The sequence below is a fragment of the Lutra lutra genome, chromosome 1, assembly GCF_902655055.1.
Source record: "Lutra lutra chromosome 1, mLutLut1.2, whole genome shotgun sequence".
Lineage (NCBI taxonomy): Eukaryota > Metazoa > Chordata > Mammalia > Carnivora > Mustelidae > Lutra > Lutra lutra.
Genome location: NC_062278.1, coordinates 216,957,423 through 217,029,511, shown reverse-complemented (window position 1 = coordinate 217,029,511; position 72,089 = coordinate 216,957,423). Strand labels below are relative to the sequence as shown.

The 72,089-nt window shown below is 40.5% G+C and overlaps 5 protein-coding genes across 5 annotated transcripts; 4 read left to right on the top strand and 1 right to left on the bottom strand.

Annotated features, from left to right (window-relative positions):
- Nucleotides 1-3,481: 3,481 nt before the first annotated feature.
- Nucleotides 3,482-4,402, bottom strand: LOC125092802 (olfactory receptor 24-like). Its single transcript, XM_047717215.1, has one exon. The coding sequence runs from the start codon at nt 4,400-4,402 to the stop codon at nt 3,482-3,484; it is 921 nt and encodes a 306-aa protein (XP_047573171.1).
- A 25,264-nt stretch (nt 4,403-29,666) lies between these two features.
- On the top strand, nt 29,667-30,623 carry LOC125092796 (olfactory receptor 7G2-like). The gene has a single exon (XM_047717202.1). It carries the CDS (start codon nt 29,685-29,687, stop codon nt 30,621-30,623), a length of 939 nt encoding a protein of 312 aa, XP_047573158.1. The 5' UTR covers nt 29,667-29,684.
- A 7,801-nt stretch (nt 30,624-38,424) lies between these two features.
- On the top strand, nt 38,425-39,375 carry LOC125108137 (olfactory receptor 7G2-like). The gene has a single exon (XM_047743625.1). It carries the CDS (start codon nt 38,437-38,439, stop codon nt 39,373-39,375), a length of 939 nt encoding a protein of 312 aa, XP_047599581.1. The 5' UTR covers nt 38,425-38,436.
- Nucleotides 39,376-52,796: 13,421 nt separating this feature from the next.
- On the top strand, nt 52,797-53,762 carry LOC125092787 (olfactory receptor 7G2-like). The gene has a single exon (XM_047717177.1). It carries the CDS (start codon nt 52,797-52,799, stop codon nt 53,760-53,762), a length of 966 nt encoding a protein of 321 aa, XP_047573133.1.
- Nucleotides 53,763-68,803: 15,041 nt separating this feature from the next.
- LOC125092792 (olfactory receptor 7G2-like) lies at nt 68,804-69,742 on the top strand. The gene has a single exon (XM_047717191.1). The coding sequence runs from the start codon at nt 68,825-68,827 to the stop codon at nt 69,740-69,742; it is 918 nt and encodes a 305-aa protein (XP_047573147.1). The 5' UTR covers nt 68,804-68,824.
- Nucleotides 69,743-72,089: the final 2,347 nt, after the last annotated feature.

The window sequence follows — 72,089 nt, the reverse complement described above, 5'->3', positions numbered from 1 at the left end:
ATATTTTTAATTATATATTTGAGAGAGTGTATGAGTGGTGGGTAGAGGCAGAGGGAGAAGCAGATTCCCCACTGACCAGGGAGCCTGACCTGGGGCTCAATCCCAGGACCCCTGGGATTACCTGAGCCAAAGGCAGACTTTTTTTTTCTTTTTAAGATTTTATTTATTTATTTGTCAGAGAGAAAGGGAGAGAGCACAAGCTGGGGGTGTGGCAGCCAAAGAAAGAAGAGGCTCCCCACTGAGCAAGGAACCCAAGGGCACTGGGATCGTGACCTGAGCCCAAGGGAGACACTTAACCAACTGAGCCACCTCAGTGCCCCAGGGTAGTTCTATTTTTAACTTTTGAGGAAAATCCATACTGTTTTCCAGAGTGGCTGCACCAGTTTGCAATCCCACCAACAGTGCAAGAGGAACCCTCTCTCCATATAGATGACCAACTTTTCAGAGTCCTTCAAAGTGGAAGAGAAAAGGGAGATCTCTGCAGCCTCTTTTATAAGAATGCTATTCTGCTTATCACACTCTGATTGCAGCCTATGAGATACCTCAAAGCAGAGGTGCTCAGCTAACTCATACTGGAACACTTGATCTGCAGAAACTGTGAGATAATGTTTTAAGCATTGTTTTAACCTGAACTATACCTTGGGTTCATAATGCTTGCAGAATTTATTCCAAGATTGAGAAGAGAAATAATCTTTATGAAAAAGACATGGATGACTCCTTAAAATTTATTCAAATGCAAATCTGTTCTTAACTATGCATCTAGCATTATGACTTTGATATTCTTCTCACCATTGGTATTTGGTTAATTAATTGATTAATTTTTTAATTGTTATTTTCCATTCTGGACTAGTAATGCTTGTTTTGTTTTGTATTATTTAATTTTATTTTTAAAATTAACATCAGGGGCACCTGGGTGGCTCAGTCAGTTAAGCATCTGCCTTCAGCTCAGGTCATGATCCTAGCATCCTGGGATCCAGTCCTACATCAGGTTCCTTGCTCAGCAGACAAGGAGCCTGCTTCCCCCTCTCCTTCTGCCTGCCAATCTGCCTGCTTGTGCTCTCTCTCTCAAATAAATAAATAAAATCTTTAAAAAAATCAAAACTAAAATTAACATAAATAAATAAATGTGTTTGTCTTGGCTTTGATGCATAATGTTTAGAATTTTATCCCATGTATAGATTCATGGTTATTGAAGGGAAGAGCACCATTTGAAAATATCTGGCCCTTAAAAATTATTGCCCTAAGATCAGGATCAGGACATCCCCAAAATTCCCTCTTGCTACCTCTTTGCGGACACAGGGAAGGTATTATGCTTGCTAATTCAATGCTCTACCCCTAATGTAGAGCAAAATTATTATCACTGAGTAGGCACTTGGTAAATAGTTGTTGAATGAATGGATAAGGCATATGTCAAAGCCAACAAGTGATGGAATTTGATATTAAATGGTTTTATAGGGACTAATAGAACAAGTCTCTCCTGGATCTGTGGTCTTTATTTCTTAACACAGAACAGGATGAAGATAGTTCAACTGACAAAATCTTAAGAGATTTTTATGGGCCTGAGGTCTCTCATTCCACAGAAGAGGAGGTGGTAAAATCAGTGCTTTAGCTCAAGCCCTATCTTTCTATATCAGAGAGAGAAGTATTCACAAATATTCTGAGTCCCAGGATGTAATAATCTTCCAAGTGTGCAAATTCCAGCTCTCCTCCAGCCAGCACTGTAACTACTTCCATGCATGTAGCAAGAGAATGGAGGGAAGGGAGAGGGCTGTGGATGAACTTTCACCTGTCTTTTTGGTTATTTGGAAACGTCCATGACCAGATGCATGGGTGCTCTATGGCAAGGCTTTCTCTTTCACAGCTTTTGGACAGAAGGAGGACACAAATATAACCCAATGGTGGTTCCCATTCAGGAGAGCAACCACAGAGAGCTGGGACCTGCAGATGGACAAGGCTTTCTTCCTGCCATCTGCAGAGGGTAAACTCAAAAATTATTAAATTCTGTATTTTATCCATTAGAATACTCCCTACTAAATGGATTTTTTTTCACATTTTCTACCTATACTCTCACTAATAGTTGCTATAACAGAACCAGACCTGGATATCTGTTTGTTCAATTGAGAAATTCTAATTTGTCATGGAAGGAAGTACCGAAAGCAAATGGGTTGTGTGGCTATTCAAAGCCACTCTGCTTAAGATGATGTCAGCTTCTTACCACCATTCGAGATTTTCTGGCCCCTGCTAAGTCACCACTCATTTCACTTCAGTTGTAAATCTCCATGAGTTTTAGAACTAATATCCAATAAAATAAATGAAATGTATCGCTTCCATAGGGGCTTTAGAATGACCAAATGAAACAAAGAGAAGAAATATAGTATGTGTGGTACAAGCCAAGCTCATAATGAGTAACTCCCATTTCTGTTGTAAGCAGTGTTACTACTCATATGTATTCCACAGGCATGTATGGCAACTGAGACATGCCTTGGCTTCCTTTTGGTTTTGATAGTCATGATTTAACTGATTGGTAATTTCCCCTCTGGCTACGAAGACTTACGTATCAAGAGGTTCTTCATTTCCTTAATGCATAGTCTGAATTTTTTCCCCTGTGCTGTGTACAACTTTTATCTAGCTCATGCCATCTTTCTCCTCCAGAAGACAGAACAGGAGTGAGGGTAGGGGAGACATGACTCACCTATGTGCTCCCTGACTTTGAATCCCTGGAAGTCAGTGAACTGTCTGGTTCTCAGGAAAAAGCCAAATTCTTGAGTTGGTCCCAAAGTCCTTCTTGACCTGGCATTCCCCAAGTTATTCACCATAACTGGATTTTTCACTTCACAAATGCATCCTTCTCTCTCTTTCTCTTGTTCTCTGACCCTTTCACATACTGTTTTTTTTTTCTTTTTTTGATACCCTTTCCCTCATATTTGCCTGAGAAAACATCATCTTATCCTTGGAGGTTTAGGATCCTGTCTCCCAGGAAACCTTCCCGGATTCCCCCTTCCAGATTCTGTAGGGGGTTCCTACTCTGTCCTTATCCTTTCATGTGCATAGTTCATTCTATTACAATTAGTGTCCAGTATCTTCTCCCACATTCAACTATAAACTCTGCACAATAGGGACCTCGTGTCTCCTGCTCACCACTCCATGGCCAGTACTCACAGCAAACCCAGAACACAAACGCCATAAATATTTTTTGAGAGCTAACTGGGTTTTGAACCAGGATAAATCCAATCTGGTAGGGCTAGACTGATTTTTCTGGGAAAACAGCACTGGACATACCCAAAAGGACTCCTACTTGTCCAAGTAATTGAGAAAGTAGTAACAGAGCCATCTTGAGACTTCCTTTTAAACATCTTCAACTCAAAATCCAAAGTGGCTACTCTCCCAAACCATGCAATTCTATTCTTCTGCCCAAGATCCTAGATGTTGAAATCCTACTTCCTGGAAATGTCCAAGTATCCTTGTGGTCAGGAAGATGAAATTATTTTTTACTGACAAGCTTTCTCAGGGCGCCCTTCAGATCTCTGTTCCTCAGGCTATAGATAAAGGGGTTCAGCATGGGGGTGACCGCAGTGTACATCACAGCAGAGGCTTTCTCCTTCACAGCTGTGCGCACAGAGGAAGGACACAAATAGACCCCAATGGTGGTGCCATAAAGGAGAGCAACCACAGAGAGGTGGGAGCTGCAGGTAGAAAAGGCTTTCTTCCTGCCCCCTGCAGAGGGGACCTTCATGATGGCCACAATGATGCGAACATAGGAGGCCAGGATGCAGATGAAAGGCGTGGCTATCACCATCCCAGCCACGATGAGTACAAAGATCTTGTTCACAGAGGTGTCAGTGCAAGAAAGCCTGAGAAGGGGAGTAAGGTCACAGAAGTAGTGAGGAATCTTGTTGTTCCCACAGAAAACCAGGCGCACCATCAAGAGGATATGAGTGAGGGAGATAAAGTAGGAAAATACCCATGGGCCACCAGCCAGCAGGCCACAGAGACGTGGACTCATGATGGTGGTGTAGTGCAAGGGGTGACATATAGCCACAAACCTATCATAAGCCATCACAGCAATTAAGACACTGTCAACAATGCCAAAGAAATGGAAAAAGTACATCTGGGTCAGGCAGCAGGGATAGGAGATTGACTTGCTTTTGGTTTGGATATTCACCAGCATCTGGGGGACTGTGTTGGTGGCCAGACCAAAATCAACCAAAGACAGGTTGGCTAAGAAGAAGTACATGGGCGTGTGAAGGTGGGAGTCTGAGCTGATGGCCAGGATGATTGAAAGGTTTCCCATGGCCATGACCACATACATGCAGAGGAACAGAGCAAAAAGAAGAGTCTCCTGCTCTGGGTTTTCTGAAAGTCCCAGGAGGATGAATTCAGATGATTGATTCCTTGGTTCCATGGGTATGATTCCTCTGGAAGTACTGAAAGGGGGAAGTCATATGAGCACTATGAAGATGATTCTGGAAGTTTAGATGAGCTTATAGCCAATTTCTTATCTGTGCTATTTACAACACTGGCTTATATATGTCTTGCACCTTGAACAATTGATACATTGTAGCAACACAGGTTTGAAGATTCAGTTAAAAGGACCTTGATTGAACACTCCCCTTTCAGATAAAGATTGGGAGAGCACACCATGCCTGGATCTTTGTTGAAAGAATTACTCAATAATATGCTAAACTAAATTGAATCCTGACAGAGTAAATGTTGTCCAAGAAGCAATGGTTACTAAGAAATTGGAATATATGTAGGAAACATTTAAATAAAACATTGAATCTATAAAGTAATAATTGTAAAAAGTACATAATCAAGGTGAACTAAAATATTAGGCAACAATAACAGAGAATTTAATAAAGGTAATTAGAATGAAAATATTAAAAGGTTCTTACATTGATTTCTTACATTGATTTCTATTCTTACAGAAGAATAGAAATATTATTTTAGACCTTCTATGTCAAACACATATGATGAAAGATTTTGTGAAGTCACCAAAATAATGAACAAAGAGTACGTAGCTTCTAGTTTGGTACAATGGGTACACTAGAAATAAAGAGATTTTCATCATACCACCTGGAACAGGAAAGGTGTTTTGAAGTTGACTTATATTGTCTCACAAGAGTAGACACTTAAGCCTTAATAAATTTTGTTAAGATGTTGGTAGCCTAAAATTGATCCTTGTGATCATACTTACACTATGGAAATCACCAAATGCTATGAATCAGTGTGTGACAGATGGCCCACTACAAAGTCAGAAAAAACACATTCTACAAGACTGTCTTTACATTAACTGCATGTTTAGGGGTTCCCTGAAAAACTCACAATTTCAGAATTCACTAGAAAGACACACAGTTGTTAACTCATGGTTAAAGCTATTACACTTGTGGTTAAAGTTTATTACAGCTATCAATCATATTCTAATAATTCTGTATGGTGACAGATGGTAACTACCCTTATTGTGGTAAGCACTGCGTAATGTACAGAATTGTTGAATCACTATTTGATACATGGGAAACTAACGTAACATTGTATGTCAACTATACTCCAATTTAAAAATTAGCTTATTACAGCTAAAGGGTACAGATTAAAGTCAACCATAGAAGAAACACATAGGATGGAGCCCAATAAAATACCAAATATGGAGCCTCTGTTGTCCACAACCCCTAGAGTCAAGACAACATCTCTTTCAATACATACAGAGTACTGCCAATCAGGGAAGCTCCTCTCAACCTCAGTGTTCAGAATTTTTACTGAGATTTGTGAGTATGAATGACTATCCACAACACTCCTATCAGTCTCCAAGCTCCAGTCCTCTGAAGACTAACTGATACCATATGATCCAAATCCCCTTCTGAAGTCACATTATTACTACCTTTTGTGGCCATTTCTTCCCTAAGACTATCTGGTATAGCCAATCCCCACCCCAAGTTACATCCAGTGTGGCTCGAGACCTCCAGACAAACCAAGACTTTCTTTTCAGGCATGACATTCCAAGGGCTTAGAGATTACCTCCCAGAAGTTTTTTGATCAGGGATAAATTCTTTACCACACAGGCAAACACCTGCCATCCTTGGCTAAGGCTCTCCTATATGATCATATGCCTAACACTTATCACTATCAGTGTGGATAGGGATACATTCAAGAAACAACTAATCTACCCTATGAAGCCATTACATCTGTTTTCATATTTTTGTCACTTGATCTACCTCTTATATGTTATGATAAATTTGTGAATCATGTGTCATAGAAAATAATTGACAATTATCTAAAATCAGCTCTTTCTCAGACCATTTTCCATTAGTATTACATAATGAGGAGGATTTAACCCAATTTCCCAATACATTAAACTATCAGTTATCAGCATTATAACCTTACCAACAATGCCTGTGTTGTACTATATTGCAGTATGGTAGTAGATGCAAACTGAAAGATACAAGTCAGAGACAACTGGGAACATTACCAGTCAGTCATTAATAGCGAGTCCAGCCCATTATCAGATCATACGACCAAAATGTCATCCAGAGCAATGCCACTCAGAGTTGCAGCCTTCCATTTGACTTTGTCAGGTTCCAAAAGCAGGTCATCTCAGCATCTGGTATAACTGAGCTAAGAAACACTATCATCCCTTGCTCAGAGCCTGTGTCAAGGCACCAGTATAATCTACATATCCCTTTACCCTCAGTGACTATTCTTCCTTTTCCTCATTTATCATTTCTTTTCACCCAGCCTTGCACACCATTGTTCTGTTCCTCTGCTGGTCCAGATGGTGGGCAGAAATAGTTAACCAAGGGCTTCCTCCTCTGTTCCCACTTACATGGAATTAAGTTATCTTGGTATAGAACTAGGGGGGATATCTGTCTACTAGGTGATATAGCTGCATTCACTACTAATCCCAATTTTGATAGATGGGGTAAAGGCAAAATCTAAGTTGTCAGGCTCTTGGGACTTCTGACATAAGGATTTAAAAGTACAGTTACAGTTTTTTGATTAGGGATTATCCTTGCACCCAGCACCCACAGAGTAGTACCAGTCCTGGGACTATTGAATTAGGCAGGAAAAATAAAGTTGAGATGATATAAGGAAGAACTGCATGGCCATAATGCAAAGTTATGGGTTTGAGTCCTCCCCAAAACTTACTTACCCAGCTCCCCCTGATAAATGAAGGCATCTATCTAGTGGCGGTATTCCTGGGCCCCCGATATTGAGTGTGATAGCATGCCTGTGAAAGTGTGTAAGCCAGCACATCATGCCCTTTTATCTCCCCCTGTTTTAGACAACAGCATTTCAAATGTTCACTCCAATTCTCTACCAAACTGTATTACTCAAAGGATGAAAGTGGGTTCCTTGGTCTGATGTGATTAAGCAGTCCACAGCGATACAATATCTCCCGATTCAGTTCTTCCATAGTGTCCTGAGCATTTTTATCTGCCACTGAGTATGAAAAGCCCAGTCAGAGTAAGTGTCCTGTCAAGACCCATTTGGGGCCTTGGTCAGCAAACCCATCTGATTTGACAGCTGTGTATATGGACTTCCCTCTGTCCATATCCAAATTTCGACCAGAGTCAGTATCTACCCCAATGCTGTCCTCAACAACATTTTAGCTTTACAGATTACAGTAACTAGGTGATTGCATGGAAACTATGCCTATTTCTTGTTAGCTTACATTTCCTAAGGCATTTAGTGAGCCAATCCTCAGGATTTAGATCCATCATTTTAAATTCTATTGATAACTTTTACCTCTAATAACTGATCACGGCACAGCTGCTCTTCCTGTGATGCCATCCAAGAGTCAAAGTGGAAGGATGAATGTTTTTCAGTGAGTTAGGGTCATCCTAGTGAATCCTGTTCTGATAGCACCTGCAAGGTATTGGCACACTACAAAATTAAAGAGAACACAAACTCAATGTGGCTCATTCCCATGACACCAACTGCAAGTTTCAAGGGGTCCCCAAACCCCCAGAGGTTCATTAATTTGCCAAAAAGACTCACAAATCTCAGTGAAAGCTTTTATAGTCATGGCTATGGTCATTACAGCTAAAAGATTTTTTTTTTCAGTTAAAAGACATTTTTAAGTCATCCAAGTCATTGATTAAAATCAGCCAGGAAGTGTTGAGAGACCAAAATGGCAATGGAGAAGACCTACCCTTTCCATCCAAATGCAAACATCAATAACTAGAAAGCTATCTATGAACAAAAACAAGGTCTGGGAGAGCTCTAAAATCCACTCAAGGAATTTTAGCAAGTCAGTGGAACACAAAACCAGAGACTGATTAATCATACAAGAGAAGAAGACGGCTTCTTTTTGCCCGCACTATCCTATCCCCCAAGTCAGCATTGTTCAGGATCAAAAAGGAACATAGGGCGCCTGGGTGGCTCAGTGGGTTAAGCCTCTGCCTTCTGCTCAGGTCATGATCTCAGGGTCCTGGGATCCAGTCCCGCATCAGACTCTCTGCTCAGCAGGGAGCCTGCTTCCCTCTCTCTCTGCCTGCCTCTCTGCCTACTTGTGATCTCCGTCTGTCAAATAAATAAAATCTTAAAAAGAAAAAAGGGAACATGGATGGGACTGGAGGAAATTATGCTGAGTGAAATAAGTCAAGCAGAGAGAGTCAATTATCATATGGTTTCACTTATTTGTGGAGCATAACAAATAGCATGGAGGACAAGGGGAGTTAGAGAGGAGAAGGGAGTTGGGGGAAATTGGAAGGGGAGGTGAACCATGAGAGACTATGGACCCTGAAAAACAATCTGAGGGTTTTGAAGGGGTGGGGGGGTGGGAGGTTGGGGGATCCAGGTGGTGGGTATTGGAGAGGGCACGGATTGCATGGAGCACTGGGTGTGGTGCAAAAACAATTAATACTTCTCCTAACTCCCCATGTCCTCCATGCTATTTGTTATGCTCCACAAATAAGTGAAACCATTAGGAGAAGGGAGTTGGGGGAAATTGGAAGGGGGGGTGAATAATGAGAGACTATGGACTCTGAAAACCAATCTGAAGGGATTGAAGAGGTGGGGGGGTGGGAGGTTGGGGGAACCAGGTGGTGGGTATTAGAGAGGGCACGGATTGCATGGAGCACTGGGTGTGGTACAAAAACAATGAATACTGTTATGCTGAAAATAAATTTTTAAAAATGATTTAAAAAAACAATGAATACTGTTATGCTGAAAATAAATTAAAAAATGATTTTAAAAATTTAGGATAGGAATTTTAATAAGATAGGATTTTAGTTCAGTAGACATTTAAGTTAAAATTTAAATGTACATATGTTCTTTCCCACATATTATCCAAAGGCTACAAGCTTAGAGTGGAAGAATAAGGAGAATCAAGATACTTGTTTTAAAGTTCTTTTTACACTGTTTTGAAAATATCGTCTTCCTCATTTATTCCCATCATTTACCATGTTAACAAAATCTACAAACCTGTACTTGGTAAGTACTGATTGGGCTGGGTATAGAGGATGTCCACAGGGAAGCTGTCCATTCTCTTTCAAAGTAACTTTTGTTTATTTTTAAGCAAAATAGTCACTTTATTCTTATATTTAATGGTAACTTTATTGTAAGAGGTTTAAAGTTTCCTAATAAATGATTTTACCAATTTGTACAAATTATTTATTTGTACCTCAGGAAGACTGTGGCTCCTAAAATAATTCAACATGTGTCATGATTGTTTTTGGTATAATTATATTTAAAATTAGGTTTTAAAATTTTAATTTTTTAATATCATGCTTAGCGAAATAAGTCAATCAGAGAAAGACAACTATCATATGATCTCCCTGATATGAGGGAGAGGAGATGCAACATGGGGGGTTAAGGGGGTAGGAGAAGAATAAATGTAACAAGATGGGATTGGGAGGGAGACAAACCATAAGTGACTCTTAATCTCACAAAACAAACTGAGGGTTGATGGGGGGAGGGGGGTTGGGAGAGGGGTGGTGGGGTTATGGATATTGGGGAGGGTATGTGCTATGGGGAGTGCTGTGAAGTGTGTAAACCTGGCGATTCGCAGACCTGTACCCCTGGGGATAAAAATATATGTTTATAAAAATAAAATTTGAAACAACAGACAGGAAAAAAAAAAGAAAGTGTTTATTGAAGGCAGTGTTCATTTTCTCATGCAAAGATGTTGAAATAAACATTCTTTTTGAAAAAAAAACAAAACAATGAATACTGTTATGCTGAAAATAAAAAAATTTAAAAAAAAAGAAATAAGTCAAGCAGAGAAAGTCAATTTTCATATGGTTTCACTTACTTGTGGAACATAAGGAATAACACCGAGGACATTAGGAGAAAGAAAGGAAAAATGAATTGGGGGAAATCGGAGGGGGAGACAAACCATGAGACTGTGGACTCTGAGAAACAAACTCAGAGTTTGGGAAGGGAGGGGGGTGTGGGGGTAAGCCTGGTGGTGGGTATTAAGGAGGGCATGTATTGCATGGAGCACTGGGTTTGGTGCATAAACAATGAACCTTGGAACACTGAAAAAAAAAAAAAAAAAAAAAGAAAACAGGACCTTCACAACCCTAAAGAGATCACCCTTACCAGAGTCAGGTGAGCAGCCAGCTTCTTCAGCTTCCTGGGGCACTGCACGAAGAACCTGCTTCAGTTTTACCCCACCTAAACCCTACAAAGCTGAGATGTATAGAGACAGCTAAAAACAAGGAAGAAAAGCAGCCACAGAGCCCAAGTGACTACCGTTCCCAGTGATCTGCTTTGCAAACAAACTCAGCAGATTTTAGCACTGATGAAGGAATCAATAGTGAACACAGCTGTTAGGACCACCTACAGATTTTACCAGCTTTTTATCCCAGAGTGACTCCCATTCATGGAAACCAGCTGTCTGAGTCTCTCCCTGCCCTGGCCACAGCCTAGGAACCTCACCTGCCATCCACTCTGGCCTCTTGCAGCTGTAGGAGTGCAAGATGCCAGACTGGCTCCTCCTGCTGACTTTCACAACCATGTGCATGCTCAGGACTAGCCACTCCATTTGTGCACGTACAAGCTTCTGTCCTGATACCCGTTATTGGCCTAAATGCAGTGCAAATGTCAGTGGGGAAATCATGCAGGCACAGGAAAACACATCAACAGCCAGGGCCCCCACAGCTGCCAGTGAATCCATAGCTGGTCCTAGCCCTTGCTGCCTACCCTGGCCCCCGGCCAAGTGTGTGCACGTCAGTGGTTCCAGCCACCACTCCTGCCTGCTGTGGTCCTTAATGAAGGATCTGGAGGCAAGAGCCCTTGCCACCATTATGGACCCCTCACAGCACTCACCAACGACCACCACACAGTTGTCAATGCTGAGGGTCCCAGCAGTCTCGGTTGAAAAAACATCACTCCTCCCTATCCAAGCCAACACAAGCCCCTGCACCTGGCACCCCACACCACTAGACCCAGGGTCACAGCATGCTCTGGTATGCCCCCACCCACAAGTGAAATTGTTCTCTTATTGAAGTCAGTCCATAAAGTATGGAAGAAGTGTCTATTGCTTCAAAGGTGAAGACACCTATGCAAATCTGTACTTCTCACTTAGTACTGCCCTCCTAAAATTATGTTTTACACCAGCTTTGGGGGGCAGTATGCCAATCCCTTTAAAATCTCATCCTTCCCTGCTATTTCTATCTCCATGCTTCTTCACATTTCAAATTATTTAATAAATTCCTAGTATGTGCCAACTACTACAGTAACTACTTCACATACATGACATATTGTCATAGCAACAAACCATGAGGGGGGGTTTTGATCCCTTTTAACAGGTGTGATAATTGAGACCCAAAGACGAGGAAGAATGTGTAGCTCCCACAGCTCTCAGAGGTGAGCTTTATTCCACCATATGCCTTCCTAAGTCCAAAGCTCATGGCCTTTTCACTGAGCCATGATGTCCTGCATTCTCTCTTCCTGAAGTTCCCTGGCCCCCTTACTATCCTCCACCAAATTTCACCCCCATAAAGTCCCCATGTCAAAGGTGGTTTCTTACTCTGTGTTTTGATATCAGATCAGAGGTTATGCCACTCTATGGCACTGACAACATCCTACCTCATGGTATCATGTTTTTTTAAACTTTTAAAAAATTTTTTCCATGGTATCATATTTTTAACACCAAAAGGAACTAGTGAGTACCCATAGATTAAATTACTAGGCAATGTGCTCATCTCACATTCTTCTGTCATGCACACCTAAGCTATCACTCACTTATTCTGTCCCTCTTTATCCTTCCAAGCTCTTGGGAAAGCTTTAAGTCTTAGGAACCAGGACACTCAAGTGTTCTCTTCACCTTCTTGGTTAGGCTCAACTCAAGTAAACCCAATTCCTATCCCAGGACTTGTTTGTGGGGCCTCTCAGCCTGAAAAGATAAAAAAAATCCAAGGGTTTGGGGCGCCTGGGTGGCTCAGTAGGTTAAAGCCTCTGCCTTTGGCTCAGGTCATGATCCCAGGGTCCTGGGATCGAGCCCCACATCGGGCTCTCTGCTCTGTGGGGAGCCTGCTTCCTCCTCTCTCTCTCTCTCTCTCTCTGCCTGCCTCTCTGCCTACTTGTGATCTCTGTCTGTCAAATAAATAAATAAAATCTTTAAAAAAAAATCCAAGGGTTTCAGGAAGTCAATGGTGGGAGTAATACAAGCATCTTGGAGGGAATGCTTTTGTTCTTCAGGGTGCTCAAGTAGACTTGGAAAAACATATCTGGATAGTAAGAACTGTGTTATAAATCACCGGCTTTAGAAAGAGATTGGTGGTATTATAGCTGCACTAGTCTGAGCCAGGTAGATAGGTGTGGTTATTGAATTCTGAGCTGGGAAATGGTGTTGAACTTAGCCAAGTAAAATCTCCCAGTGTTTCTGGAAATAAAAGGCTGCCACCTACTCACTTTGCCAACATTCACTGAGGTTCTCTCTCTTGCTCTCCCTCCTTGTCCTCCAAGTCCCTTTACTGGACTATCTTTCCTCTTCTTGACATTATCACTGAAGCAAACTTCACTCAGTTTCCTCCCTGGTGATGGTCAATAAAGATGCTGCTCTGCTTCCACAAAGTACTAGAATGATGAGGTTATATCTTGGGGACAGACGATGCCTCATAGAAGCACAGGTAGGTATCCACCTGGCCCAAAGAAGAAAAGCTAGGGTGGGGATGAATTATAAGAACAGAGGAAATATTTATAAGTTCTGGGCCAATAAGAAGTCAACTCCCAAGGCTCCTTGTTAGACAAATTGTCCAATTTCACTTCTATTCCCTGAATAGTTGTTTCCTATGGGGGCTGGGACATGGCAGCAAGAAGCCCGTATTGACTATGTGAGGTCTTCAGGAGGCAACTTGCTGCAAGTTGTAGGTTTCCCAGCGTGCTCTGCACCCTCTCCTCAGGGAGCAAACCCTCCTAAACTCTGTCTCCCCAAGGTCAAGGGCTTCTCCTAGAGGAAGTATCTACTCTTCTTTGAAGCCAGAGTTCCTCACCAGCTCAAGAACCAAGAAACATCTCCCTGCATTCCCCCAGTGATGTCACACTGAGAAACAAAGGCTGCCTCTAGTCCCATTTACCCTCAAAAGGGCAACTTTCTGTAAACACACCATGACTTCCTTCTAGTTCTGCTGATGGTCCTTGCTCTGAGTATTGGTTCCAGGTTGGCATTAGTGGGAGTCTCTACCTTTGTATTTTTAGGAATTCAGTTTTATGAGGTCACTTCCAGATTATCAGGTCATGGGTCAATAAACACTCATGGAACCAACTGATACATTAAGTACCAGTTTTTTAAAAGCCTTTAGTTATGGAAATCACCCCATCATAGACAAAAGTGGAGAATATAGTAGTAGGCTGAGTCATATGAAATGGCCAACATTCCACCATTTTTGGCCAATAAAACTGGCTTTCCTACATGCTTACAGCTGGAGTTCTCAAGCAGGCAGTTGAGTGCCTGGATTGCCAGATGGGCGGTCTGGTGCTTGGATACATGGGGACCAAACTGGCTTCACTGAGATGAGCCTAGGACCTGCGTCTGTATGAGTGGACCTGGATCCTGGGTGCATGGAGGCCAAAGACCTCCAGAGACGACTGAAGTGGGTTTGGTATTTGGGTTTGTGGTAGCTGGTCTGGAGGCTGGGGGCCCAGGAGCTGGCCTGGGACTGGGAAAGACCAGAGTTTGGGTTCATGAGAGCCCACCTGGAGTCTAAGGCCACGGGGTTAGTCAGGTGCTGGGGCCAGTTGGGAGCCTGGGGCTGGCTCGGTGCTGGGGCAAGCTTAGAAGCTGAGTCTGTGGGAGCCTACCTGGAGGCTCAGGTCATAGGGGCCAGTCCAGTATGATAGTGGGTTGGGAGCCTGGGTTGGCAGGAGCTGGTCTGGATTCCAGGCCCACAGAGGCAGGCCTGGTGCTGGGGCAGGCCAGGGTCCTGGGGTCATGAGATCCAGGCTGATCATGGAGTAAGCCAGGAACCTGGGTCTATAGTAGCTGACCTGGCACTGGGTCTGGCCAGGAGCCTCAGTGCCTGGGAACCTGCCTAGAACCTGGGGCTCCCAGAGCCAACCCAGTGCTGGTGTACTCCAGGAGCCTAGGTTTGTGGGAACTGGTTTGGGGTCTAGGTCCACAGGTGCCGGCCTGGCACTGAGGTAAGGCAGGAGCCTGGTACCATGAGAGCCACCCTGGTGCTGGTGTACATGGTGAAACAGAGTGCTCACTTCACTCTCCCTGTGTTACAGGAGGGTGTCTCTGTCCATGCTGTGCTGCCCGGTCTTAGGGGATGGTTGTCAGGGTAGAGTAAAACTGATGTCCCCATCCACTCCAAGGCATTTTCTCTTATTTCTGTGCTGTAATCCCTCACCTGAATCCTTAGCACTCCTTACAGTATTTTCCAGTGTGGATCATCACTTTGAAAGATGTTTCGAGGCGCAGATGATCACCAGAAATGCTTACGCTGCCATCTTGCTGCCATCACTCTTCCCCATGTGAACTTTTAAAATGTGATATATGCTGTTGGTGGGAATGCAAGCTGGTGCAGCCACTTTGGAGAACAGTGTGGAGATTCCTTCAGAAATTAAAATAGAGCTTCCCTGTGACCCTGCAATTGCACTACTGGGTATTTACCCCAAAGATACAGATGGAGTGAAAAGAAGGGCCATCTATACCCCAATGTTCATAGCAGCAATGGCCACAGTTGCCAAACTGTGGAAAGAGCCAAAATGCCCTTCAGTGGATGAATGGATAAAGAAGATATGGTCTATATATACAATGGAGTATTATGCCTCCATCAGAAAGGATGAATACCCAACTTTTCTATCTACATGGATGGGACTGGAGGAGATTATGCTGAGTGAAATAAGTCAAGCAGGTAGAGTCAATTATCATATGGTTTCACTCATTTGTGGAGCATAAGGAATAATGTGGAAGATATGGGGAGATGGAGAGGAGAAGTGAGTTGGGGTAAATCAGAGGGGTAGACGAACCATGAGAGACTGTGGACTCTGAGAAACAAACTGAGGGTTTTGGTGGGGAGGGGGGTTGAGGGTTGGGTAAGCCTGGTGGTAGGTATTAAGGAGGGCACGTACTGCATGGAGCACTGGGTTTGGTGCATAAACAATGAATCTTGGAACACTGAAAAAAAATAAATTTAAATTAAAAAAAAAAGGAGGAGGTTGAAGTCTGAAAAAGAAAAATAAATGCTGTGTCATGCCACAGGACACAGTTTTAAAAAAAAGTGTGATGTAGGGCATCTGGGTGGCTCAGTTGATTAAGCTTCCAACTCTTGATTTTTGACTCAGGTCATGATCTCTAGGTCATGAGATTGAGCCCTGTGTCAGGTTCTGCACTCAGCGGGGAGTCTGCTTAAGGATTCTCTCTCTCTCTCTCTGCCCCTCCCCCTGCTCATGCGCATGCTCTCTTTCTCTCTCTCTCTGATAAATAAATAAATAAATCTTAAAAAAAAAACGTGTGATGTAACCATGAATCTTGAAGCTTCTGTCCATGGTTGACTCTTTAAACAACACCTGAGAATGCTGTACAGTAAGTGACTAAGCTTATTAGACCCACCATAGCAAAGAAGAACACCACCTTGAGAGGATCTCAGTAGTGTCTCAGATGGGAAATCAAGGAAGGATATTCATAGGGTTTAAGTGCCTGGGCTGGCGATTTCACGTTAGGGTGGTGAGGATAGGGTGGTTTACCACGTGGTAGGTTTGCATGGTAGTCATAGCACAGTGAGTTAATTTTGATAAGTAAATTATTTTAATTGGTTCATACTCTTAACCTCAAGGAGCTAAGTCATTTTTGCTTGTTTTCAGTATGCTGTTTTCAGATCTCACTATGCATTCGAACTGGGTGTTATAGAAATTCACCTTTGGCTACTTTCTGGAAATTACATTTGTAGATAAGGAGCTTGCTTCAATTCCTTTGCTGGGCATTTCTGTTTGACTTCCTTCCTTTGGGTTTAATTATAATGTGACCACTACTGAGACCAGACAGGTAGAGAATTTTTTTTTTTTTTTACCTTTTAGAAGTACTTTTCTGTGGTTATAAAAGTAATGCTTATTACATAATTTTTTAAACATTTAGGTATAAAGAAAAATGATCACTTCCAAAAGAAAAATGGCATTGCTATTTTTGTCATCTATGTTATGACTTTGGCCTGCTACCTAATAATACCTAAAAATATAAGCATATGTGTACATGTGAAGTTACAGTTCAATTCTTAAGAAGCCAGACTCTGGGGACACCTGGGTAGCTCAGTTGGTTAAGTGTCTGCCTTTGGTTCAGGTCATGATCCTAGAGTCCTGCGATCCAGTCCCACATCGGGCTCCCTGGTCAGCAGGGAGTCTGCTTCTCCCTCTGACCTCTCTCCTCTCATGCTCTCTCTCATTCTCTCTCTCTCTCCCAAATAAATAAATAAAATCTTAAAAAAAAAAAAAGAACCTGGGCTCTGATACCAGATCACCCGTGTTTGCCTCCTGGCCTCACCATCACTTTCTATGGGCATTTACTGCAACTTTTTAAGTCTTAGTATCTTTATCTGTACAAATAATTGTATCAATTTCATAAAGCTGTTATAGCTATTCAATAATACAATACATAAAATGGGCTTAGAACAGTTTCTGACCCAATGAGGAACGTTAAACACAACTTAGTTGTGATAACAATAACATTTATGATGATAATAATTTATACATGTGTCTATTTCTCTAGAGGAAATAAATGCAAAAGGAAACAAAATCAACATACCCGCACTTCACTTTGAACATTTTAAGCTCATACTCTAACGGGACAATGTGAGCCTATAGAAAATCACTTGATTCTTTCAGTTTTAATTTTGAAGTCTATTCTAGGTTTTCTATATAATTTGGTCTACATATTACTGAGATTAGTACCACGTCATTTTAAAAAAAGTTTTACTCTGGCAATTGCTGTAAGTACATCTATTATTCAGCTTTTCTAAAGTATTCTTGGAATTCTATCTTTTTATTCCTGCAACTAAATTTTAGGGTTTTTAACCATCTTCTAACCTAATTTGGAATAATTTCACAAATACATTAACTTTTAGAATTATTTGGGGATGAACTAAAACGTTACAATATTGAGTCTTTCCATGTAGAAACTGGTGTATGTTTCCATTTGGAGAATTATTTTTTTGAATTCCTTTTGTTTTCTTTAAAACGATGTGAATGTTGAATTTTTCTCCTTACATTAGCCCACAAGTGCCCTCTGGTTGTCATCTTTCTCTATCCTCTTTCTTTGCTAATGTTCACAACAGCTTGGAGGGCAATAGAGAACAGGCCCTTTCAGCTCTGAATGGCACAAATTAAAATTAGCCTTGATGTGAAATTCAGTGGGAAGTCTGTCTCCCACTACAGCTTATCATTAGCTTGAGAGCCTGTCAATTTGAGTCTTTTTTATTGCAGAATCTTTGAAAGCAGTGATTCTCAACTTTGGCTGCGTTTGGGATCATTGGAGAATTTTTAAAATGTGGCCTTCGGAGATTTGAATTTAATTGGTCTAGTATGAGTCTCATGCACTGGAATTTTCAAAGGCACCACAGGAGGAGGTTCAAAACCTGGCTGTGCTTTTTGTGCAGCTGAGAGCTGCAGCTTTAGGGAAATGAGAAAGAAAAGACATGCATGCATGTGGATTAACGTACAAGGGGGTGTCCTGGAGGGATTTCTTTTTTTATGAATACAGGCTGGCACACACTGAGACTGGAAATAAATTATTCATAATTTCAAAAGTATGGTTATTTCCTCTTTTAATGAACTGAGACTTTAATCAAAGGCTTCCATCTGATTTCAGTGTGAATGCATGAAGTCTGTCTTTTCCGTGTTTCCAGAAGTGAACTCTGTTTAAATCCCAGTAAGGCATATAGTTTTAGTTAGTAGTATTGCTCTAAGATCTCTTTCCTGGTTTGGCTAATTTACAAAGATTATGAAAGATTACATCACCATCAAGGAGAGCTCTGGGAAGTGTACACCAAAATCTTGGTGCTATTCTTGCAAGTTTTATGTGAGTCTAAAAATATTTCAAAATCACAAGTGAAAAAAAGCATGAGCAGGATGGGAACTCTGCCTCCTGTGAGATTAAAAAATCAAATAAAGTTTTGGTTTTATGCATATTTACTATGGTTGACTGCCTTAGTGTTTTTTTTTTTAAAGATTTTACTTAATAATTTGAGAGAAACTGAGAGCATGAGAGAGCGAGCATGAGCAGGGGGGGAAGGGCAGAGGGACAGGGAGAAGCAGGCTCCCTGTCCAGAACTCTGGGATCATGACCTGAGCCACAGGCAGTTGCTTAACCCAGGGACCTCTGCTTTAGTGTTTCTTATTGGCATTCAGAAAGAGAAAGCTGATTTGATCCTTCTTGCCTAAGGCCTCAACCTGGATATATATTTATATATTATATATAAAATATATAAAGATAAATATATATCATATAATTATATATATCATTTTTTTGCATAAATTTTGCATAAAGACTATAGAACTTTAGACTTCCTTTATTTTCTTTTAGACATATTACATTAATTATATGATATATATTTATCTTTATATATATCTTTATCTTTATATATATATATTTTATTTTCCTTAGAAGAAAATGTTATTCCATTAGACACACAATTGAGTCAGACTATACTGTGGAGAACTGTGTACACAGACACACACAGAAGGAATCTGTCTTCTCTGTGCTGGGACAAAACCCACTACGTGGCTACATTCCACCTAAGGCATGTGGAATGAGATTGATGAGTAAGGGTGGGCACCCTGTGACATTGAACTCTGGGATATGATCAGTAATTGGGAGACTGTTGCCCATTTACAAGAAGGAGGAACCCCTGTCCCTGAGAGCCCCAACTGATAAGAATTCTGTATCTGGAATAGGTTACCTAAGTGTGTCAGCCTTGTCTAGACCTCACAACCTCAGTGGAGCGCCATCTTGAAATTGTCAGCTAGGCCTTAGTAATGAAGTTTCCATTATTTAAATAGGAATGTCATTCCTGAATGTGTATTTCCCTAGTGGATTGAGGCAGAAAGAGGCTAAGATACCGGTTTTCAATCAGGATGATTGTGTCCCCCAGCAGATATTTGACAATGTTTTTTGGAATAGTTTTGGTTGTCACAATTGAGGGGAGTATTCTCATCCTCTGCCAAGTAGAAGCCAGGCTGCTACTAAGCATCCTTTAATGCACAAGACAGCCCAGTGATGTCTGTACATATAATGGAATATTACTCAATCATAAAAAGGAATTGAGTTCTGGTATCTGCTATAACAAGGATGAACCTTGAAAACACTATGTTAAGTGAAATAAGCCCGATACAAGAAGACATATATTGTATGATTCACAGACACAGAAAGTAGGTGAGAGATTACCAGGGGCTGGAGGGAAAGGAAATTACAAGTGCTCGATTGATAGTTACAGAGTTTCCGGTTGGAGTGATGGAAAAGATTTGAAAACAAATCTTGGTAATAATTGCAGAACATCATGAATGTAATTAATGCCACTGAATTGAACACTTAAAAATGGCTAATGTTTTGTGATTTCATTTCTATGTGGAATCTAAAAAACACATGAACAAACAAACAAAAAGCAGAAACAGACCCATAAATACAGAGACCAAATTAATGGTTGTCAGAAGGGAGTGAGGAGTTGGACAAAATGGGTGAAGGGGAGTGGAAGGTACAGGCTTCCAGTGTTGAAATGAGTAAATTATGGGAATAAAAGGTACAGCATAGAGAATGATGCTAAAATAGCATTGCATAGTGACAGATGGTAGCTATACTTGATGTGAGCACAACTTAATGTGTAGATTTGTCAAATCCCTACATTGTATACCTGAACCCAATAAAACATTGTTGTGTCAACTACACGTCAATTTAAAAAATTGTTAATGTTTAATTTTACATTAGGTAAATTCTACTCAATTTTGTTTTTTATTTTTTATTTTTTTAAAGATTTTATTTATTTGAGAGATCGAGAGAGCACAAGTGGGGGGAGCGGAAGAGGGAGAGGGAGAAGCAGACTCCCCACCAAGTGCAGAGCCCATCATGGAGCTCTATCTCAGACCCTGAGATCATGACCTTGAGCCAAAGTCAGACACATAACTGATTGAGCCACCCAGGTGCCGACAATTTTAGAAAAATAATGAACAAGCCATAAGCACTTCTAACACTTGAAATGGCATGACTCATAACTTAAACATCTGCTCTGGGGAGGATCTACGTGATGCTCTGGGAAGAACTTTCATTTTTGGCCAATGTCACTGAGACAAGAGGTGATTGCCTGAACACCATGACACTCTGTAGGTTGTGATGTTAGCAACATTCACAACGCATTCTGCTACAGATTTGGGGAAGGATTTGAATGGCAGAAATATACTGGTAAAAGAGAAGATAAATCAGTGAATTTGTCAAATCCTTCCTGACAAATAGTAATTCAACAAAGTTTGACCATGCTATGTTTAAAATATGAATTTTTGCATAAAGACTATAGAAATTTAGACTTCCTTTATTTTCTTTTAGACATATTACATTCCCTAATGATGAAAAGTTTGTAATTATTAACACTGAGCACCATCTTCACCAATTAAATGAGGGTTGAAATCTCATCCTACTGAGTATGGATGAACGAGCTACTATTGCTTTGCTAGTGATACTGAAATTTCTTATAATTCTACTAAAAAAAAAATCTTGCCATTTGCAATGACAGAGATGGAACTAGAGAGTGTCATGCTCAGTGAAATAAGTCAGTCAGAGAAAGGCAAATATATGTTTTCACTCATATGCAGCAAATGAGCAAAGGGAAAAAAGAGAGAGAGGAAAACCATGAAACAAACTCTGAACTATAGAAAAGAAACTGATAGTTACCAGAGCAGAGGTGGAGGAGGGGAATGGATGAAATAGGCAATGGAGGGGCGCCTGGGTGGCTCAGTGGGTTAAGCCTCTGCCTTCAGCTTAGGTCGTGATCTCAGGGTCCTGGGATCGAGCCCTGCATCGGGCTCTTTGCTCAGCGGGGAGCCTGCTTGCCTTCCTCTCCCTATGCCTGCCTCTGCCTTCTTGTGATCTCTGTCAAATAAATAAATAAAATCTTAAAAAAAAAAAAAAGAAGTAGGCAATGGAGATTAAGGAGTGCACTTGGGTGAGCACTGGATGTTGTATGAAGTATTGAATCACTATATTGTACAAACATTACACTGTATGTTAGCTAACTGGAATTTAAATAAAACTTAAAAACAAGAGTAGCAGAATGATTAAAAAAAAAAGAAGTGTCATAATTTCAACTCATGACCCACTAATGTGAAGGAATATGTACACTGAACCCATTGTGATGAAACTGGAAATGGTGTTTATGAAATTCTTAAGTCTTATCTATATTGATCACGGTCCCATTAGTTTACTGATTATGGATTAAGATCTGCAGTATGAACTATACAGAATGAAAATTAATGTTCAGTAAATATTCAATGACTTAGAAAAAACCACCATTGATTGTTTGCATTTTTACATAGCTTAGCTGTATTTATAAATGTATATTTTATACCCACATATATAAACAGTGTTTTCACACTTAAAGTTAGAATCTGGTTTCCTGATATCACTAATTATATTGAGATGCCTTTGCCTCAATTGGCAAACCAAAGACTGGAGTCCAGTTAGAGAGGGATGGTGTGTCTGCATGTGCAAGGCATGTGAAATGGGTGAGAGGATGAGCAGGTGAAGGGAACTGCATGGTGTACAGCTGCCCACACATGGTAAGGGATTAGACGTCATTAATTCCTCTCTTCTTTTTTTTTTAAATTTTTTTTTAATTTTATTTTTTTTAAACATATATTTTTATCCCCAGGGGTACAGGTCTGCGAATCACCAGGTTTACACACTTCACAGCACTCACCATAGCACATACCCTCCCCAATATCCATAACCCCACCCCCCTCTCCCAAACCCCTTCCCCCCATCAACCCTCAGTTTGTTTTGTGAGATTAAGAGTCACTTATGGTTTGTCTCCCTCCCAATCCCATCTTGTTTCATTTACTCTTCTCCTACCCCCTTAAGCCCCCCATGTTGCATCTCCTTTCCCTCATATCAGGGAGATCATATGATAGTTGTCTTTCTCCGATTGACTTATTTCGTTAAGCATGATACCCTCTAGTTCCATCCACGTCATCGCAAATGGCAAGATTTCATTTCTTTTGATAGCTGCATAGTATTCCATTGTGTATATATACCACATCTTCTTTATCCATTCGTCTGTTGATGGACATCTAGGTTCTTTCCATAGTTTGGCTATTGTAGACATTGCTGCTATAAACATTCGGGTGCACGTGCCCCTTTGGATCACTACATTTGTATCTTTAGGGTAAATAACCAGCAGTGCAATTGGCTGGGTCATAGTTCTATTTTCAACATTTTGAGGAACCTCCATGCTGTTTTCCAGAGTGGTTGCACCAGCTTGCATTCCCACCAACAGTGTAGGAGGGTTCCCCTTTCTCCGCATCCTCGCCAGCATCTGTCATTTCCTGACTTGTTAATTTTAGCCATTCTGACTGGTGTGAGGTGATATCTCATGGTGGTTTTGATTTGTATTTCCCTGATGCCGAGTGATATGGAGCACTTTTTCATGTGTCTGTTGGCCATCTGGATGTCTTCTTTGCAGAAATGTCTGTTCATGTCCTCTGCCCATTTCTTGATTGGATTATTTGTTCTTTGGGTGTTGAGTTTGCTAAGTTCTTTATAGATTTTGGACACTAGCCCTTTATCTGATATGTCATTTGCAAATATCTTCTCCCATTCTGTCAGTTGTCTTTTGGTTTTGTTCACTGTTTCCTTTGCTGTGCAAAAGCTTTTGATCTTGATAAAATCCCAATAGTTCATTTTTGCCCTTGCTTCCCTTGCCTTTGGTGATGTTCCTAGGAAGATGTTGCTGCGGCTGAGGTCGAAGAGGTTGCTGCCTGTGTTCTACTCAAGGATTTTGATGGATTCCTTTCTCACATTGAGATCCTAAACTATCACTCTTTGCAGATGATATGATACTATATGTGGAAAACCCAAAAGACTCCACTCCAAAACTGCTAGAACTTGTACAGGAATTCAGTAAAGTGTCAGGATATAAAATCAATGCACAGAAATCAGTTGCATTTCTCTACACCAACAACAAGACAGAAGAAAGAGAAATTAAGGAGTCCATCCCATTTACAATTGCACCCAAAACTATAAGATACCTAGGAATAAACCTAACCAAAGAGACTAAGAATCTATACACAGAAAACTGTAAAGTACTCATGAAAGAAATTGAGGAAGACACAAAGAAATGGAGAAATGTTCCATGCTCCTGGATTGGAAGAATAAATATTGTGAAAATGTCTATGCTACCTAAAGCAATCTACACATTTAATGCAATTCCTATCAAAGTACCGTCCATTTTTTTCAAAGAAATGGAACAAATAATCCTAAAATTTATATGGAACCAGAAAAGACCTCGAATAGCCAAAGGAATATTGAAAAAGAAAGCCAAAGTTGGTGGCATCACAATTCCGGACTTCAAGCTCTATTACAAAGCTGTCATCATCAAGACAGCATGGTACTGGCACAAAAACAGACACATAGATCAATGGAACAGAATAGAGAGCCCAGAAATAGACCCTCAACTCTATGGTCAACTCATCTTCGACAAAGCAGGAAAGAATGTCCAATGGAAAAAAGACAGCCTCTTCAATAAATGGTGTTGGGAAAATTGGACAGCCACATGCAGAAAAATGAAATTGGATCATTTCCTTACACCACACATGAAAATAATTCCTCTCTTCTATTGTGTTGGTCTTTAAGGATGTGCATGGCCTGGGGATAAGAATGATACTAAAAATATCTGCCTAATGAGGAGCTTTGGATATTGATTCCCCAGGGATACAGAGAGACACTACAGAGTCAGTCTGTGACAACCTCATTCCACAGCTCTTGCCTAGTCAAGAAGAAGCATACGTGAGGCTCCATCCAGGAATGATCTTTCTTGACCATAAGCCCATTGTGTCACTTAGTGTTCCTGCCCTTCCTGAAGACAGAAGATCTGTCTTCAGGATCCAGGTGATATATGTCAAGCATCATTCCACACTGATGCCAACCAGGTAACTGAAAGTCACTTAGTTAATGCTTCTGTAAGGGGAGGTAGTTATTTTACTGAAGATTCATCCAGGGAAAGTAATGGGGAGTGGGCATGCATGATATGATGAGAACCAAGTGTCCCATGCACTCCAGCCTGCCTTCCTATTGACAAGTTTCCATGTACGTTTGTACTGATACACACCCAGTTCTCAATCTGCTGGTCTCCTAATCTCTCTTTAAAAAATGACAGAACCCAGTTATTCTCCAGTACAGAAACTGGCCTCTTCCCAAACAAGATGATTGTTATAAAACTTTCTGGTATTTACTTGAATTTTTATGGTGGTCACGGAGAGGGGTTTTGGTCAGCGTTTCCTTTTATTTGCATTCCTGGTTCTTGATACACCACTGAGCAGGAGAGTATGTTATCTCTGTAGCTTGCTTGAGGATGGTGAGGAGAAAGTGGAGACACAGATCTAGCTGGCTGCCCTGTTAATACATCTATTTCTCTGTAAAATTAACAATGATTTTATATAAGAACAATGGAGATAGTATAATAAATTAAAAGACATCCTCAACTCACTCCAGAATCAACAAATGTTGACTTCTGCTATACGAAGTTCAGGTCTTTTTGGTAAATTAACAAAATAGGGGAACCTGGATAGCTCAGTTGGTTGAGTGTCTGACTCTTGACTCAGCCCAGGTCTTGATCTTATACTGTGAGTCTGAGCCCCATGTTGGGCTCCACTCTGGGCATGGAGCCCACTTAAAAAAAATGCATATAGAAAGCACCTCTTTTGTATCCTGAACTCTTGTTTTTCCTTTCCTGAGACAACATCATCTTGAATGTGGTGATCTCTATACATGGCTTTATATTGTACATGTCCTCATAAACATACATAGGATAAAAGGCATTAACTATAATACCTATCAGTCAGGGGATGGAGAAATAAATTATCACATAATAATACGGTGGATTACTCTCTGATAATTAAAATAAAGTGGAATTAAATATATTAATAATAAAGAAAAGATAAATCACATAAGAATTCCAAATATAAATGACATGTCCTGGGGCACCTGGGTGGCTCAGTTGGTTAAGCGACTGCCTTCAGCTTGGGTCATGATCCTGGAGTCCCAGGATCGAGTCCCACATTGGGCTCCCTGCTCAGCAGGAAGTCTGCTTCTCCCACTGACTTCTCTTCTCTCATGCTCTCTCTTTTTCATTGTCTCTCTCTGCCTCTCAAATAAATAAATAAAATATTTAAAAAAATAAAAAAATAAATGACATGTCCTATATGGTTCTGTTTATATAAGGTTTTCAAAATTGAAAATAATGTAGTTGTGGGGAACCTGGGTGGCTCAGTCAGTTGGGCATCTACCTCAGGCTCTGGACATGATCCCAGGGTCCTAAGACTGAGCCCCCATGTCGTGCTCCCTGCTTGGTGGGGAGCCTGGTTCCCCTTCTGCCTGCTGCTCCCCCTGCTTGTGTTTTCTCTCTCTCACTCTCTGCCAAATAAATAAAATCTTAAAAAAAAAGAAAATAATATAGTTGCTTATGTCATTATATTAACAACAATACTCATTATAGTAAAAATTGCTGGGGAATAACCTGTATAAAGTTTGTGTAGTGATTCCCCTGGGGAAAGAAAAGAATCAAGATTGTTCAAATACATGATGTGTATACTTGTACTATTTATTGCAATAAAAACACTTAGAATGAGGGACCTCTGGCTGGCTCAGCAGGTGAACATGCAACTCTTGATCTCACGGTCTTGAGTTTGAACCCCACCTGGGGTATAGAGATTACTTAAATAAATAAAACTTTAAAAATACATATTTTTAAAAACCCATTTAGAATGAAGATGGTGATGTGTGTGAATTTTATGCTTTTGATTGGTGGGTACCATCCTTCATTTATCTCAATGGGGTTTTTTTTTGTAGTTTTTTTTTGTTTTTTGTTGTTTTGTTTTTTTGCTTGAATGATCCATAATAAAGAAAAAACCTGTTGGGTTTATTTTTTTTTAATTTTTATTATGGATTATTCCTTGTAATGGTTCAAAATATATTTAAAATTTTCTAATGATGTGTACTTTACATCATTCAAAAATATTCACTTATAGATCTTCATTTATACTAATTTGTACATCTAATACATTTTATTATGTAATGTACTTTAATGGCTATACATTTTTAAAGCTTTTATTCATGAGAGAGAGAGCACACACATATGCACAAGCAGGGGAAGGGCAGAGGCAGAGGGAGAAGCAGGCTCCTCACCAAACAGGGAGCCTGAGGTTGGGCTCCATCCTGGACTCTGGGATTATGACCTGAGCCAAAGGCAGATGCTGAACTGACTGAGCCACCCAGGGTACCCTAACTGCTATAGTTTTCATCATATGCCCATCTCTTAAAAAAATTATTTATGTATTTGGTGGGGGAAGAGCATGAGTACGGGAGGGGCAGAGGGAGAGGGCCAAGCAGACTCCCCACAGAACTGGGAGCCCCATGAAGGGCTTGATTCTAGGACCCTGAAATCATGACCTAAGCCAAAGTCAGACATTTAATCAACTGAGCCACCCAAGCACTCCCATCATTATGTCCATTTCATTTTTCCCTTTTATAATTTTTAATTTAGTTTTATTTAAACTCAATTAATTAACATATGGTATATTTTTAATTTCAGAGGTAGAGTTCAGTAATTCATCAGTTCCATGTAACACCCAGTGCTCACTACATCACGTGCCATCCTTAATGCCCATCACCCAATTACCTCATCCCCCCACTGTCCGTTTCAAATGAATACTGATATCATTGATGAGTCCTTCACTCTTTTTCTACATGATAAAAGTTTCTAGCTCATAATCTTTTCCCACAAATTTGCAGCTAATGTGCTAGGGGTATTCTTTCTTTCTATTATCTTTCCTCAAGCTACCCCACCCCACTGCTTCCTTGTGAGGAGTGAAATGTACAAGGTGTTGTTGTTCATGGCAGGACACACACACACACGCACACGCGCATGCACACACACACACACGGAAACGTCAGTACCAGGGTCCTATATACTGAATATGTACCAGATGATTTTCCTCTATTCATTTCCATTAATTACAATATCCCCATGAGGTTTTGTGACAGTCCCTATTATACAAATGAGGTTTTTCATAAGTGAACAATTCCATGCCCCCTTCCCACACACAAATCAAGTACTGATCTGGATTAAATTCAGTATTTAAGCCGAAGTAAGACACCAAATGTCATGGCCACTTCTGTCTCCTTCAGGCAAGGGAAGACCACTGCTTTACAGAAGTACTACTGTTAAGGATGACTGATTATCTTATAATTGTCATATAAGTCCATCTTACCTTTTAACTCTCTGTCTTCCAAGGATGAAAAATTGTTGCTATTTTCATCTATTTTTTTTTAGAAGACTATGCTTCCTTTCTCTCTCACTTAGCTGCTTTTGTTTTTGTTTCTGTTTTTTAATGATAGTCCTGGTACCTATCACCTAAGGAAGTGGTCTCCTTAGGATAAGGTAGAGACTGTAACTGACATTGACATTGGCCCAGCTTCTCTTAGAATTAATTGCTAATGCTGGTGAGTAGGGTTTCCATGGGGGAGTCAAGTTTATATGCAACATTTTCTAATCTTTGCTTAGGAACAGAGCATATGCTTGGAAGGATGTCATGCACCTGCTACACAGTATTTCATGGGTAGGGTGGACATATGCTATAGACAAGGGAAAATATTTGGGGCATTCTTCAAGATGAATACATTAAGATTTTAAAGGATTTTTTAAAAGATTTTATTTAGGGGAACCTGGGTGTTTCAGTGGGTTAAGGTCTCTGCCTTCGGCTCCGGTCATGATCCCGGGGTCCTGGGATCCAGCCCCGCATCGGGCTCTCTGCTCGGCAGGGAGCCTGCTTCCTCCTCTCTCTCTCTGCCTGCTTCTCTGCCTACTTGTGATCTCTGTCTATCAAATAAATAAAATCTTTTTTTATTTTTATATTTTTTATTATTTTTTTTATTTTTTATAATATAAAATATAAAAATTTTTATATTTTTTATTTAAAAATCTTTTTTATTTGACAGAGAGGATTTTATTTATAAATTTATAAATAAAATATTTTTTTATTTTTATATTTTTTATTAAAATTTTTTATTTTTTTATAATATAAAATATAAAAATTTTTATATTTTTTTATTTATTTGACAGAGAGGATTTTATTTATTTGACAGACAGAGATCACAAGTAGGCAGAGAAGCAGGCAGAGAGAGAGAGGAGGAAGCAGGTTCCCTGCCAAGCAGAGAGCCGGATGCGGGACTCCATCCCAGGACCCCGGGATCATGACTGGAGCTGAAGGCAGAGGCCTTAACCCACTGAGCCACCCAGGCACCCCTTTAAAGGATATTTTATGAAATCTGAGTGTTGGCTTAAGAATGGTAATTCTGTATTATCTAGAGACATTAACAATCATTGGTCTAGACAATCAACTCATCAGTCAAACCATGTGAGTTCACATCTTGTCTTTTCCAGGCACTGTGTACTTCACCCCCTCTAAATTTCCCTATAGATAAATGGATGGAATGATCTAACTCATCTGTAATTTGACAAGCCCTTCAGCTGATTCTGAGGCACACCAAGGGTCAGGCACCATACTCTACACAGAGATTGGATAACTTCATTCTCATCTGTTTTTTTGAGACAAGGAATATTTCTGAAGGAAATGCCATAGTTGATTCTTTGTCTCAGTCTCAGCACTTGGAACAATGTATGAAAAAGAGTTGATGATCAATAAAAATTTGAGGCAATAATTTGAGTGGTAGAAGAAAAGTAAGAGATGATGATGATGGAGGGAGAAATTAGCAGAGGGAAAGATTTCAATATTCACTCGGCTTTGCCATAAACATAAATTTGTACTTCCTTTAACTTAAGCACTGGGTCTCAAACTACCATATATCAGATTTATTTGGATGGTTTGTTTAAAACTTAGATTGCTAGTTCTTATCTCAGACTTTACCAGCAGTGTATCTAGAGCATTACTAAGATTTTGCATTTCTCAGTATTTCCCAGGTGATGCTGCTGTTGGTCACCCAGGGGCCATTCATTTTATTTTTACCCCTCTTTTCCATTAGATCCATCAACATGGAACCCAGAAATCACACAGCTGTTTCAGAATTTCTTCTGCTGGGATTGACAGATGATCCAGAACTGCAGCCTTTCCTATTCTGCCTGTTCCTGTCCATGTACCTGGTCACTCTCCTGGGAAATCTGCTCATCATCCTGGCCATCAGTTCTGACTCCCACCTCCACACCCCCATACACTTCTTCCTCTCCAACCTGTCCTTTACTGACATCTGCTTAAGCACAACCACTGTCCCAAAGATGCTGGTGAACATCCAAGCACAGAACCAGAGCATCACCTACACAGGCTGCCTCACCCAGGTTGGATCTGTCCTGGCTTTTGGTGGTTTTGAAAACTTTCTCCTTAAAGCGATGGCCTATGACCGCTATGTGGCCATTTGTCACCCCTTGAAGTACACTGTTATCATGAACCCCCAACTCTGTGTTCTGCTGATTCTACTCTCACTGTTCTTTAGCCTTATGGTTGTCATGCTCCATAGTCTAATGGTGCTACGGATATCCTTCTGCAAGGACTTGGAAATCCCCCATTTCTTCTGTGAACTTGCTCAGGTCATCAAGCTTGCCTGTTCTGATACCCTGATCAACAACATCCTAATTTATTTTGTGGCTAGCCTATTTGGTGGTATTCCTCTCTCTGGAATCATTTTCTCTTATACTCAAATTGTCTCCTCTGTTCTGAGACTGCCATCAGTGGGGGAAAAGCTCAAAGCTTTCTCCACCTGCGGATCTCACCTGTCAGTTGTGTCCTTGTTCTATGGGACAGTTGTTGGAGTGTACCTTAGTTCTGTAGTTACTGACTCTTCCAAGAAGACTGCAGTGGCTTCAGTGATATATGCTGTGGTCCCTCAAATGATGAACCCCTTTATCTACAGCTTGCGGAACAGGGACATGAAAGGAACCTTGAGAAAACTCATCAGTGGAATCCCTTCTTTGCTGTGATTATGCCATCTACTTTGGACTTGGGTTTCTAGAAGGAGGCAAAATGATAGTAATCCTGGACGTGCCATATGCTTGATTTTTCCATCACTGAATTCCTCTAAACTAGCCAGACAACAGAATGTCCAAGTTAATTTTAACTTGTGGTTGAAACATATTTTACTTTTTTATCTAGTCTTATGATGTTGGACACATGACTTCAATTCTCTAAATTCAGTTTCTTTGCTCAGATTCTATACAGAAGCACAGCCTGAGGCAAGGGTTCTTTTTTTTTTTTTAAGGGTTCTTTTTATAGTGATTTTTTTTTATCACTCTCAGAAGGAATACTGCAGAAAGTATGAAGGACAGGGAAAGTACTGAAAGACAACTGGGGTCCTATCTAGAAACTAGCTTCCACCTGATTTCAGGTTACAGCCTGCCACTAACACTAGAGTTAGAGTTATAATGGAGTATGGGAGTTCACCTTTTATATACCTAGTTAGTAATTAATTTGTTCACTATTAACCGTATCTATCTGAGGAACTTTACCATCTACCATATTCCATTTTATTATCTATGAAATTTGCATAATTAGATTATCTCAGTGGTTTGAGATGATTGTGAGATATTCAAACTTTCTTTTTTTTTAATTTATTTATTTGACAGACAGAAATCACAAGTAGGCAGAGAGGCAGGCAGAGAGAGAGGAGGAAGCAGTCTCCCCGCTGAGCAGAGAGTCCGATGCGGGGCTCGATCCCAGGACCCTGGGATCATGACCTGAGCCGAAGGCAGAAGCTTTAACCCACTGAGCCACCCAGGTGCCCCGAGATATTCAAACTTTCTCAGTGATAAAACCTTCAGCTACAATAAGAAAAAATCCCTAACTCAAATATTACCAACAATAAAGAGAGTTATCTTTCATTACAAGCACTTAGAGGCAGGGAATGTGTAAGAACAGGTAGAGATTCATTCAGTCCTCCATGGGTTGTATGGTCCTAGGACTGGCTCTCCTTGGGGTCATCAGGTGGTTGCACCAGATAGAGATGTCATACTTGGACATGATTCCCAGAGACAGAACTCTGACTGTCCTTCCTTGAGTCAGATGATTACATAATTTTCCAGAGTCAGTTATAAGAGTCAACTAGAAACCCAGCTGTAATGGGCTATATGTTCCTCAAAAGAATTGGTCCACATCCCAGCCCTATAATTTACTAATAGTTTTTGATAGAAGGGCAAATTGTACTTACTTGGAGTCTTTGTAGAAGATGAGCTTATCCCCCTAATATCTGGGTAAGTTCTAAATATAATCACATGTATCCTTCTAAGATAGACAGAAGTGGAAATGAACTAGAGGAAAATGAGGAGGTAATGTAACCATGGTGACAGAAACTGGATGTATGCAGCCAGTATTTAATTTCCAGTATTTGGTAATTTTTCCAGCTTTATTGAGATATAATTGTATATAACAGTCTATAAGATTAAGGCATACCATGTGCTGATTTGATGTATTTATATATTGCAAAATGATTACCACCATTGCATGGATAAAACCTCCATGCCATCACTTAATTACCATTTCTTCTTTGGTGAGAATATTTAAGATTCTACTTTTTTTTATCAATATTTAAGTATATAATATAGTACTATTAGCTATAATTGTCATGATCTATATTAGATCCCCAGAATTTGTTAATATTATTAACTGAAAGTTTACACCCATTGACCAAAATCTCTCCATTTTCCCCACTGCCCAACCCCTGGAAGCTATCATTTTAGTCTCTGTTTCTGTGAGTTTAGCTTTTTCATATTTTCCACATGTAAATGGTATAAATCAGCATTTGTCTTTCTCTGTTTGACTTATTTTACTTAGCACATCCAAGGTGCCACAAGATGCATCCAAGGTGCCACAAAAGGCAGGATTTCCTACTTTTTTCTTTTTTTTTTATACTTTTTAGAAGATTTTTATTTGACACAGAGTACAAGCAGGGGGAGTAACACAGAGAGAGGGAAAAGCAGATTCCCCACTGAGCAGGGAGCCTGATAGATGTGGGGCTGGATCCCAGGACCCTGGGATCATGACCTGAGCTGAAGGTAGACGCTTAACTGACTGAGCCACCCAGATGCTCCAGATTTCCTACTTTTTCAAGGCTGAATAATTTTCCATTGTATATATACAACATATTTTTTTTAATATTTTATTTACTTGAGAGTGAGCGAGTGAGCATGGAAGGGAGAGGGTCAGAGGGAGAAGCAGACTCCCTGCTGAGCAGGGAGTCTGATGTGGGACATGATCTGGGATTGTGACCTGAGCCAAAGGCAGTTGCTTAACCAACTGAGCCACCCAGGTGTCCCTATACAACATCTTTAGCCATTCATCTGTTGACACTAGGTTGTTTTTATAACTTGGCTATTGTGAATAATGCTGCAATGAGCCTTGGAGTGTAAATATAAGATGCGATTTTAATTCCTTTGGATATGTATCAAGAAGTGGACTTGCTAGATCATATGGTAGCTCTATTTTTAATTTTTTAAGAAATCTCTATGCTGTTTTCCACAGGAGTTGTAACAATTTACATCTCCACCCCAGTGAACAAGTGTTCCCTTTTCTCCACACCTTTGCTTTGATGTGACCCATTCTAACAGGTGTGAGGTGACATTCTGGTTTTGATTTGCATTTCCCTGATGATAAGTGAGGTGAAGCACGGTTTCATGTGCCTGTTAGCCATCCATATGTCTTCTCTGGAAAAATGTCTATTCAGTCCCTCTGTTCACTCTTCAATTAGGTTATTTACTTTTTTGCTATGGAGTTGTATGAGTTCTTTATATGTTTGGGATTTCAACTCCTGATCACATATATGATTTGCAAATATTTTCTCCCATTCAGTAGGTTGCCTTTTCATTTTGTTGACAGTTTACTTCTTTATGTAAAGCTTTTAATTTGATGTAGTCCCATTTGTTGATTTTGGCCTTTGTGTTTTGGTATCATATCCAAAAAACTTGTGCCAAGACCAATGTCATGAGCTTTTCCCTAAGTTTTCTTATAAGAGTTTTATGGCTTCATGTCTTTTGTTTAAGTCTTTAGTCCATTTTGAGTTAATTCTCATAAGTGGTAGAAGACAGGGGCTCAACTACATTGCACTCCATGTGTTTATCCATTTTTCCTGAAACCAATTATTAAAGAGACTGTCCTTACCCATTGAGTATGGAGCTCCTTTGTTAAATATTAGTTGACCACATATACCAAGGTTTATTTCTGGGATCTTGGATTATGTTTCATTGGTCCCTGTGTCTATTTTTATGCCCAAACCATACTGTTTTGATTACTTTAGCTTTGCATTATTGTCTGAAGTAAAGAAGTGCAATGCCTCCAACTTTGTTCTTTTTACTGAGGGCTGCTTTGGCTCTTTGGGGTCTTTTGGGACTCTATATAAACTTGAGGATTGTTTTTCTATATTGTGAATATCACAAACCCAGTCTCCAAGCCAACAGGTAACTTGGATTGAGATATTGGGGCTTTTCTGAGACCTTCAGTTGTTCCAAACCCGTATTTATGGTTGGGTCCAGGCAATGTCCACCACTTCTGTGTTCACCTGCATTGCTCAAATACTGAATCTCCATTTTTGTCTTTGACTTCAAGCACTAATTTTTTCTAGGACATTTAGCTTCCAAGATGTTCATTACCCGGATAGAGTAACATCTTCCTTCTGGAGGTGACTCCATAGAGCCTCGAGGTTTCAGTGCCTTCACCCTTTATGTGAGTTATTTTTGTAGCACATGGAAAGGTTTGTCTTGTTTTATGAGACCAGCTGTGAATTTTTATATGTACCTATTATATAATGTCTTGAAGTGAAAGGGTGACATTCAAATGCCATCTTGTCTCATGGTGGTTTCAAATACTATCACAAGAACTCCAATAATTAAAAAAATGAAGTCATAGGGGCACCTGGGTGGCTCAGTTGGTTAAGCATCTGCCTTCAGCTCAGGTCATGATCCCCAGGATTGAGCCCCACATCAGGCTCCCTGCTCAGTGGGGATTCTTCTTCTCCTCTCCCTCTGCCCCCTGCCCTACTTATGCACTCTCTCAAATAAACAAATAAAATCTTTTTAAAAAGTGAAGGTATACAGAAAGAGTTAACATGTGGCAAAAGTAAATTGACGTGTGTGAATATATTAAATAATGAATATTTGTAATTAAGTATTAACATGGAGCACCATCTTTCCCTATTAAATTGTTGCTGAAATCTCACTCATTCTGAACATATGGATGAACCAGCATACCAGTGCCTTATCAATTGCACTGTAATTTCTCATAAATCTATTTTTTTAAGTGTCAATTTCAACCCATGACCCACTAATGTGAAGAAAAATGTACACTGAACCCTTTGTGATGAACTTGGAAATGGTGTTTATGAAATTCTAGTGTCTTACATATACCGATCACAGTCAGAATTGTTTAGAGATAATATAGATTAAAATCTGCAGTATGAATTTTTACGGAATGAAAATGAATGATCAGGAAACATCAATGATTCTTAGAAAAAAAATATCTTCACTGATTGCTTGCATTTTTACACAGCTTATCTTTAATTATAAATAGATATTTTATACCCATATATATAAATTGTGTCTTCACATTTAAAGTTAGAATCTGGTTTCCTGATATCAATAATTAGATTGAGATGCCGTTGTTTATATCTAAAACCTGAAGACAGGAATCCAATTAGAAAAGGATGTTGTCATGGAGGACAAGGGGAGATGGAGAGGAGAAGGGAGTTGAGGGAAATTGGAAGGGGAGGTGAACCATGAGAGACTATGGACTCTGAAAAACGATCTGAGAATTTTGAAGGGGTGGGGGGTGGGAGGTTGGGGGCACCAGGTGGTGGGTATTGTAGAGGGCACGGATTGCATGGAGCACTGGGTGTGGTGCAAAAATAATGAATACTGTTATGCTGAAAAAAAATAAAAAAATTAATAATAAAAAAAAAAGGATGTTGTGTCCTCACATGCAAGGTATGTGAAATGGAGGTGAGCGTGACCACGTGGAAAGAACTACGTGGCATGCGTGTGGCCTCCAGGGTCAGGGATCAGCCATCTTGAATTTCTCTCTTCTATAGTTTTGGTCTTTAAGGATTTACACTGTACTGGGATCCAAATAAAAGTGTTTGTCTAATGAGGAGCTTTGGATATTAAACCCTCAGGGATGCAGAAATTGTGAAGAGTCTGTCTATGACCACCTGACTTAGCAGCCCTGCCCAGTCAGGAAGAAACATCTGGGCCACCTCCCAGCAACGATCCCACCTGCCTAGAAACCTATCTTCTCTCAGCCCCTCTGCCCTTCTCAGAGATAGAGCTTCTGTCTCTATCATTCAATATCCAGCGAAGATATCAAGTATCATCCTGCAGTGATGCCAGCCAGGTAACAGAAAGTCCCTTAGACAATACTGTGGACATGAGGGAAGGTGTCTACTGGAGTTGCTTCCCTGCATAGACACGATGCAAATCCATGCCTAACACGATCAGTACTAACTCCCCAATGGGACTCCTGCCTGAATGTCATCATCTTGACAGGTTACTTTGTACCCCCACAACAATGCTGATGCAGCTCTGATTTTGTTAGTTTTCTATTCTGTCTATTTAACGGCAGAAACCATTTTGCTCTTGAATCCTCCCCTTCATAAATATGGTAACAATTATAGAGTCCTCTAACATTTACTTGCATCTTTTCATGATGGAAGGGAGAGAGATTAATTAGCTTCATTTGATTCATTTGAATCCCCCATACGTTGTACAGAAGAGCTTTTGGTATTATCTTTATAGCTTGGGTGTAAGCACTTCAAGAAGGAAGTGTAGACCCAGACAGACAGAGCAGGCTACCTTCTTCATCTACTTTTTCCTCTTTATAAAAGTACCACGTGTTTTAAACTATAAAAACAGCATATATTGTAATAATAAATATAATACGTTACCATTAACCCCTTTCCAGAACTAGCAAATGTTGACATTTTAGTGTATCATCTCATGCTTATTTTTTAATTAACAAAATAATATAAATACAGAAGGCACTCTTTTTGTGTTCCTCATAGTTCCACTCACAGAAGCAACACCAATATAATGTTATCCCCCAAGCATATGTTCATACTGTGTGCATATATGTATATAATGTGTGTATATATTTATGGTGTTTTATATGAAAAATTTTATCTCTTGTTGGTTTTCATTGCTTATGTTGATTCATAGATCTATTTTATTCTAATATTTAGTTTATTTTAATTGCTTTATGTTCACACCAAATAAATATTGATATATTGATATTTCCTTTCTTTCCCTTGCACATGACCAAGATTGCTAGAGGGAATTTTGGCACAGAAACCCAACCCTGAAATTTGCAATTATCACACCAAGGATGTTCTCTTACTTTCTTCTTTCCTCAACTTGTACCAACCCACCAGTTCTACCTTAGGAATGAAACATGCCAGATGCTATTGTTCATGGCAGAAAAAAAAAAATCACAACAAGAAGTGTCACTATGAGGGTCTCATAAGCTGAGCACTGTGCTGATTTAAGCCTATTCACTTTCCTCGTTGCAACAATCCCATAAAGTATTATGATAGTTACCAATATATATACAAGAACACTGGGATCCTAATAAAGTTAAAAACGTTTCCCTTTTCACAAAGCAAGTACTGGAGCCTGTATCTAAGAGTATCTAAGTATTGTAACAAGTGACTGATCCTCTATTGGCCACTTGTGTCCCTCAGGAAAGACACAACTACTGTTGCACAGGGACGTGCCTCTTAGGATGCCTGGTGCTAATGTCAACTTATGAGTCTCTATCTCCCAAAGACAAATTGTTATTTTTTTTATTCATCTTTTCAGGATCCTTTGCATTTTACCCTTTCCCCCATTCACCTGGGGATTTTTGTTGTTGTTTGTGATCCTGTGTCATCTGTTGCATTAGGGGAAGATCAGACGAATTCTGTAATTTTATTCTTTTGTTTAAAAGATTTTATTTATTTGAAACAGAAAGTGAGAGAGAGAGCACAATCAGGAGAACAGCAGGCAGAGGGAGGGGAGAAGCAGGCTCCCCACTGAGCAAGGAGCATGACACAGGGCTCAATCCCAGGACCCTGGGATCATGACCAGAGCTGAAGGCAGACTCTTAACCGATGGAGCCACCCAGGTGCCCCTATAATTTTATTCTTACATGTTTGAATTTTTGAAGGTGTGGAATAATTCTAAAGAAATAAAGCCATGTTTTCTTTTTTCACTCTCAAAACTTGATACATGTTAGACACTCATTGCTCATTAGAATTTTGGCTGATAGGCATCTGGGTGGTTCAGTCAGTTAAGCAACTGCCTTTGGCTCAGTTCATGATCTCAGGGTCCTGGAACTGAGCTCCCTGTGGGGCCCCCTGCTCAGCGGGGAGTCTGCTTCTCCCTCTCCCTCTGCCCCCCTCCCTGTCCACGCTCTGTCACTTTCTCTCTCACACTCTCAAATCAATAAATAAAATCTTTTTAAAATTTTGGCTGATAAACTGAGCAGAGGAAAGAGGATGAGGGAGAGAAGAAGGACGGAGGGAGAAATACACAGAGGAAAGATTTGAATATTCACTTGGGTTCCCAAATAGATAAACATTTTTTGAGAATAGAAGTTCTGAGATTTTATCATATGTCAGAATCATCTGGAAAGCTTGTTAAAACAGACTGCCTGTCATCATCCCTAGAGCTTTTCATCAGTAAGTCTGGAGCGGGATCCAAAAATTGTCATTTTTAACAAGTTCCCAGGTACTGCTGCTGGAGGTCCAGTTGACCATCCGTTTTATTCTCTTGTCACCCAATGTCTTATATTAACAACATGGAACTCAGAAACCAAACAGATGTATCAGAATTTCTTCTTCTGGGAGTGACGGAGGATCCAGAATTGCAGCCCCTCCTCTTCTGCCTGTTCCTGTCCATGTACCTGGTCACCATCCTGGGAAACCTGCTCGTCATCCTGGCTGTCATCTCTGACTCCCGCCTCCACACCCCCATGTACTTCTTCCTCTCCAACCTGTCCTTTACTGACATCTGCTTAAGCACAACCACCATCCCAAAGATGCTGGTGAACATCCAAGCACAGAACCAGAGCATCACTTACACAGGCTGCATCACCCAGGTCTGTTTTGTCTTGGTTTTCCTTGGTTTTGAGAATTTTCTCCTTGCAGTAATGGCCTATGACCGCTATGTTGCCATTTGTCATCCACTGAGGTACACCGTTATCATGAATCCCCACCTCTGTGGATGGTTAATTCTACTCTCTTTGTACATTAGCATCATGGATGCCCTCCTCCACAGTCTGATGGTGTTACAACTGTCCTTCTGCGCTGACTTGGAAATCCCCCAGTTTTTCTGTGAACTCGCACAGGTCATCAAGCTCGCCTGTTCTGATTCCTTCATCAATACCATCTTGGCTAATTTTATGGCTAGTGTGTTGAGTGGTATTTCTATCTTTGGGATCATTTTCTCGTATGCTAAAATTCTCTACTCTCTTTTGAGAATGCCATCAGCTGGCAGAAGATATAAAGCCTTTTCCACCTGTGGGTCTCATCTCCTAGTTGTTTCCTTGTTCTATGGGACAGGATTAGGGGTGTACATTAGCTCTGCACTTATGGACTCTTCCAGAAACACTGCGGTGGCCTCAGTGATGTACACTGTGGTTCCCCAATTGATGAACCCCTTTACCTACAGTCTGCGCAACAGGGATATGAAGGAAGCCTTGAAAAAAATAATCAGGTAGGATAACGTTTCATCATATTTGGGCTAATTTTATAGAATGAGTGAAAGTAAAAGGTATTCTGGTCTTTCAGAATACTCTTCTATCACCAAGATCATCTGAAATGACTAGATAACATGATGGATACATGCATTTCAACATGGGCTTGAATTCTGATTTTTGATTTTTGTCTAACTCTGTGATGTTTGGCAGTGATTTCAAGCACCTAAACTCAGTTTTTTTGGGTAGTGTTCTATAGAGGGAGAACCTGAGTCCTGGAATCCTGTTATATAGATTTGGGGGGACAGCGTGTTCACAAAAAAAGTGGAAGAAGTTAGACAGGGCAGAGAAATGGTGTAAGCAGAGTCATGGTTACAGGCAGACTAGCTTCCACTTTATCCCACATCTAGGACCATGCAAATCTCACCCCAGATGGGCTTAAACAATGAGGCAAGGGAGCTGGCCTTTCTTACCCACACTCAGTAATCAATGAGAGTTGTCCCTATCAAACTGTATTTCTCTGGAGCAACATCAGAAGCCACCAAACTGTTTCATCATCCATAGAATCAGTGTAATCCGATTATCTCAGCGGTTTGAGACAGTTGTGAAATATGTAAACCTGAAGCTGAAAGTCTTTGGTTCTAATAATAAAAAGAAAACCTTTGGGGGTGCCTGGTGTCTCAGGTGATTAAGCATCTGACTCTTGCTCTTAGTTCCGGTCTTGATCTTAGGGTCCTGAGTTCAAGCCCTGTGTTGGGCTCCACACTGGGCATGGAGCCTACTTTTAAAAAAAAGAAGAAGAAGAAAAAGAAAATAAAACTTTTCTCTAATATTCTCAAACAAGAAAGGGAAGTATCTTTCATTCAGAGGTAGGGAATGTAGATGGATAATAGAATAGGGATTCATTAGTTCTCTGTGAGGTGATGTCATTCCAGGACTGATGGTAGCAGCAGACACAGTGTCATACTCAGTTGTGATGCCCAGGGACAGAAAACAGACTGTCTTTCCCTGAGCCATTTGAAAATTGACCTTTCCATGGCATCACCCAGAAGATATCCCCTTAAATCTCACCACAAAGAAGAGGATCATATGCTCCTTTTTAATAAAATTACTGGTATGGGAGAAATGATTAATATGAAAGCCTTAGACTGACCATCTAGGCTTAATTCATGTTGGGCAGTCAGCTGTCATAACCATGACAAGCACTTAATACAACGCCTGACATATAGTAGGAATTAATATTTAACTCTTATCATAGTTTTTCATATCTTGCCTATATTCATAACTTGTATAATCCTTTCGAACTCACATACTTTTACCACCTGCTTCAACATTCGTATTTGTTTATCTTTACTGTAGTTTTTCTGGTCTGAATAATATAATCAAATGATTGAGTAGGCAGGGTAATGGATGTTCATCATTTTTCTGAGACCCTGTTTGCCTTAATTCCTTCTCCCTGATCCATTGGTAAGAATGTAGCTAAAAAAAAAAAACCACAATGTATCTGAGTTTTTATTTATTTTAATTACTTCTCCTTGCAGTACTTCTTACTCATCTCAGGTGGAGTCCACACAGAGAAACAAGGTTGAGTAAAACTGATGGAATGATTAAAGTCTTAAAAGAGTTGGCTGCATAATTAGGGCTCCTATACAAAATTTATAATGTGTTATTGTGAATAAAACAGTGTTTCTGTGGAGGAGTGTAACATGACAGGAGAAAAAAGAAGTTGGTAGTGTTGGGGACTATCACTTTTTCCACAAGTACAACAATGTGGGGCCATCAGACAGAAGTATTTTTTTTTAAGATTTTATTGACTTGAGAGAGAGGGGAAAAGAGAGAGCATGAGTGGCAAGAGCAGTAGAGGGAGAGGGAGCAGCAGACTCCCTGCTGAGCCAGGAGCCCAACGTGGGGCTCCATCCCAGTGCTCCCAGATCATGACCTAAGGCAGATGCTTAACCAACTGAGCCACCCAGGCACCCCCCAGAAGTCTTTCTGGATGTGTGTATAGAGGAAAATGACAGAGGTCTCCCAGGATAACCAAAGGAGCACAATTCATTGTAAGGAGAGGAAGTATGATGTCAGCACCACAACTGGGGGACAGCTCTCTGCCTGCTGCCATGGTGTGTTCTAGTGCAGGACTTCCCCTATTGACATCCACAGAACACCTGTAGAGATGGATCACCTGCTTATAGAAAACATTATAAGCAGTGGAGCACAAAATATGAAATTTTAGAAGTCCACCACCACCAGGGTCATGCATCACTTAAAGGCACTCAGGTGGGGAAGGAGTGTGGAGGCCCAAGCATGGACAGCATGGTCAGAGGATCCTCTGGGTCACAAGAAGAGTGGGTGGCACCTACATGCTGCACTGTTCCCAGGCAGAGGAGCAAGGACTCCAGCTGAGGGCAACAAGCCTAGGTGTCAGCTCTCTGCTCTGCCTTGCCATAAACTCAACCGCTGCCCAGTTGTGCAACTGCTTGCCTGGCATGGGCTGGCAAACAGCAAAAATGTACAAGACCCTCCCTCAGAGGATCAGCATGGGTACATGTCATGAGAGTCCCTAAAATTTGGAGTTTTAAAACTCAACCACATACCTGAGATAAAACAGCTGGGATACAGGCAGGATGAAGACAGGTATCTTACTAAGTCAGGGACACAAAACTGATTGACTGCTTTTCTGCGAGGGCTTTCTGAAGAGTGGGGGGGGGGGGGCGCGAACTCTCAGTTCTGCAGCTAGCGAGCAGGGCACAGCCATTTTCATCCAGCATTATTAGTGCTGAAAGCCTTCAGCCCTTCAAAACTGTGCCACCTAGTGGAGCCCAGAGCCACTTACACCAAGCCCCATCCACTAGGTGGGGAGGTGCTTCTCCACGAGGGCAAGTCCACCTGAGAATCAGAGCCACATGTCCCTTCCCAGAAGACCAGCACAAACACCTCACATACACCAGTCTACTGATCACAGATGCTGCAAAGCTCCAGTTCTATGGGAAATAGGATCTATCTTCCTTCTTACTTTAATTTTAAAATTTTTATTATTATTCTTTTGTCCCTCTCTCTCTCTCTTTCCTTTTCTTCTGGGATCCCAATTATTCTGACATTGTTTCTCTTTATGGGATCACTTATCTCCTGAATTCTCCCCCTTGTGATCCCATAGTTGTTTATCTCTTTCTCTCAGCCTCTTTATTCTCCATCATTTTGTCCTCCCTATCACTAATTCTCTCTTCTACCTCATTTTTCCAGCAGTTAGAGCCTCCATTTTTATTGCATCTCATTAATAGCCATTTTTGTTTTGATTTGATTAGATTTTAGTTCTTTTATTTCTCCAGAAAGGGATTCTCTAGTGTTTTCCATGCTTTTTTTCAAGCCCAGCTAGTATCTTTATAATCATTATTCTGAACTCCAGTTTCAACATTTTACTTATGCCCATACTGATTAGGTCCCTAGAAGTCAGTATTTCCTCTTATTCTTTTTTTGAGGTGAATTTTTGCATCCTGTCATTCTGTTCAGAGAATAGATGAAAAAGAGAATAAAATAATAAAATGTCAACAACGACCCCAAAGAAATATACACTAAACAAATGAGAAGAGACCTGAAAAAAAAAAAAAACCTAAAAATAAAAGGAAAAAAAAGAGAGAATATAATCACGGGGACAGAATAGAGCAATACACTGGATCCTGTGTGTATTTGGTCTCTTTGTTAAAAAACTAGATCCCGAAATTGCAAAGAAAGAAAAACTTCTGTATGTACAAAAATAAAATTAAATACAACGAAAGGATAGAAGGTAACCATAAAAATGAAAATTAAAAGACAAGAAAAAACAAAAGAGAAAAAAAGCAACAAAAAAAAGGAAGGGATATAAACAGACAGGTGAACAGAGCAATACACTATATCCTGAGTGTATTGTGGTGGGTTTGTTAGAAGAAACTATATCTCAAAATTATACACACACACACACACACACACACACAATTAAATACAATGAGGGGATAGAGTGTAACTGTAAAAATGAAAATCTAAAAAGATTTATAAAGAGAGTTCATAAAATAACAAATTGGTTGAAAAAGGAAAGAGAAAAAAATTAAAACTGAAAGACTAAAGAATCATGGGGGAAAAAACCATGAATTCTATATGTATAGTCCCCTAGCACTGGAGTTTTGCAATTTTTTTTTATTATGTTCAGTTAGCCACTGTATAGTACATCACTAGTTTCTGATGTAGTGTTCAGTGACTCATTAGTTATATATAACACCCAGTGCTCATCACAGCACCTGCCCTCCTTAATACCCATCACCCTGTCACCCTCACCCCCATAATTCTCCCCTCTAAAACTGGAGTTTTGCAATTCTTATTGATCAGTAAACTTGATCTTGGCTGGATGTTCTTGCTGATCTTCTGTAGGAGGGGCCTGCTACTTTGATTCTCAAGTGCATTTGCCGTGGGCAGAACTGCACCACCCGTGCCAGGGGGCCAGGTTAAGTGTTCAGCTCTGGTTTGCTGGTTTGCTCTAGGTGGCTTTTGTTCCTGAAGGCTTTCCATGAGGCTTTAGAGGATGAGAATGAAAATGGGAGGCTCTTGGTCTGTGGACCTGGAGCCCAAAGCTCAGGGACCCACTGCTCAGTGAGCCCTCGTGGAAAAGCAGTCAATCTCTCCCATCTCCCTGGTCTCTATCAGCACTCCATGCTCACCCAGCCTGTGACTGAGCACTTCTATCTCAGCCACATGACCCCCTTCAATCTCCAAACCCTGCAGACTCCTGTGGCATGCTCCTGTGTCATTCCTCCCTGTGGAAGAAGTGGGTTCTTGCTGGTTCTGAAGCTTGCTGGGCCCCTGCTCACAGAGCAGTCACCCAAATGCCTCGGTTTGTGATTTATGGCAACCCGGAGCTGAGAGCCCACTCCTGGGCTTGCTGATTACAGCCGACTTTCCTGCTCTGATGCCTGGGAACTCTGTTGCACTCAGGTACCCCTGGTCTTCCTGAGACCCCAAGGATCCGGAAACCACACTGTCCCAGCTAGGGTTCCAGCCCCGCTTAGCCACCTGAGTGACATCCCTCACCAGAGCAGACTTCTGAAAGTTCTGATTTTGTGCTTCACTGTTATATCACTTTCTGGTAGCTGGCTTACAGAGAGGCTCCCTCCTCCCATGGTTTATCTTCCCATATGTGGCCATAGATTCATTTCCCCACACCTCCTACCTTGCAAAAGTGGATACTTTTCTATTTGTAGAGCTGCAGCTATTTCCTTAGATCTCCAGTTGCATCTGCAGGTGTTCAGAATGATTTGAAAGCTATTTAACTGAGTTCCTAGGACCAAAGAAACTAAGGTCTCCTACTACTCCACCATCTTGGTTTCTTTTCCCACCCCATAAGAGTCTCTTAACTATAGAGAACAAGGTGAGGGTTGCTGGAGGGGAGGTGGGCAGGGGATGGGCTAAATGAATGATGGGCATTAGGGAGGGCACGGAATGTAATGAGCCCTGGGTGATATATGTAAGTGATGAATCACTAAATTCTACTCCTCCAATATTATACTGTATGTTAACGAACTTGAATTTACATTTTAAAAAATGTGAAATAGGGGCACCTGGGTGGCTCAGTCAATTAAGCATCAGACTGCAGCTCAGATCATGATCTCACCCACCTGGGATGGAGCCCTGCATCGGTCGCTCTGCTCAATGAAGAGTCTGCTTCTCCCTCTCCCTCTCCCCTCCCCTTGCTCATGCTTCCTCTCTCTCTCTCAAATAAGTAAATAAAATCTTTTTTAAATGGGAGATAAATTACTGAATAGATGAAAATACCAAAGTCCTAAAGAAAAATGTTTTTAAGTGAACATTAACAGGGAGTATCATCCATACCTATTGAATTACAGAGGAAATATCTGGGTGATTCACAACTTGCACACTACCACCTTTAGGTGACATCGTACTTCATCACAACCCAATTAAAAATGAAGAACCATAACTCAATCCAAATTCCACAGTGGGAAGAAAAATATGTGCTGAATCTATAGTGCAGAACTTGGAACAGGTAATCACGAAAGTTTAAAGAGAGGGGTGCCTGGGTAGCTCAGTCTATTAGACATCTGCCTTCCACTCAGATTGGGTTCCTGGAGTCCCAGGATCAAGCTCCACCTAAGGCTTGCTGCTCAGTGGGGAGTCTGCTTCTCCCTCTGCCCTTCATCCCACTCATGCTCTCTCTCTCTCTCTCTCAAATAAGTAAATAAAATATAGGGGGGAAAGTTTATTTTGTTTTTAAAAAAATTTTTTTCCATCCAAAGTAGTATCTTCTATTCATTTGGGTTTTTTTTTTTCAGTTATTCATATGTACACACATTTACTCAAGTACTACCAAGTGCCAGGAGCTGGTTTTTTTTAATTTTTTAATTTAAATTCAATTAACCAATGTATAGTAGTTTAAAAAGAGAGTATGAAGTCTGTCTACATTGATCACAGCCACAATAATCACAAAGAATAGATGATATATTCCCATGTAAAATATAAGGAAGAGAAAGAAAATACAGAAAACATTCAATAACTCTAAAGGGGAAATATCCCCAGGAGTTGAATCTTATAATAACTTAACTATATTTATAAACATATTATTTACACCCAGCACATAAATAATATTTGCACACTTAAAATTGGAATCAGTCCTTGAGATATCATTAATCACATAGTGATACCTTTGTAACTTTAAAAGAAGCCTAAATTCATTAGAAAAGGAGTGTGTGTATATGTGAGCAAGGTGTGTGAGACAGAGGTGAGCATGAACAGATAGGGAGAATAGATGACATACATCTGGCCTCACAGGCTCAAGGATTAGCCATCAGGCATCCCTCTCTTCTACAGTCTTGGTGTTTAAGGATTTGCAGAGCCCAGGGATTGGAAGGACACTAAAAATGTTGTCTAATGAGGAGCTTTGGATATTGACACCCCCTCCCTGCCCCTAGGGATAGAACATTGTAAAGAGTCAGCCTGTGACAACCTCATTCTACAGCCCTTACCTAATCAGGAAGAAGAACACTTGAGGCTCCAACTAGGAATGATCTTTCTTGACCACAAGCCCATTGCCTCATTTGGTCTTGCTGCCTTTCCTGAAGACAGATCTTCCGTCTTTGTATCTAGGTGACATGTCATGCACCACTCCACACTGATGCCAGCCAGGTAACTGAAACTCCTTTAGTTAATGCTTCAGTAAGGAGGGCAATATTTTACTACAGATTCATCCAGGAGAAGCAATGAAGAGTGTGCATGCATGAAATGACACCTAGGTGTCCCATGCATTCCAGCCTGTCTTCCTGTTAACAAGTTCCCGTTTGTACGGATACTGACCCCAGTCTCAATCAGCTGGTCTCCTAATCTCTCTAAAACATGACAGAACATATTTTCCTCCTGAGTAGAAATCAGCCCCTTTTAAAACAAGATCGACTGTTATATACTCTTTTCACATTTACTTGAATTCTTGTGATGGTCCTGGGGAAGGGTTTGGGTCAACTTTTCCTTTTACTTGCATGCCTGATTCCTAACATACCATGCAGGGACAAGTGTATTATCCCTGTAGCTCGTTGAGGACACAAGGAAGGGAGTCAGATACAGAGAGACAGAGCCAGACACTTTGCTAGGACATGTAATTTCTCTTCATAAAATTACTAAGCATTTTACATAACAATAGCAGAGATGTATAACAAGAAAACATATGGCCACCCTTCCACTCATTCCAGAATGATCAAATGTTGACATTCTGCCATACTGGCTTCAGGTCTTTTTTACAAAGTAGAAAAATGTGTGTATATGCAAAGAGAAAGCACCTCTTTTTCTCCCCCTTCCTTTCCTTTTCTCCCTTCCCAGACACAATACAATCTTGAATATGATGGTATCCCCCATGCATAGTTTCATAGTGCACATGTCTTCATAAACATACATAGGATAAAAGACATTGACCATAATAACTATCAGTTAGGGAGTGGAGAAATAAACTGATGTAACAGTATCATGTAATACTCTCTGGTAATTAAAATTAGCGAATGGGACTAAATATACCAACATAGTAAAAAATAAATAGCATAAGCATGCCAGTTTTTTTTAAGATTTTATTTATTTATTTATTTGACAGGCAGAGATCACAAGCAGGCAGAGAGGCAGGCAGAGAGAGAGAGAGAGGGAAGCAGGCTCCCTGCTGAGCAGAGAACCCAATGCAGAACTCCATCCCAGGACCCCGGGATCATGACCTCAGCTGAAGGCAGTGGCTTAACCCACTGAGCCACCCAGGCGCCCAAGCATGCCAGTTTTAAATGGCATGTATTGTATGGTTCCATGTATATAAAGCTTTTAAAATGCAAAAGAATGTACAGTTTTTTTTTAATCAGAGAGTAATACTAATCATAATAAAAACTGCAGGGGAATAATGTATATAAAGTCAGTGTACTGGTTTCCCTGGAGAAGGAAAAGAATCAAGATTGTGCAAACTTATGCAAATCTATATCTCTGTGATTTATTGCAATAAAAACACCAAGAATGAGGGGTGCCTGGGTAGCTCAGTCTATTGAGCATCTGCCTTCCACTCAGACTGGGTTCCTGGAGTCCCAGGGTCAAGCCCCACCTAAGGCTTACTTGATCATATCTAAACTTGTCTAAACTTGATCATATCAGTTAGTGGAAAACCCAGCACTTCACTGTTGTCTGTTATTTTCTTCTGGGTTTTATTTTTATTAGGGATTACAGCCTGAGAGATTTCAATATATATTTGAAGTTTTCTCATGTAATTTTTTCTTACCTTTTTATATTGTATCAACCTATAGTCCTGATTCATTTTTTATTATGTTATATTAGTCACCATATACTACATCATTAGTTTTTGATGTAGTGTTCCATGATTTATTGTTTGCATATAACTCCCAGTGCTCCATGCAATACGTGCCCTCCTTAACATCCATCACTGGGTTCACCCATGCCCCTGCCAGAACCCTCAGTTTGCTTCCCAGAATCCATAGTCTCTCATGGTTCATTTCCCCCTTTAATTCTCCCCTTCATTTTCTCCTTCCTTCTCCTAATGTTCTCCATGCTATTCCTTATGTTCCACAAATATGTGAAACCATATGATCATTGTCTTTCTCTGTTTGACTTATTTCACTTAGCATAATCTCCTCCAGTTCCATCCATGTTGATGCAAATGTTGGGTACTTATTTTTTCTTTCATTCATTTTGATTGCTGTGTAGTTCATCATCTGTCCATGCCAAATGACTACTTACATCATTCCTGGGCACTTCATTCCTCTTCTACACAATAAAGATTCCCAGCTAGAGTTTCAACTCATAAACACTTCTCTGAAATTTGCAGTTATCATGGTAAGGATGTACTCTGTCTTTCCTCTGTTGCCCTTCCCACTGCTTCCTTCTGAAAAATGAAATATTCCAGGTGCCACTGTTCTTGGACCAAAACCACACACACACACGCACGCACACACACACGCACACACACACACACACAAACACACACACACACACACACACACAGTCAGTAAATGTTACTAGCAGTGTCCCATGTGCTGAGTGCTGTGCTGGATGCTTTTCTTCTATGCACTGCTCATCACTACAACATCCGCATTAAGACTTGGTAACAGCTTCCACTCTACATTGAAGACACCAACGCCTCCATACAATTGAACAGCTTTTCCCATTCACAAAGCAAGTGCTGGTTTGGGTCACATTCTGAGTTCTGGGTCTAAGTAATACACCAAATGATAAAGGCTGTCATGGCCACTTCTGTCTCCCCCAGGTGAGGGAGACCACTGTTTCACAGAGCAATTCTATTAGGGCACTTGATTATCTTCTAAGTAACTTATAAATCTGCACTATCTTGAAGGTCTTTGTCTTTCTTCCAAAGACCAATAACTGTTTGAAATTTTCTCTATTTTGAAGAGCCTGTGCATTTGATTCTTTCTCTCATGTAGCTATTATTTATTTATTTATATTATGTTATGGTGGTCACCATTAGTTTTTTTTTTTCATTTTATTTCTTTTCAGTGTTCCAGAATTCATTGTTTATGCACCACACCCAGTGATCCATTCAATATGTGCCCTCCATAATACCCACCACCAGGCTCACCCATCCCCCCACTCCCCTCTCCTCCAAAACCCTCAGTTTGTTTCTCACAGTCCACAGTCTCTCATGGCTTGTCTCCCCCTCCAATTTACACCGTTATTTTTTTTTCTCACCATAGCACATACCCTCCCCAACATCCATCACCCAGCTTCCCTATCTCCCCTACTCCCCTCCCATCCAGCAACCCATGTTTGTTTCCTCAGATTGAGTCTCGTATGGTTTGTTTCCCTCTCTGGTTTTGTCTTGCTTCATTTTTTCCCTCCCTTCCCCATGATCCTGTCTTTTTTTCTCAAATTCCTCATATTAGTGAGGTCATATAATTGTCTTTCTCTAATTGACTTATCTCACGAAATACATCAGTAGTTTTTGATATAGTTTTCAATGATTCATTATTTGCATATAACACCCAGTGCTCATTATAACACATGCCCTCCTTACTACCCATTACTGGGCTACCCCATCACTGGCTACCCCATTCTCCCACCTCCCTCCCTTCTGAAACCCTCAGATAGTTTCTGGAGCCCACAGTCTCTCATGGCTCATCTCCCCCTCTGACTCATCCCTTTCAGTTTTCCCTTCCTTCCCCTAATGTCCTCTATGCTATTCCTTATGTTCCACATATGAGTGAAACCATATAATTGTCCTTCTCTGCTTGACTCATTTCACTTAGCATAATCATTTCCATTTCCATCCATGTCCATGAAAATGGTGGGTATTCATCCTTTCTGATGGCTGAGTAATATTCCGTTGTATATATGGACCACATCTTCTTTATCCATTCATCTGTTGAAGGGCATCTCAGCTCCTTCCACAGTTTGGCTATTGTGGACATTGCTGCTATGAACTTCGGGATGCATGTGCCCCTTCTTTTCACTATATCTGTATCTTTGGGGTAAATACCCAGTAGTGCAATTGCTGGGTCATAGGGTAGCTCTATTTTTAACTTTTTGAGGAGTCTCCATACTGTTTTCCAAAGCGGCTGTACCAGCTTACATTTGCACAAATAGTGTAAGAGGGTTCCCCTTTCTCCACATCCTTGCCAACATTTGTTGTTTCCTGCCTTGTTAATTTTTGCCATTCTAACTGGTGTAAGGTGGTATCTCAATGTGGTTTTGACTTGAGTTCTCCTAATGGCTAATAATGTTCAACATTTTTTCATGTGTCTGTTAGCCATTTGTATGTCTCCTTGGAGAAGTTCTCTTTTTAAAAACGATATGCCCCCTTTAACCTTTGGTGGAAAGTCCCCTAAGGACAGAGAACATCACTGATATAGTTGCCTAGTTTTTCTTAGAATGAACCACTAACGCAGATGAGTAGCATTTCCATGGAGGCGTCTTATGACTTTTAAGTCAATAAGCAACAATTTTCTTTTCTTTTTTTAACATCTTAATTTTATTTTTTTCAGTGTTCCAAGAGTCATTGTTTATGCACCACACCCAGTGCTCCATGCAATACATGACCTCCTTAATATCCACCACCAGGCTCATGTAACCCCCATCCTGCTCCCCTCCAAAACCCTTGGTTTGTTTCTCAGAGTCCACAGTCTCTCATGATTTGTCTCCCCCTCCAATTTCTCCCAGTTCACTTTTCCTTTCTTTTTTTTTTAGATTTTATTTGTTTATTTGCCAGAGAGAGAGAGAAAGAGCACAAGCAGAGGGAAAGCAGGCTCCCCACAGAGCAGGGAGGCCAATATGGGACTCAATCCCAGGATCCTGAGATCATGACCTGAGCCAAAGGCAAATGCTTAACCAACTGAGCCATCCAGGAGTCCCTATAAGCAACATTTTTCAATCTATACTCAGGTGCAGAGCATATACTTGAATGGATGCCACAACAGGCTGCATTTTTTTTCACACTGCTACTCTACATCATGGGTAGAGGTGGACATGCCTTGTAGGTGAGGTAAAGATTTACAGCATTTCTCAAGATGAAAATATTAACATTTTAAAGGAAGTTATGAAACATGAGATGGTTTAGGAATAGTAATGCCATATCATCCAGAAGCATTAACAATGATTGGTCAAGTCCGTCGAGTCATTCCATATGTGGAATTTAAGAAACAAAACAAATGAGTACAGGGGGGGAAAGAAAAGAGGGGTGCAAACAAAAAAACAGACTCTTAACTGTAGAGAACAAATGGATGGTTATTAGAGGGGAGGGGTGGAGGGATTGGTTAGATGATGGGGATCAAGGAAGGCACTTGTGTTGATCACCTAGTATTGTGTGGAGGTACTGAATCACTGTACTGGTTTTTATTTTAATTTTATTTTGTTTTGTTTTGAAGATTTTATTTGTTTATTTGCCAAACTGTGGAAAGAACCAAGATGCCCTTCAGTGGACGAATGGATAAGGAAGATGTGGTCCATATACACTATGGAGTATTATGCCTCCATCAGAAAGGATGAATACCCAACTTTTGTATCAACATGGTCGGGACTGGAAGAGATTATTTGACAGACAGAGATCACAAGTAGGCAGAGAGGCAGGCAGAGAGGGAGAGAGGAGGAAGTAGGCTCGCTGCTGAGCAGAGAGCCCGATGTGGGGCTCCATCCCAGGACCCTGAGATCATGACCCGAGCTAAAGGCAGAGGCTTTAACCCACTGAGCCACCCAGGTGCCCCTGAATCACTGTACTGTTACCTGAAATTAATATTGCACTGTATGTTAACTGACTGGCATTTCAATAAAAACTTAAACACATAAAAAATTTTAAAAGGGACGGTCAACTCAGCAGTCAGAGGACCTGAACTCAGACCTAGTCTTTGCCACACACTGTGTAGTTCACATCCATGACGTAAGTGTCACCTCCTCTGAGAGTCCCCAAGGGTGAATGGAGTAATAATATGATTTAACTCATCAGTAATTTGACACACCTTTCAGATGATTCTGAGCATGTCAAAGATTTGGTAGCAGACTGTATAGGATAGATAGGATAACATCATTCCTATCTTTCTATTTGTTTGAAGGAAAGAAATATTTCTGACAAAGCTGGTGATTTAAAGGAAAAAAAAAAAACGCCACATAGGGAAAAGGGGAAGAAGAGTGCAAAATGATGTTAGAGGGAAAAATTAGGAGAGGGAAGGTTAGAACATTCACATGGATCCTCAATAGTGGGGGGTTTTTCCTTCATTTTTCTAAAAGAACTGGCTCTCAAACTTGGGTGTGTACCAAATTCCACTGGACAGTTTGCCAAAAATAGATCATTATTTTGCAAAAAATAGATCACTCACCTCAGAGTTTATTGCAATCTGGACTGATACCAGAATTTGTATTTCTAACAATTCCCAGGTGATGCTGCTGTGGCTCACCCAGAGACCATTCCTTTATTTTTTTTTAAATTTCACCCCATGTTTTCCATCAGATTCATCCACAACATGGAACCCAGAAACCAGACAGTATTTTCAGAATTCTTTCTCCTAGGACTGACAGATGATCCAGAACTACAGCCCCTCCTCTTCAATCTGTTCCTGTCCACGTACCTGGTCACCATCCTGGGAAATCTGCTGGTCATCCTGGCTGTCATCTCTGACTCCCACCTCCACACCCCCATGTACTTCTTCCTCTCCAACCTGTCCTTTACTGACATCTGTTTAAGCACATCCACCATCCCAAAGTTGCTGGTGAACATCCAAGCACAAATTCAGAGCATCAGTTATGCAGGCTGCCTCATCCAGGTCTGCTTTGTCTTGATTTTTGTTGGTTTGGAAAATTTTCTCCTTGCAGCAATGGCCTATGACCGCTATGTGGCCATCTGCCATCCCTTGAGGTACACCGTTATCATGAATGCCCAACTCTGTGGCCTGCTGATGGTGCTCTCCTTGCTCATTAGCATTGCCAATGCCCTGCTCCATAGCCTGATGGTGCTACGGCTATCCTTCTGTAAGGACCTGAACATCCCCCACTTCTTCTGCGAGCTTGCTCAAGTTGTCAAGCTTGCCTGTTCTGATACTTTCATCAATAATATCTTGGTATATGTTTTGGCTTGCTTACTTGGGGGTGTTCCTCTATCTGGAATCATTTTCTCTTACACTCAAATTTTCTCCTCTGTTTTGAGAATGCCATCAGATAGTGGAAAGTATAAAGCTTTCTCTACCTGTGGGTCTCACCTGTCAGTTGTGTCCTTGTTCTATGGGACGGCTGTTGGAGTGTACATTAGTTCTGCAATTAGTGACTCTTCCAGGAGAAATACCATGGCTTCAGTGATGTACATTGTGATTCCTCAAATGATGAACCCCTTTATTTATAGTCTGAGGAATAGTGACATGCAGGGTGCCTTGAAGAAACTGATCAGAAGGATACCTTCTTTTCTGTGATTGTGCCATGTACCTTGGGCTGGGTTGTAAGAATAAATCAAAGTTATACAAATCACAGGAGAACCAGAATGCCTGCTACTTCTGTCACCAAATGCTTCTAACATGAGGTGTATTTTAACTTAGTGTTAAAACCTAACTTTTACTTTTATTCAACTTTTTTATGTTTGACAAATTATTTCAGTTCTTACTTCAAGGTTTTTATCAGCTCCATAGAGGTAGAATCTGAGGCAGAGGTCAAAGTTTATAGTGTTTATATGATGACTCTCAGAAGGAAAGTTGTAGAAGATGGATAGCTCAGAACAGAATAGAAGCATGACTGTGGTCTTATATAGAGACTGGCTTCCACCTGATCCTGTGATTAGATCATGTCAATTAAAACCCAAAGTCAGGCCTACAGTGAGGCAAGGGAGTTCACCTTTCACACCCTGATTTAGAAATTATGGAGACCAGTCACTGGTAAACTGTATTCCCTTGAGGTAACATTAGCATCCATCTACTATACTCAGTTTCATTATCTACTAAGATTGGTATAATGATATCATCTCATTTTAAAATAATTGTGTTATTTCTGCTTCATCAGTGAGGAAGCCTTCAGTTCTATGAAGAGAATAATACTTATCCCTAATATGATCAAACAGGAAACAGTTGTTTGTCATTACTAGGACTTCAGAGACAGGGAATGTGAAACAGGGGAGTAGGCTTCACTCTGTTTCTGCATTTGGTGGCTTTGTCCTAGGACTGGTTCTCCTCCAGTCACAAGGTGGTGGCAGCAAATATAGATGTCATGCTTGAACATGACACCCAAGGACAAGAAACTGTCCTTCCCAATGTCAGATGAGAATAGGCCTCTTGATAGAGTCAATCAAAGCACATCTGTAGGAGGTGAAAAGGGGTCCCCCAATATGATATGTCCATGTCCTAATCCCCCTAATTTATGATTAGTACCTCATATGATAAAAGGATGAATGGTATCAGAACTTACTTGGAAAAGGGGTCTTTGCAAAGGATGCACTTACACTGGGTTATCTGGGTGAGCCCTAAATAGAAATCCTATGTTTCCTTATAAAACAGGTAGAAGTGAAGGAGACCCAGAGAAAAGGAGGAGGCAATGTGGCCATGGAGACAGATATTAGATGGATGCCACCAGTATTTTGATTTCCAGTATCTGATCATTTTTGTCCTACAAACTGTCATTTTTATAGGATCCTGATGTGTCTTTTTTTAAAACACTCCTTTACATTGCCCAATACTACATATTAAATAAATTTGACCTTATATTGGTCTGGTAAAATGTTTAAACTTAATGAATTCTCAGCAACATCAGCCACATGACAGAAGAGAAAGTTCCTGACACCCCTCCTCCTGGGAACACACTCACCATACAGGTACACAGAGATTAATTCCCTCTGAGAGAAATCCAGAAACTGGTTGGGTGACTCCTATTATCAGAGGACTGAGAAAATACTGACCACTAAGCAGGTAGGAAAAGCTGAGGTATGCTCACACCATTGACCCCACCCCTGGGACAGCACCTTACAACCAGGAGAGAATCCCCAACTCAGTATCTCCCTGAAGAGTGAAAGTTTAAGACCACACACCTAGGGCCTCAACTTGTATGGCAAACCTGAGGGACTGGCTCCGAAATCTTCGAGCAATTTGGCTTGGTGTTTCCAAGTTCCCAGATACTACAGAAAACCAAGAGGCAGTTTTTACAGGACTACATGAGTACTTCTCCCCCTCAGGCTCAGCACAGAAAGAGGAGGTAGAAACACAAGGCTCCCATTTTCTGCCTGGAAAGTGTTTAACTGCATACTTTCTTTTTTTTTTTTTAATAAGTATTTTTTGAATGAGACTCTTTTTTTTTTTAAGATTTATTTATTTATTTATTTGACAGAGAGAAATCACAAGTAGACGGAGAGGCAGGCAGAGAGAGAGAGGGAAGCAGGCTCCCTGCTGAGCAGAGAGCCCGATGCGGGACTCGATCCCAGGACCCTGAGACCATGACCTGAGCCGAAGGCAGCGGCTTAACCCACTGAGCCACCCAGGCGCCCATAACTGCATACTTTCCCAATTGTTTCCCAAGGGTTGGGCTCTAATCAGCCTATATCTATGATGTGACTGGGCTCCTCTGGAAGCCTGAAACGACTTCTGGACACTTCTGATGGAGGCATCACATGTCCTGATTTCACCACACTACAAAGTTATAGTAATCAAAACTGTGGGGGTGCCTGGGTGGCTCCGTCGGTTAAGCATCTGCCTTTGGCTCAGGTCATGATCTCAGGGTCCTTGGATTGAGATCTGTATCTGGCTCTCTGCTTAGTGGGGAGCCCGCTTCCCCCTTCTCTCTGCCTGCTGCTTGGCCTATTTGTGATATCTCCCTCTCTCTGTCAAATAAATAAATAAAATCTTAAAAAAAAAAAAACTTCTGTGGTACTAACATTAAAGCACACACACAGACCAATGGAACATGAGAGCCAGCCTAGAATAAACCCTCATGTATACAATCAACTTGTATTTGACAAAGCAGCCAAGGACACTCAAAGGAGAAAAGACAGTCTTTTTAGCAAATGGTATAGGAAAAACTATAGGAGTGCCTGGGTGGCTCAGTCAGTTGAGTGTCTACCTCTTGGATTCAGCTCAAGTCATGATCTGAGGGTCATGGCATCAAGCCCCATGTTAGGCTCCAAGCTTGTCAGGTAATCTGCTTGAGTTTCTCTCTCTCCCTCTTCTTCTGCCCCTCCCCCTGGTCTCGTTCTCTCCCTCTAAAATAAATAAATAAATAAATGTATTTTTTTTAAACTATAAATGATGTGGTCCATATATACAATGGAATATTACACCTCCATTAGAAAGGATGAATACCCAACTTTTGTATCAACATGGACGGGACTGGAGGAGATTATGCTGAGTGAAATAAGTCAAGCAGAGAAAGTCAATTATCATATGGTTTCACTTACTTGTGGAGCATAAGGAATAACGTGGAAGATGTTAGGAGAAGGAAAGGAAAAGTGAACTGGGGTAAACTGGAAGGGGAGATGAAAGATGAGAGACTGCAGATTCTGAGAAACAAACTGAGGGTTATGGAGGGGAGGGAGGTGGGGGGATGGGTGAGCTTGGTGGTGGGTACTAAGGAGGGCACATATGGCATGGAGCACTGGGTGTGGTACATAAACAATGAATCTTGGAACATGAAAAAAAATAAAATTAAATTAAGAAGTTAAAAAATAAATAAATAATAAAAAAAACTATATATCCCCATGCATAAGAATGAAATTGAACCCTATATGTTACACCACGCACAAAATTAATTCCAAGTAGATTAATGACTTAATTCCAAGTAGACTAATGACTTAAACATAACACCAGAAAACCATACAACTGCTAGAAGAAAACAGAGGGAAACTCCTTGATATTGGTCTTGGCAACAATTAAGACACCAAAACACAAGCCACAGTTGCACAAATTAAAGTGTGTCTACATCAAAGAAAAAGCTTCTGCCCCCAAAGCAAGCAACAGCAAAATGAAAAATGTACCTATGGAATGAAATACTTATAAATCATGTATCTGATAATATCCAAAATATGCGACAAGGCTCATATAACAGCAAAAAAATAAACAATCTAATTTAAAAATGGGCAGAGAAACTGAGTATTTACTTATTTATCTTATGTTCAGTTAGCCAACATATAGTACATCATAAATTTTTGTTGTAATGTTCAACGATTCATTAGTTGCACATAACATCCAGTGCTCATGCCAACATGTGCCCTCCTTAATACCCATCACCCAGTTACATTTTCTTTTTTTTTTTTAAGATTTCAACTATTTATTTGTCAGAGAGAGAGAGAGAGAGAGAGAGAGCACACAAGCAGGGGGAGCAGCAGGCAGAAGGAGAAGCAGGTTCCCTGCTGAACAAGGACCGCCCCACCCCCAATGCCAGACTTCATCTTACAACCCTGAGATCATGACCTGAGCCGAAGGCAGTGGCTTAACCCACTGAGCCACCCAGGCATCCTGAAGGCAGATGTTTAACCAACTGAGCCACTCCAGCATTCCTGAACAGACATTTTCTAAAGAAAACATACGGATGACCAACAGGTTCACAAAAAGATGTTCCACATCAATAAGCATCATGATATGCAAATCAAAACCACAATGAGATATTACCTCACACCTATTAGAATCATCAAAAAGACAAGAAAAAACAAGCATTGGCAAGGATGTGGAGAAAAGGTAAATTTGGCATACTGTTGGTGGGAATGTAGATTGGTGCAGTCATTATGGAAAACACAAGGAAGTTACCTCAAAAATATAAAAATAGAACTACCATCCAATCCCTCAACCCCACTTCTGGGAATGTAACTGAAGGAGATGAAATTACTATCTTCAAGATGGTGTACCACCATCTTTTTTTTTTTCCTTGTCAGAGAGAGAGAGCACAGGCAGGCAGAGCAGCAGGCAGGGGCAAAAGGAGAAACAGGCTCCCCAACGAGCAAGGAGCCCAATGTGGGACTCAATGCCAGGACGCTGGGATCATGACCTGGGCTGTAGGGAGCCGCTTAACAGACTTAGCCACCCAGGCATCCCAGTGTACCACCATCTTCACTGCAACATATTTACAACAGCCAAGACATGGAAACAACCTAAGTGTCCATCAATAGATATATGGATAAAGAAATAGGAATAAATTTAACCCAACAGGTAAAACATCTATATTCTCAAAACCACACAACACTTATGAAAGAAATTAAAGAGGACACAAAGAAATGGAAAAACATTCCATACTCATGGATTGGAAGACCAAATATTGTTAAAATGTTTGTACTACCCAAAGCAATACACATTTAATGCAACCCCTCTGTTTTTCACAGAGCTAGAACAAACAATCCTAAAATTGGTGTGGAACCACAAAACCTTGACTAGCCAATGCAATCCTGAAAAAGAAAAGCAAAGCTGAAGAGATCACAATTCCAGACGTCAAGTTGTATTATAAAGCTACAGTCATCAAGACAGTATGGTACTGCTACAAAAACAGATACATAGATCAATGGACAGAACAGACAACCCAGAAATAGACCCAAAACTACATGTTCATCTAATCTTTGACAAAGCAGGAAAGAATATCCAGTGGGGAAAGGACAGTATTCAACAAATGTTGCTGGGAAAGCAGGACAAACACGTGCAAAAGAATGAAACTGGACCACTTTCCTACCCCACACACAAACATAAACTCAAAATGGTTTAAAGACCTAAATGTGAGACAGAAAATCACTAAAATCCTAGAGAACAGAGGCAGCAACCTCTTTGACCTTGGTCATAGCAACTTCTGCCTAGACAAGTCTCCAGAGGCAAGGAAAACAAAAGCAAACATGAACTGTTGGGATTTTATCAAGATAAAAAGCTTTTTCTGCACAGTGCAGAAAACAACAGACAAAACTAAAAGGCAACCTACAGAATGGGAGAAGATATTCTCAAATGACATATGGGATAAAGGGCTAGCATTCAAAATCTATAAAGAACTTATCAAACTCAACACCCAAAACACAAATAATCAAGTCCAGAAATGGGCAGAAGACACAAATAGGCATTTTGCCAAAAAAGATACCCAGATGACTAACAGACACATGAAAAGATGGTCAACATCACTCATCTTCAGAGAAATGCAAATCAAAACCACAATAAGATACCACCTCACACCCATAGAATAGCTAAAATTAACCACACGGGAAACAACAGATGTTGGCAAGGATGCAGAGAAAAGGGAACCCTCTTACACTGTTGGGAATGCAAACTGGTGCAGCCACACTGAAAAAATAGCATGGAGGTTCCTCAAAAAGTTAAAAATAGAACTACCCTGTGACCCAGTAATTGCACTACTAGATATTTCCCTAAAGGACATACAAACACTGTTTTGAAGGGACACATGCACCCCGATGTTTACATCAGAATTATCAACAACAGCCAAATTACAGAAACAGCCGCAATGTCTACTGACTGATGAGTGGATAAAGAAGATATGGTATATATAAACAATAGAATATTACTCAGCCATCAAAAAAGTGAAATCTTGTCATTTGCAACAATGTGGATGGAACTAGAGGGTATTATGAAATACCCTACTAAGTGAAATAAGTCACTCAGAGAAAGACCAATACCACATGATTTCACTCATATGTGGAATTTAAGAAACAAAACAGATGAACACAGAGGAAGGGACGGGAAAAAAAGGTAAAAACAGAGGGGGCCTGGGTGGCTCAGTGGGTTAAAGCCTCTGCCTTCAGCTCAGGTCATGATCCCATGCTCCCGGGATCGAGCCCTGCATCAGGCTCTCTGCTTAGCAGGGGGCCTGCTTCCTCCTCTCTCTCTGCCTGCCTGTGATCTCTGTCTGTCAAATACATAAATAAAATCTTTAAAAAAAAAAGTAAAAACAGAGGGATGCAGACCATAAGAGACTATAGAGAATAAACTGAGGATTGTTGGAGGTGAGGTGGGCAGAGTGATGGGCTAATTGGGTGATGGGTATTAAGGAGGGCACATGTTGTGATAAGCACTAGGTGTTCTATGTAAGTGATGAATCATAAATCCTACACCAGAAACAAATAGTATACTATATGTTAACTACATAGAATTTAAACAAAACTTGGGAAAAAATAAGATAAAATCAAATAAAAAAATTTGTTGTTACAACAAATGGACCCCAAATCTTATGATTACATCTTCAGAGTCATATACTATCACAGGTTGACTATTACTCTGATAATTTGTAATTTACTGCAACAATATTGATAACCAAGACCCATAATTTTAACCCATGGTCCTTAATGTGAAAAAAAGTATATTGAAGCCATTAATATTGAATTGGGAAAAGTTGAAAGTGAAATTTCTTTTTTTTTAAGATTTTATTTATTTATTTGACAGACAGAGATCACAAGTAGGCAGAGAGGCAGGCAGAGAGAGACGGAGAAGCAGGCTTCCCACTGACCAGAGAGCCAGATGTGGGACTTGATCCCAGGACCCTGGGATCATGACCTGAGCTGAAGGCAGAGGCTTTAACCTACTGAGCCACCCAGGCACCCTGAAAGTGAAATTTCTTTATAAAATTGTACAACTGTCTGGTACACGTGACTATACAGAAAACATTAGCAACTGCTAAGTATAACATGCACAAGCAGTCTCAACATTCAGTGAGCCATACATAACATTAACCCTCAGTGTTTGCATTTTTAGGGTACATTTCCTACATTATCACATGTATTAGTCCAGGTAATATTTATCTACCCATGTAAAGAAACCGTGTTTTTTTTTTTTTTTTTAGCTCAAATGTATTATCAGTCTTCTTGAGATTTTAATTACAACAGACTTGAATTTATTTATCTATTTATTTATTTATTTATTTATTTATTTATTTTTTTAAAGATTTTATCCATTCATTTGACAGAGAGAGATCACAAGTAGACGGAGAGGCAGGCAGAGAGAGAGAGAGAGAGAGGGGGAAGCAGGCTCCCTGCTGAGCAGAGAGCCCGATGCGGGACTCGATCCCAGGACCCTGAGATCATGACCTGAGCCGAAGGCAGCGGCCCAACCCACTGAGCCACCCAGGCGCCCTATTTATTTATTTTTAAAGCTTTTATTTATTTATTTGACAGAGATCACAAGTAGGCAGAGAAGCAGGCAGAGAGAGAGAGAGGAGGAAGCAGGCTCTCCACTGAGCAGAGAGCCCGATGCAGGGCTGGATCCCAGGACCCTGGGATCATGACCTGAGCCGAAGGCAGAGGCTTAACCCACTGAGCCACCCAGATGCCCCAACAGACTTGAATTTAAATGTACCTTTAACAAAGTCTAGAATCTAATAACAGAGGAAGATGTGGTTGGTTGTGTAGGTGACTTGAAATCAATGAGCCAAGAATTAAGGAGAAAGAAGATAACATATGTTTGACCAGTCAGGGTGAGAGAATCAGACAAAGCAAAGTTCCTCATCTGAGCCTCACCCCCCCGGGATTAGCACTGCCCTGTGATCACATGAGAGTAAAAGAGTTTGGCTAATGAGGAGCTTTGGATATTGAACCCCCAAAAGACAAAGAGACTGCAAATAGTCTGCGTGTGATCACCCCACTCAACAGGCATACCCAGGTCATTTGCAGGCCACCTGGGTCTCATCCCAGGGTCCAGAATCTCTGCACAGGAGCCCAGGGCTCCAGTATCTTTCTCTGCTCGCTGAAAACAGAGCTCCCATTTTTCTTCTTCACATCCAGGGAAGAACTGAATGTCATTCCTAACTGTTGACACCCAGGTAATCTGAAGTCCCCTACTTTATGTTTTGCAACAAGGACAGTTCTTTGTTTAGTGATCCATGCAGTAACTGTTTGGTGAGAACATGCAGAAAATGGGCAGAGTTAGGTGGCCTGTGGGTGCCTGCCAAAGGATCCATCAATCTTCTCCTCCACCTGTTTGCTTCCAATGCTTTGCACCAATGCTTGGCCAACTCTCATTCTGCTCATCTCCTACTCTGATAAAGTTCTAGGACTTTTTCTGTTCTCAAGAGCAATCTACTTTGGCTCAACTTTGAAGAATATTCTAGATTTCTCTATATTTTCTTTCATTTCTTTGGCAAAAGGAAGAGGTATGTGGCCAGTCCCCACTTTCCTTTCCACTCCTGGTACATGATACTCCTTTCTAGAAGATTTCTTTGCTCTTCACCCTGTCTCCTGGTTATGAGTGTTTGAGACAGAGGAGGTGGAGAATGAGGCAGGTACCAAAACTATACTCCATGCTGTTTCCTTTTAGTAATCTAGGAAATATTTAAAAGGCAAAAGAGCATGGAATAATAGAAAAAATAAGCAGGTACTCATGCTTCTGGAATTTGTAAAATTTTATATTTGCCATCAGAGTTTTTGGTTCTTTATGTTTCATTTTAATTCCAGTTAGTTAACATACAGTGTATATTAGTTTCAGGTGTACAATACAGCGATTCAACACTTCCATACCAAACCTGGTGCTCATCACAACAAATGCACTCCTTAGTCCCCATCACCTATTTAACCCATCCTCTAACCACCTCCCATCCAGTAACCATCAGTTTGTTCTCTGTAATTAAGAGTCTGTTTCTTGATTTCTCTCTCCCTCTCTACTCTATCTCATTTTCCCCCCTTGCTACTTTGTTTCTTACATTCCAAATGAATGAAATCGTATGGTATTTGTCTTTCTCTTATTTGTTTCACTTAGCATTATACACCCTAGCTCCATCCATGTAATTGCAAATGGCAAGATTTCATCTTTTTTGATGGCTGAATAATATTCATGTGTGTGTGTGTGCGCGTGCGCATGTATCTTGGCTATTGTAGATAATGCTGCTATAAATATAGAGGTGCATGTATCCCTTTGATTTTATGTTTTTGTATTCTTTGGGTAAATACCCAGTAGTACAATTGCTGGATCATAAGGTAGTTCCATTTTTAACTTTTTGTGGAACCTCCACACTATTTCCCACACAGAGTTCTTTTCCTAAATAACAAAGTAACATGGAACAAACTGGTAGTTATCAGAGGAGAGTTGGGTTGGGCATGGGTGAAATAGGTGCAGGGAATTAAGAGTACACTTATCATGATGAGCACTGTGTAATGTACAGAACTGTTGAATCACTATATTGGACATCTGAATCTGATATAACACAGTGTGTTAACTACACTGGAATTAAAATGTTTTTGAAAGTAACGAAATAACATGAATTGATAGAGCATTCCTTTATGGTCCCCTCCATTCACAGAGGCAACTACAGTCTTGAATATGGTTGTTCTCCACATGTTATTTAAATTGTTTACACATTGTATGTGTTTGTGTGTGTGTATCAAAGGCAACTATAAAATGCCTCAGTTGGAGAAAGGATAAATAAGTTGTGTTATAACAAGACATTGAAAATAAAGTAAGATATTTAAAGTTAATGAACCAGAGAAACATGTACCAAGAATTTAAATGTATTACATTAAAAAACCACATGCCAAAATTTACAATATGTCAAGTTTAAAATGCAAAACAGAAGTTTATGCCTTTTTATTAAAATATTTAAAACCACAAGGGAATCATGAATGCCACGTTCAGTATGGTGGTACCCCGGGTAAGATTAAGTTATTAAGGATATGGGAAAATAAGTATGTGTTAATTCTGAAAATATTTACTGCAAATATGAGAATATGTTTTAATTTAGTGATCCTTAGTGGTAAATACTCACAACTTTGTTTTCTCTGTACTTTTTGTATGCTTGAAATGCTTTATAATAAGAAATTAAAGATTTAAGATCAGTATTATTTTAAGACACTTAAACTGTATCATGATATAGGTCTTGTTAGGAAAATTATCTTCTCTTTGGAGTTTTAATATTTGTATTGATATGTCTGGGCCTAACTTATTCATTTTAGTTGCTATACATTTTATCATATGGCCATGAGAAATGAGCATTAACTATGGATGCTCATCCAGATTGTTCATATCTGTTTCCCTACGTAAGCAATAATCCTACAAAGAGATTCAACACATCCATTTTTCCTTGAAATTTATGGTTGCCATGCTGAAGATATTCTTTGTTTCTCCTCTCTTCCTACACTTTGTCCCTCCTATCACTTCCCTTTTATACTGAACCATGCCAGGTGGTACCCTTGTGTCCATGGCAGAAACAAATCACAATAGGAAATATTAAGAGTGTCTCATAGATCAAACAGTGAGTTTGGGGATTTCATCTACTCATCACTCATTCTTGCAACATTTCCATAAGGTTTTATAATGGTTCTCATTATCCAAATGAGACTTAGGCTTCTTGCACAGTTGAAAAGAAAACGTCCTTCTTTACAAAGCAAGTGCTGGAGACAGAATCAAACTCCTATGTGTCCAAATTGAAATGTTGATTCATGCTATTGGTTGCTTGTTTTCATGACTCCATGCGAAGGGCTCATAGTTTCTCACTGGTGAAATAGAGATTACCTTGGGCCATTCAGTTCTGAACATTAGTTAATCTTAATGGGTTGTTCACAGAAGAGACTTTTTCTAAAACACTGGTTCCTAAGAATATTTGGCAGATCCATTGGCTCACCCAGGACATAACCCTGTTCTGCCTTTTTGGGTGATAATCCGTAACAGTATTCTCAGGAGCTCACTGTAACAAAGGAAACAGAGGTACCCTTGAGTTCTTCCTGATACATAAACTAAAGATTCCTTTGGAAATGAGTGGCCAAGTCTGCCTGACCCAGACTTTGATAGGGACCTGAACACATAGAAAGAGGAAAATCTGAATTTCTATGACCGATTTTCAACATTTCTTTCCTTAAAATTGTCTGTTATACAACAGGGACAGAACTGTTATTTTTTTTTTAAGCAACAGAAAATCCATTAAACTGAGTAGGAAGGAATTATTTTCTTAATCCACATAAAAAGAGGGAAATGAAAGAAGGGATTGATCTCATTAAGCTACCCTGGAAAGGGAAAAAGCACCCGGGTGGCTCAGTCTATTGAAAGTCTGACTCTTGATTTTGGCTCAGGTCATGATCTCAGGGTGGTGAGATCAAGCCCTGCTTCAGGTTCAACTCTTAGCATGGAGTCTGCTTGTCCCTCTCCCTCTGCTCCTCCCCCTGCTCTCTTCTCTCTCTCTTTCTAATAAATAAAATCTTAAAAATGTATGAAAAATAGGACTGTTGGTCAAACAAAAAGTATTCATGTATTTATTTCATATGTTGCTGTGGGTGGATCTGTGGGTCCCTGGGAGCAGGGAGAGGTAGGCATTCCTAAAAATAAGGTCTCATTTTCTCAACTAATTGTCACAATCATCCTAAATAAAAAGTACTTCACATTCCGCAGGCACTAAACTCCCATTTTTATGGATTAAATTCTGTAAGCCTAACTAGCAAGACATTTGAGGTATCCAGATATATCTTTCTCAATTTCCTTTTTCCCTCTTTTATTTTTAAAGATTTTATTTAACAGATAGAGATCACAAGTAGGCAGAGAGGAAGAGAGAGAGAGAGAGAGAGGGAGGAGGAAGCAGGCTCCCTGCCTAGCAGAGAGCCTGATACGGGACTCGATCCCAGGACCCTGAGATCATGACCTGAGCTGAAGGCAGAGGCTTAACCCACTGAGCCACCCAGGCAGCCCTCCTTTTCCCCTCTTAAAGCTAACTTGACAATCTTCTTCCTCTTCTTACCAATACACCAACACTCCTCTCAAGCAGCCTGGACATTAGTATAAGTAAATTTTATCTTTATCCTCCCAGGATTCTGCTTTTTTTTTTTTTAAGATTTTATTTATTTATTTGTCAGAGAGCAAGAGCGAGCACAGGCAGACAGAATGGCAGGCAGAGGCAGAGGGAGAAGCAGGCTCCCCACCAAGCAAGGAGCCCGATGTGGGACTCGATCCCAGGACGCTGGGATCATGACCTGAGCCGAAGGCAGCTGCTTAACCAACTGAGCCACCCAGGCGTCCCCAGGATTCTGCTTTTAACACACTAACAAAGTTTTGCTTTTTTCCCCCTTTCCTTCAAGATGCCAAGCAATTCCTCCTTCCTCAAATTCTTCAGAATGGGGGAAAAACATAGATGTGTTATGTATCACCTTAAGAGAATGTTTTAGTATTCTAATGTTAGGAGAAAAGTGAATCTCATTGAAAAATACCCGTAACAACTTAAAGTACCATATTATAATCTTGATCTCTGGTTCCGAGTGTGGAGTGTTTTGAAGCTATCACTTGCTACGTAGTACCTATGTGGTCAGAGATTAGATGAAGTTCAAGGAGGGGAAACACTTGCAGTCTTATGCAGGTGTAAACTTTCAAAAGGCAAGTGATGAAGCCTGATCAACCCTTCATGACACCTAAATCTGCACTAGACAGAGACTGCATCACATGGCGTTCTGAGTTCAGCTCCAAAGTCTGGAAGCCTGAGTTCAAGTCCCTGCACCACATTTCACTGGAGTGTCAAGATTTTGTATCCATAATTTCACTTCACTTGATCTCTCTCTTTTCTTTCATTTTTTTTAAAAGATTTTATTTATTTATTTGAGAGAGAGAGAGAGAGAGAGAGTGCACGAGCAAGGGGAGAGGCAGAGAGAGAGAAGCAGATTCCCCACTGAGCAGGGAGTCTGTTTTGGGGCTCGACCCCAGGACCCTGCGATCAAAACCTGAGCCAAAGGCAGACAGTTAACCAACTGTGCCACCCAGTTGCCCCTTGACCTTTCTCTTTAAATTGCATTCAGGAGTAAACAGGAGAATGGTAGAAGCACCTGACTCATAGGGCAGTGAGTGAATAAAATTAGTTAGCATGAGAAGGCTACTGAAGACCATGTCTGGCAACAGATGCTGTGTTCAAGATAGTGTGTGCAGTTCAAAATAATCATTATATTTATTTGTATAACCTCTGCTATTACCATTAATTATAACCATTATAGCAAGGCTTTTGTTATAGACTCCAAAGACCAGACACTGAAATGGGATATTTAATAGGCAGATTGAGATGACCCATTGAAAATGAAGCGCTAATCTGAAGTTCTCGAAAGTTATTGCTACATGGTGATGATAGAGTCTATCTTGTAATTAAGAATGAGTTAATAAAGCTGAGTGTTATTTCCAGGAAGGAAGGAAGGAAGGAAGGAAAAAAAGAATAGAAAGAGACTTAACTGAGACATGGATTTGAACTCCCAGCTGGCTCACTCTGCAGAGTGTTGATAAGCCAGACTACCATTCTTCCCATAGTTATGCTGTGTTGGCTCCAACCTGTCGTCAAGCTGATTTTCCATGCCCACAATCTTCTATACTCTAAAATTGGGGTCCTCAAAGTAAAACTCACACTGAGAGAAGCAACATTGGGAATTTATTAGAAAAGCAAATTGTCAGCCTAATGTCTAAATCCGAATCTCCTATTCAGAGTTGGGGCGGGAGGCAGCAATGTGAGTATTAACAAACCTTCCAGTGGATTCTGAGGCAAAGCACAGTTTGAGAAACTCTGCTCTGAAACCCTGAGTTAATATTGCTTGTTTTTGAGTTTTCTGCATGCTAAGCAGAAGCTGCAGAATTTTGAAAGAAGAAAAACTTATGTTTTTCCTATCTTATTCCTATGATTTGGCACAATGTGAAGAATGAGTAAATAAAAGTGGGGTGATTGAGTAGTGTAAGAAAAAGGAGGACAAAAACAAAAGAGGCTGAGGAAAGGAGAGTGACCAAAAGAGAGGTAAAAGGCAAAGGAAAAGTTTTTAAAGTATTATTTATTTATTTTAAAGAGAGAGAGAGCGAGCGAGCAGTGGGGAGGGGCAGAGGGAGAAGTAGAAGCAGGGTCCCCAAAAGCAGGAAGGCGGATGCTGGGCCTTTATGCCCTGGGATCATGACCCAAGCCCAAGACAGATGCTTAACCTACTGAGCAACCCAGGTTCACTGGAAAAGATTAATAATATTCAATTTTGTGATGAGCACTGGGTGTTGTACATAAGTGTTAATCATGATATTATATACCTGAAACTAATATTTCACTGTATTTAACTAACTGGAATTTAAATAAAAACTTTTTTTGAAAGAAAAAATATGATTCAATTCATGTCAGGATTTTCTCTTTTTTTATCATGTTATGTTACTCACCATACATCATTAGTTTTTGATGTAGTGTTCCCAGACTCATTGTTTAACACCCAGGGCTCCATGCAATACTTGCCCTTCTTAACACCCACCACCAGGCTCACCCATCCCTCCAAAATCCTCTAAAATCCTCAGTTTGTTTCTTGGAGTCCACAGACTCTCATGGTTCATCTCTCCCTCCCATTTCCCCCAATTCACGTTTCCTTTCTTTCTCCTAATGTCCTCCATGTTATTCCTTATGTTCCACAAGTAAGTGAAACCACATGATAGTTGACTTTCTCTGCTTGACTTATTTCACTCAGCATAATCTCCTCCAGTCTCATCCATGTTGATGCAGAAGTTGGGTATTCATTTCATCCTTTCTGATGGCTGAGTAATATTCCATTGTATATATACAAGGGATCCTTGTACCATCTCTTACGTATCCTCTCCTCTGTATTATTTCCATCAGTCTCATCAAAAACATGGAGCCAGAAAATCAAACAGGTGTAGCAGAATTCCTCCTCCTGGGTCTCACGGAAGATCCAAAATGGCAGCCCCTTCTATTTGAACTGTTTCTGACCATATACCTGGTCACTGTGCTTGGAAACCTGCTCATCATCCTGGCTATCAGCTCTGACTCCCACCTCCACACGCCCATGTACTTCTTCCTCTCCCACCTGGCCTTCACTGACATCTGCTTCAGCACCACCACCATTCCCAAGATGCTGGTGAACATCCAAAGACAGAGCAAATCCATCAGTTACACAGGCTGCCTCACCCAGGTTGGTTTCGTCCTCTTTTTTGCAGGCTTGGAAAACTTCCTCCTTGCAGCAATGGCTTATGACCGCTATGTGGCCATTTGCCAGCCACTGAGGTACACAGTCATCATGAACCCCTACCTCTGTGGCCTGCTGATTCTACTCTCCCTGACCATCAGCACTGCAGATGCCTTACTCCACAGTCTGATGGTGCTACGACTCTCCTTCTGCACAGACCTGGAAATTCCCCACTTCTTCTGTGAACTTGCTCAGGTCATCAAACTCGCCTGTTCTGATACGCTCATCAATAACATCCTGGTGTATTTAGTAACTAGCATATTGGGTGGTGTTCCCCTCCTTGGGATTATTTTCTCTTACATTCAAATTGTCTCTTCCACTCAAAGAATGTCATCAGCTGGAGGGAAATACAAAGCCTTTTCTACCTGTGGTTCTCATCTCTCAGTTGTTTCTTTGTTCTATGGGACAGCTTTTGGGGTGTACATTAGTTCTGCAGTTACTCATTCTTCCAGGGATACTGCAAGTGCCTCTGTGATGTACACTGTGGTCCCTCCAATGTTGAACCCCTTTATCTACAGCCTGAGGAACAAGAACTTGAAGGGAGCCTTGAAGAAACTCATCTGAGAAACATCTTGTTATCGTGTCATCTGCCTTGCTCTTGGGCTTCTAGAATGAGTCGAAGTACAGGAATACTGGGTGAGTCAGATTGTCTGACCCTTCTCTCAGCAAGTTTTTATCTTTCAGTGGCTAAACACTGTAAAGGGAGTTCAACTTAGGTTTGAAAACTGACTTTGGTTTCTATAGCTTTGGTATTCTTTAAAATTTATATGAACACTGTGAGCTTGATTTTTGGGGGACCATCGAAGCAGAATCAGAGTAAGGGATTCTTTATATGGTTGTTTTAGGGGAACTGTTCTCAGGAAAATGTTAGTGACAGAAGGAGAGGGTGGGGAAAGTGCTAAACCATGGTGTCATTATAGCCAGAAGACTTGCCTAGATTTGATGTGCTGTTAAGGACTAGACACCAGAACAAAGTAACTATGTGAGGAGATGGGTATGTTAATTAGCTTGCTCACAGTAATAATTCCATTATGTATGTGTATCAATTCACATTATGTACACTTTAAATATGTAATTAAAAAAGAGAGGTTCCTGGGTGGCTCAGTCAGTTAAGAGTCCAACTCTTGATTTCGGCTCAGGTCACGATCTCAGGGTCATATGATCCAGCCACAAAGGGCTCTGTGCTCAGCAGGGAATAGTTTGGGGATTCTCTCCCTCTCCCTCTCCTCACATTCACACACTCTCTCTTAAATAAATAAATCTTAAAAAAAAAATTAAAAGTAGGGCACCTGGATGGCTCAATCATTAAATGTCTGCCATCACCTCAGGTCACAATCCCCGGGACCTGGGATTGAGTCCCATATTGGGCTCCCTGCTTAGTGGGGTGTGTGCTCCTCCCTCACCCTCTGCCCCTCCCCTGGCTTGTGCTCTGCTCTCTCTTGCTCACTCTCTCTCTCTCAAAAAAATAAATAAAATCTTTAGAAAAAAATAAAAAGTAATATATTTTAAAAAGAGGTGGAAACAATAGCCAAACTATGGAAAGAACCTAGATGTCCACCAACAGATGAATGGATAAAGAAGATGTGGTATATATACACAATGGAATACTATGCAGCCATCAAAAGAAATGAAGTCTTGCCATTTGCGATGACGTGGATGGAACAGAGGGTATTATGCTTAGCGAAATAAGTCAAGCAGAGAAAGACAACTATAATATGATCTCCCTGATATGAGGAGTGGAGATGCAACGTGGGGGGTTTGGGGGGGGGTAGGAAAAGAATAAATGAAACAAGATGGGATCGGGAGGGAGACAAACCGTAAGAGACTCTTAATCTCACAAAACAAACTGAGGGTTGCCAGGGGGAGGTGGGTAGGGAGAGGGTGGTGGGGTTATGGACATTAGGGAGGGTATGTGCTATGGTGAGTGCTGTGAAGTGTGTAAACCTGGCAATTCACAGACCTGTACCCCTGGAGCTAATAATACATTATATCTTTATAACACCAAGGAAGTAGAAACAATCATCAGAAGTTATTATCAACAGTTATATGCCAATAAGCTAAGCAAATTAGATGAAATGGATGCATTCCTGGAAAAATATAAACTCCCAAAATTGAAGAGATGGTCTTTTTTCCACTGTATATTTTTTCCTGTTTTGTCGATTATTTGACCGTAGAGTTGAGGGTCCATATCTGGGCTCTCTACTCTGTTCCACTGGTCTCTGTGTCTGTTTTTATGCCAGTACCATGCTGTCTTGGTGATCGCAGCTTTGTAGTAAAGCTTGAAATCAGGTAACGTGATACCCCCAGTTTTATTTTTGTTTTTCAACATTTCCTTGGCGATTCAGGGTCTCTTCTGATTCCATACAAATTTTTGGATTATTTGCTCCAGCTCTTTGAAAAATACCGGTGGTATTTTGATCGGAATGGCATTAAAAGTATAGATTGCTCTAGGGGCGCCTGGGTGGCTCAGTGGGTTAAGCCGATGCCTTCGGCTCAGGTCATGATCTCAGGGTCCTGGGATCGAGTCCCACATCTGGCTCTCTGCTCAGCAAGAAGCCTGCTACACTCTCTCTCTCTCTGCCTGCCTCTCAGTCTACTTGTGATCTCTCTCTGTCAAATAAATAAATAAAATTTTTTAAAAAAGTATAGATTGCTCTAGGCAGTATAGACATTTTAACAATGTTTATTCTTCCAAGAGCATGGAATGGTCTTCCATCTTTTGGGGTCTTCTTCAATTTCTTTCATGAGTGTTCTGTAGTTCCTCGAGTACAGATCCTTTACCTCTTTGGTTAGGTTGATTCCCAGGTATCTTATGGTTCTTGGTGCTATAGTAAATGGAATCGATTCTCTAATTTCCCTTTCTGTATTTTCATTGTTAGTGTATAAGAAAGCCACTGATTTCTGTACGTTG

Coding starts and splice junctions, on each gene's coding strand:
- LOC125092796 (XM_047717202.1), top strand. CDS start 29,685: ATGGAACCCAGAAATCACACAGCTGTTTCAGAATTTCTTCTGCTGGGA.
- LOC125092802 (XM_047717215.1), bottom strand. CDS start 4,402: ATGGAACCAAGGAATCAATCATCTGAATTCATCCTCCTGGGACTTTCA.
- LOC125092792 (XM_047717191.1), top strand. CDS start 68,825: ATGGAGCCAGAAAATCAAACAGGTGTAGCAGAATTCCTCCTCCTGGGT.
- LOC125108137 (XM_047743625.1), top strand. CDS start 38,437: ATGTCTTATATTAACAACATGGAACTCAGAAACCAAACAGATGTATCA.
- LOC125092787 (XM_047717177.1), top strand. CDS start 52,797: ATGTTTTCCATCAGATTCATCCACAACATGGAACCCAGAAACCAGACA.